The 72089-nt window shown below is 37.8% G+C and overlaps 4 protein-coding genes across 5 annotated transcripts in view; 1 reads left to right on the top strand and 3 right to left on the bottom strand.

Moving 5' to 3' along the window:
• CCP1 (P-loop containing nucleoside triphosphate hydrolases superfamily protein) overlaps positions 1–4799 on the bottom strand; it is a 6204-nt gene extending 1405 nt beyond the window's left edge. The window contains exons 1-7 of the mRNA XM_087320491.1: positions 4546–4799; positions 4289–4456; positions 3996–4048; positions 3415–3480; positions 3205–3312; positions 2904–2970; positions 1571–1655 (exon numbers count right to left, since the gene is read on the bottom strand). Of these exons, the coding sequence (XP_087176617.1) occupies positions 1571–1655; positions 2904–2970; positions 3205–3312; positions 3415–3480; positions 3996–4048; positions 4289–4456; positions 4546–4596 (598 nt within the window). The 5' untranslated portion in view covers positions 4597–4799. The remainder of the gene's footprint in view (positions 1–1570; positions 1656–2903; positions 2971–3204; positions 3313–3414; positions 3481–3995; positions 4049–4288; positions 4457–4545) is intronic.
• A 16274-nt stretch (positions 4800–21073) lies between these two features.
• LOC147864566 (uncharacterized) lies at positions 21074–27546 on the bottom strand. Of its 2 annotated transcripts, none has more exons than XM_087320490.1 (14): positions 27337–27546; positions 27151–27202; positions 26536–26684; positions 25974–26229; positions 25336–25695; positions 25142–25248; positions 24849–25046; positions 24481–24587; positions 24354–24401; positions 23658–23812; positions 22765–23126; positions 22445–22557; positions 22137–22290; positions 21074–22005 (listed from the first exon to the last, which is right to left on the bottom strand). In XM_087320490.1, the coding sequence occupies exons 1-14, from the start codon at positions 27500–27502 to the stop codon at positions 21737–21739; spliced, it is 2496 nt and encodes an 831-aa protein (XP_087176616.1). In that variant the 5' UTR covers positions 27503–27546; the 3' UTR covers positions 21074–21736. The 2 variants fall into 2 exon arrangements, with proteins under 2 accessions (XP_087176616.1, XP_087176615.1); XM_087320489.1 differs by having other exon boundaries at positions 25974–26244; positions 27337–27539.
• A 1421-nt stretch (positions 27547–28967) lies between these two features.
• Positions 28968–54240, bottom strand: LOC147864565 (Zn-dependent exopeptidases superfamily protein). The gene is made up of 21 exons (XM_087320488.1): positions 53979–54240; positions 50286–50371; positions 49927–50028; positions 49492–49598; positions 49294–49394; positions 41478–41565; positions 40705–40793; positions 40440–40579; positions 40191–40356; positions 39963–40098; positions 39300–39396; positions 39000–39126; positions 38383–38442; positions 37191–37306; positions 36217–36341; positions 33872–34096; positions 30742–30899; positions 30172–30332; positions 30021–30103; positions 29757–29845; positions 28968–29463 (listed from the first exon to the last, which is right to left on the bottom strand). The coding sequence occupies exons 1-21, from the start codon at positions 54222–54224 to the stop codon at positions 29320–29322; spliced, it is 2646 nt and encodes an 881-aa protein (XP_087176614.1). The 5' UTR covers positions 54225–54240; the 3' UTR covers positions 28968–29319.
• An 11959-nt stretch (positions 54241–66199) lies between these two features.
• Positions 66200–68411, top strand: LOC147864564 (co-chaperone protein p23-1-like). The gene is made up of 6 exons (XM_087319118.1): positions 66200–66321; positions 66900–67068; positions 67220–67388; positions 67504–67559; positions 67851–67905; positions 67993–68411. Exons 1-6 carry the CDS (start codon positions 66317–66319, stop codon positions 68043–68045), a joined length of 507 nt encoding a protein of 168 aa, XP_087175244.1. The 5' UTR covers positions 66200–66316; the 3' UTR covers positions 68046–68411.
• Positions 68412–72089: the final 3678 nt, after the last annotated feature.

Genomic DNA, 72089 nt, shown 5'->3' with positions numbered 1-72089 from the left:
CATCAGAAATATGGGCTGGACTTGTTGCAGTAGGACTGCGTGAGGCTATTTTGGTGCATGAAGCCAACAACCAAGAAAGAGCAACAAGATTCTCAAATCCCATTATCTACATTAGGTCAAATGAGCCACTTAGGATGATATGAGAAATATAGGCTGGTCTTGCTGCAGTAGGCAGTAAGACTGTGTAAGAATATTTTGGGGCATGAAGCCTGTACCAAGAAAAAGTGACAAAATTCTCAAATCCCAAAAAAGGAGGTGCAGTGTTTAATTGCCATAGCAAGCATCACATAAATGAATGAAAAAGGCCAAGGTGAAGGATTAAGATTCAGCTTCTACTGCCATTCAAATTTCAGATATCTTTGTATTTGTTTCTATGAACAGGATGATTTTGAAGAGTGGATACATTGCACTGTATGGGTAATTCACCTCACAACCTCAAGGTACGTATGGACTATGACTTTTGAGGATTCCACTTTCTTGTCAAGATTGATTGATGATGGAATCTATTTCATCAAGGAATATTGTGAAAGGAGCATGATGCCTAGCAAGCTCAAACAGTACTCTCACAAGCTTTTCTGGGTCACCTGTACAAGCAGCTCAGGTGTCATATATAACAATCGGCAATGGTTTGGTTTGAACCAAACCGTAAAACCGCGGCTTAACGGTTTAAACGGTTCGTTTTGGGGGTGAACAGTTCGGTTCGGTTCGGTTTTAATGGTTTGAAACTGCGGTCTAAACAGTTTGAGGTTTTTTTAATTTTTTAACTTTTATTTAAACAACCTTTTCATTTTTAAGCCTAATTCTCACATTTAGGAAAAATCTTAAAAATTTTGAAATAATGAAAATTTTAAAATTTTAAAATTTGAATTTTGACCTAAATTGAAAACTGAAACCGAACCACAAAACTGTGGTTTAATGGTTTAACAGTTTTGATTTTTACCTAACAGTTCAGTTTTAACGGTTTCGTGGTTCAGTTCAGGTTTCAAAATTTTTAAACGGTTCGGTTTGGACACTCTCAATCCGAACTATTGCCGATTGTTAGTCATATAGAGAAATTTCTCTCTATAATGCATGGAAGCTCAGTATTACGATTTGGCTTCTATTGCCATTCAAAATTTCAGACACCTTTGTAATTGTTTTTACGAATGGGTCCATTGCTTAGAGAACTATGTGCGTAATTAACCTCACTTACATCCTCAAGGTACAGACCATCATTTTTGAGGATTCCAATTTCCTGTCAAGGTCCAGTAACAGACAGATATAATTCCAATTTTCCAATATTCTGTAAACCCGATAATTATTTATTTCTAGCAGCTTTGTATGTTCCAGGTTTCTCTTCAATCTTTTGTGCAAAATATCACTTGATTCACTTGGAGGTTCTGTTTTGTTTTGGAGGTGAAAAGGTGACAATTTCCAATTCAGATGCAGCATCTGATCAAGTATCGACAGAATGGGCTTCAAAAGAGTCTCTTGAAATTGATAATAATTCTTCTTACATGATAACAAACTTTCAATAATGAAAGATTAGCTGAAATTGTGATGTGCAGAAAACAGATAACCAAGATCATACCTCTCCATTTACTGACAATTGATGATGCTGAAATGTTGAAAAATGTTGTCTTGCACTCAGTTGCAACTGCCTTTGCCAACATTGTCTATCATACAGCTCCAATATAAAAATAATAAGCAAAAAAGGTTGATCCTCTCTAAATATAGTATAGCTGAATCACAAAAACCAAACTTTACGCTTCAAGAGTAGCTTTCTTCTCAGCAATCCACAACGAAGTGATGGTAACAGGGATGGGTGATAGTGAAAGGGAAGAAAAGCACGAAGATATATCTATTGTGACAGTTCACGACATGTGAAAATGTCAGGATATCTTGAAATAATGAAAATTTTTAAATTTTGAATTTTGACCTAAATTGAAAACTGAAACCAAACCACAAAACTTTGGTTTAATGGTTTAACAGTTTGGATTTTTACCTAAAAGGTCGGTTTAACGGTTTTGTGGTTCGGTTCAGGTTTCACATTTTTTAAACGGTTCAGTTTGGACACTCTCAAACCGAAGATATATCTATTGTGACAGTTCATAGCATGTGAAAATGTCAGGATATCTTGGAGATAAAAAGGAATGAGCAAAACAAAGGTCTGGCATGTATCCAAAGATATCCTGGAGATAAAAAGGAATCATTATTGGGATAGCCGATATACCTTTCTTTGGATTACTACACAATATTTATCACATTATCAAGAGAAATCTTTTATACTACGATTCTTTGATACCATATAATGGAAGGCAAAAAATATTATTTTAACATATTAATGAAGTTAGAACAGTTATCAAGAAAACACAATAACTTCAAAATGAACTTGGATCACCACAAACATATATCTGTATCAAGTTACAGGAAAACAGAACGGTTCAAACCCCACAATAATACTGTGAAGAATGTCAAATGGCACCCAAACGCCATGGGAAATATGATATACATAGCACAACCAAATTTACCAAATTCAACATCTAAAAATATACCGCTGTAAGTATATAGCTAAATGTAGCTTTTAAATTTCCCAACCCCTTCCAAACATTTGGGTAAGCCTTTTCTGGTGAAACCTACACCCTGTGATGTTAAGAATTTTCATATCCCTTCAAATTATGTTGTCAGGCTTAACAATCCTTTCCAATGTACTTTCGTGGAGCACGCCATCAAGGGAGTTTGTTTTACAGAAGCAAAGTAGATATCACATCAACATAGACCTATAACTGATTCAATTAACAGATATGTTGACACATCATTCAAAATTTCTATAAATTAAGCATACATTATAGACATATGTAAATTATCAGGCACAAGTACATGTGGCAAAAACCAGGAATATTGCTTTCCAAGAGTAATATTACCTTGCCAGTTCCAGGAGGGCCAAAAAGTAATATTCCCTTCCATGGTGATAGTAATCCCGTAAAATATCTGCAGAAGTTCACACACTAAAATGATCACACATTGCAAAAGTGCATATTAAACCTAATACAGTGCTTAACAGCTTGGACAATGTTTCCACAAGACTACACTTTCTTGGATAGGTTTATGTGCTAGAATGGGTGTAAAGAGCTTAGATAAGTACCATTGCTATATTGTTTTCAGGAAGCAAGACCATTATTCCTCTGAACTATAAGACATTACTCAAATAGCAGTTATACATACTGAGGATATTTGATGGGCATAACTACAGCCTCCTTGAGTAACCTCTTAGCATGATCTAGGCCCTTGATTGATTCCCACCGAACATCAGGATTTCCGTCAAGAATATCTCTACAAAGGATCAGAAAAACATGGAACCTTCAGAAAATGTAGCATTAAGTATAAAGGTGTCAAAACCATTCTATGAATTTCATTCTTGTTCAAAAAATATACCTTGCAAGGCTCTCAGCCAATGTCCTCATTTCCACAGATTCGAAAGATGGCAATAAGCTTTTCACTCTGATCATTTATTACAGGCACAGAGAAAAATTGACTTATCAAGCATTCATACATCAAAATGGTCTTTTTTTTAGATCACAAACATGTTGGCATGAAATACATCAGCAAGGGAAAAGATCTAGAGGATCGAACACAAGGAGTTCTAATCTGAAACACATTGCTCACACCAAATACCAAGAACATCCTTCCATCTGCAAAATAGCATGAAATCTAATCTGCAGTATGTATATCATATATGCACATATTTATATCCATTCCTTGTTTGTATGCATGTATGCACGTGTCCATGTACATTGAATATATGTCCCACTTCAGCCACCATCTCAGAACCCTATTACCACTACATACGTCCACTCTAATCGACTATCATCTTGTGCTTTTCAGTCACTGAAACCCTAAACCATTTTTCAAAGTATTCATATCCAAATGCCATATATCTTATTTTTTGTTCTATGAAAAAAATCTCAACCTTTAGTATTAGTTTTAGAGAGTTTTAAGGCAATAGAATAACCTACACTGTGTCAGAAGAACCATTATTTCCCGCGCGGTGAGGCACGCCTCCATTGGACTAAAAAAAGACAGAAGGCATAGGCTTATGAGTTGTGAAGAGATGAAATAACTGCATGACTTGAGCTTAAAAAATATATATAGAAACATACACGAAGCATACATAGACATACAAATACATCTAAACATAAATGTGCATACCTGTACACAAAACAAGCGTGGAAATGCATATATACACGTATGCCCGTACATACATACAAAAACACTTACATGCATGTTCATACATTTCTAGGCGATTTACCTGAACCGTGTATCTCTCATAGGCTGCCATCACTTTTGTTGTATTCAGGTCACCGTTGCTCTGCGGCTTAGCCTCTCCGTTCGTACGGATATGTAATTGACTGCCTGGCTCTTCGAATTCGTCCTTAATTTTTCTCCCGAATTTCGTATCATACACTTGTTCAAATTCCTGTGATGATGATGATAATTGGTGAGCACAATAATGATGAAGATAACGATGAATGCTGATAAAAGGAGGTTCCTTTTATCCGATCTTACCTCAAAAGACCATCGAGTGAGAGCAGGAAGCTTGTTTTTCTTCTCTTGCATACTGTGTTTCAAAGAATAGTGTGAACCAACCTTTCGATCAGAGCAGAGATCTAGAGGTACAGCAAAGAAGAAGAAGAAGAAGCCAAAGGAATTTACTCTTCTATGGCATCACTTTAATGAGGTGAAGCCTAAATTCTGAGACACAGACACACGGAAGCTGTCAGGAACTGAAATCTGATGCAGAGGCTATGGTGGGGTCATGACACAACTAAACGCAAATCCGGTGGATGTGGAAGCCAAAGTTCTGAAAATACAGAGTCTGCGATGGGGGGAAGTCGATGGTGCGGATGCAGAGAGGCTATGGGATGGATCTCTGCAGCCTCCTCTTCGCCCTCCAATGGTGAGCACGAAGGAATTGGTGCTGCAGAAGGTCGCTCTGAAACCCTAATTCTGGGAAGGAGGCAGAGAGAGAGAGAGAGAGAGAGAGAGAGAGAGAGAGCTGTTTCTTCCTTCTTGCCAACTGTTAATAATAATAATAGGCATCAAATATCTGCATAATTAACTAATTACTTAATTCTTCCATTGCCTTTTTCTTAATTAGCTAATTAGTAATTAGTTAGCCAAGTTGGTTAATTAATTGACCGATCAACAGACCGATTAACGGCTAATTAATGGCTAATCACTCGTGTCCGCCCATAGAGCTCCCCTCCCCCCCCCCCACCAACTAATTGACATTTAGTCTCAACACTGGTTTCACCAATGGATTGATGATATTCCTTATGTATGTATGTATGTATGTATGTATGTATGTATGTATGTATGTATGTATGTATGTATGTATGTATGTATGTATGTATGTATGTATGTATGTATGTATGTATGTATGTACGTATGTGTGTACGTATATACATGTATGTTTGTATGTTATGTTATGTTATGTTATGTTATGTTATGTTATGTTTGTATGTATGTATGTATGTATGTTTGTATGTATGTATGTATGTATGTATGTATGTATGTATGTATGTATGTATGTATGTATGTATGTATGTATGTTATGTATGTTATGTAATGTATGTATATTGACATGTCATGGCATATTCATCCATCGTCTGACATTAACGCTTGCATTGTCAATGATCCGGTCCGCATGTGCTTCTACGTATTCTCTTCGCCTGCCTTCTCTCAGAAATTTTAGTCTTGTTCCCACTCCATTCATGGTCGCAAACATTAATTTAAGTTGCATTTGTTAAGATATTGTAGGGTCAATTTTCTTTTATTAGTCGTCGGAAATTTTAGTCTTGTTCCTACTCCATTCATGGTCGCAAACATTGGTTTAAGTTGCATTTGTTAAGATATTGTAGGGTCAATTTTCTTTTATTAGTCGTCGGAAATTTTAGTCTTGTTCCTACTCCATTCATGGCCGCAAACATTAGTTTAAGTTGCATTTGTTAAGATATTGTAGGGTCAATTTTCTTTTATTAGTCGTCGGAATTTTTAGTCTTGTTCCTACTCCATTCGTGGCCGCAAACATTAGTTTAAGTTGCATTTATTAAGATATTGTAGGGTCAATTTTCTTTTATTAGTCGTCCATGAGGACTCCCAATTCGACCCGTGAGACTAAAGTTGGTCCCAAGTTACCAATCTTTTAAGAGACGGAGATGTCTGCTAGATGCCGAAATCGGCTTTATGCAAAACTTTAGGTTTTTTCGAAGCTCCATGATTGTTATACTAATGCTTGTGGTTGACTCCACGTAGCATACTTCCTTCTTGATGTGGTTGAAAGGTGGGGCACTTACGAGAGAGAGAGAGAGAGAGAGAGAGAGAGAGAGACACACACACACACACACACACACACAACCATCAAACCAACAACTAGAGACATACAGATGGTTTGGAATTCGAATTTTGTTTTTGATCTTATTAAGCTTAGAAGACCTTATTTTTAGATGCAATTGATGACAAGTGACAAACAAAGAATCGGCTTCTCGGTTTTCTTTATCAATGGATAAGATTGCTCCCATTAATCGTAATTATAACAATCTTTCCAATAGTCTCTGCCTGTTTTCAAGAGATAATAGATAATAGAATAGGTTTTTTTATCAACCACATGGAGGCCAAATTTGACCCTTGAGACAGAATAAACAAATCATCGTGGACATGAACCACCTTTTCTCTATTTCTTTTTTCTTTTTCAAGAGAGAGAGAGAGAGAGAGAGAGCGAGATTTCTTTTTTTTTTTCCAAAAAGAGAGAGAGAGAGAGAGATTTCAAGTTCTAAAGCCTACTAGATGCCACAATTTTCCTGCAAAACAACTCATGATTACATGCACGGGATGAACATGTCTTCCATACATTAAACAAAGCTAAAAGCTCTAGGTTTCCGCAAGCTCCATTATCATTATATGAAATTTGAATGCATATGGTGGAGTCCACGTAGAGAATACCATACTTCTTCTTGATGCGGTTGAAAGTTGAGCATTTATATACAAAATGTTCCTCACATTGGATCAATCATTCACATCATTTGCAAAATCTTTCAGTTGTAGGTATGTGAAATGCTCATCATGCCTCGATCTCTAGTTGGGGGAAGGAAACTCTTAGTTGGCCTATTGTTTATTGCATGTTATGGGGCAAGTAGACACCCATGTACCTCAATCTTTGTATGGATTGATTCTCTAAAAAGTTCATTATCTTTATAGTAGTATAGATCTACAACATATATTGCGGCAATCCATTGCTCATTCTCTCATTTGAGAGAGAGATTTTAAAGATCCACAAAAGACTGATTTTGATCCGCGAGACATGACCTAGCCCACATCAACACTAGAGAGTTGGATTCAATTTTTTATCTTATCCATCTTAGAAAACCTTCTTTCACATGCAATTGGCGATAGTGGCAAAAAAAGAACCATCTTCCCAATTCTCTTTATTGATGGAAAAGATTGCTTCCATTAATCATGATTCATGATCATACCAATCTTTCTAAGGCACAATCCTATTTCCATCTCTAAAACAAATTCTCATCTAGTGCGATCACATCATGTAGAAATGCAATCAATGTAGCAAATATGGAAGCTTTGTAATGATGGGCCATGGTCTGAAAAAAGGTAGTTTGGGCCATCCAATTGCTTGTTGGAAGTAGCATTTAATCATCACAAGCTTCATTTGTCTTTCTCATTAAAGAGAAACTCGCAAAATCCCTACATGCAAATTGTTGGGGAAGGATGGAAAACAATGGTTCAAGAGTCGCTTCTTAGTGATTGCAAGTTGTACCAACATTGATGATATGAGAAGGTAAAATAAAAGATCGAAATGTAATGTTCACAGACTAGACAAGAAACAAAAATTACTTCAGAGTTTTTAGAGTGTTTACATTGAGGCAAGCTATTTTAAATCTTCACATTATACATATAAAACAAGTTTCAAATCTTTAATATTAAATAAAAAATTAATGTAGCTTTGCATCGTAGTCGTGGGATCCGTTTAGGAGTCATGACGTAGTAGTGCTTTTGGTATTGTACATTGCACATACTTTTGTTCTTCATCTCTAAATTAGCCCCGCATCATCTTTTAATAGGAACATGGCCCACTTTAAGACACTCATTTTACACATGTCGCACAATGGATTTATTATTAGGCCTCCTTGTATAGCTACACGTCTATCTCATTGCATTTCATAGTGTGATAGCGCATATCAAAACCTCTTCACACTCGTTAGAAATCGAGATAGGGAAGTATACATGCAAATCTAAGTAAGAATGAATTTATCAATTACGTCATCGAGGATGGAATCCGAAATACACTATGTTTACATTGTGGTGTTTTTCATAGAATAAGAGGAGGATATCATTGCTTCATCAAAGAAGGCTTCAACCAATTACGTAATATCATGGAGTACAAAGAACAACAATGCTTAGAACTCTTCTTGCTAGAAAACTCAAGAGATATAGAGAGAAGTTTTTGAAGGATGATCATACAATCAAAAAGACCAATTGCAAAAAAAATCTTGCGAGAAAACTCAAGAGATATAAAGATAAGTTTTTGAAGGACAATCATATAATCATAAAGACTCATCAATAAAGAAGTAATTGCAACTTTGTTGAGCTCTATCTCTCCTTCACATTGTGGCTAGGTGCTTGACATTATGAAATGTTTAAGAAGATGGAGGGTAAAAGATCTATTGCAGCCCAACATACAAAGTAATTCATGAGAAGTATGATGGCCTATTAGATGGGCATGATAATTAAGTCTCTATTCAAATCCCTACCAAGATTGGTGAGTGCATATGTAAGCCCATTATTTTGACGTAGAAAGTTTTACTACATAGTAGTAATCCCCTTTCGAGAAAGAGTCACATACAAGACAATAAGTTTATTTAGTATCATAGGTCAAAATTCGCCTCCTCGTAGATGGTAAAAAATATAATCTATTCTATTCTTGAGTTAATCAAGGAATACACAAAGCGAGGTCTCAACCAAGACACTAATGTGAACGAGACAATAGATGTGTCATACTCATAAGTCATGATGAATTGGATCATGACCATAGACTTTGTTATTGGGCAAAAGACCATGACATGTGGAAGTGAAGGTGTTTCCCTCACTTTAGAGATCTCTCCACCTTGGAGGGTCCATGTTAGAGATTTTTTTAGTGCAAGAGTTTCAAAAACTGTATGTTCAAAATTTGAAGTTCTTCGATATATAGTTTCTTTGTACCCTATGTATAGCTATATTTATTAATGGTTTGTCATCCTCAATGTTGATGGGTGGGGGGTGAAGCCAAGGATGGCTCCACCCCCCCTCCCAAGGGGTTAGGTGTGAGGGAGAGAGAGAGAGAGAGGGAAAGACAAATAAGAAATGACACCAAATGAGAGGGGGGGAAATCTATATTACATTATGCCCCATGGGTGGGGTTTATATATATAGTACATGAGGTAACAGTTACAAAAGAATGAGACAAGTTGGCAGTTACATTACTTACCCACTCTCTCACCTTTGTACACATGCACACAAATGTGCATGTGTTCATACACATACTCATCCTCACACGCCCATATGCATTACACATACATAACAACCACTTTATAGTGTTCCATCCTTATGTCTCCCCGTACACTCCTATGGGTAACACTCAATAAATGAGAAACATTTTAAGATGTAATCTCTTGTTTGGTTGTACATGACATGTAATAATCTCTTGTCATAGGAATCAAATGGAAAACTGTTTTACATGTCATGCGACATTTGTAAAAGCCTTGGACCAATGAATGACCATCAAATCCTAACATTTGTTCACAATTCCTTTCTCCTATCTTGTCTTGCCGTGTTTTACATCCATCTCTAATATGCCCTATCTCATATGGTCTTGTTAAATTATTCTTGATGAGTGATCAAATGGTTTTTAGAGCTCACACATTACCTTTGCTCATGAAGGTCAACTAACAGTAACAAACATGTCACCTTTAATCATACCATATTGTTTTGGAACACCATAGATGGGCAACAATGGTTGTCATGCATCTCCCCTTATTTGCTAGATTGAATCATCAAAAAGAAAATGAGAGAATGCTATAATGTTAAACAATATTAATTGAATTAAATATTGACTCGAGACACATTAGTGCTCTAACTGTGTTTTGACTCGTGATCGATCCAAAGAAACCAACACAATGGGGATAAGCACCTAAAACTAGTCCGTGTTCAAGCATAAATGATCAACTTCCCCCTCCTTTTTTTGAGTAAAACTAGAAGCTCGATCCTTCTTCCTATAGTTATTCTCTCGAGCCGCTTTTTTGCAATCTAAGAATTTCTAATATGAGGGATGATTATCAACCCTCTCTTGGCTTAGATTTCTCCTACTCATTGTTCAAATCCTAATTATTCATTGTTTGGTTGTGGCACATTCCAATTCTCGACACTCCTCGCCCCGCACAGTCAAAAGATTGTGGATTGGTGATAGATTCCCAATCATGTGAAATCGATCAATATCACTCTCAGGCTAGCTGCTACATAAAAATAGATTGTTTTGTTGAATGATTCTTTCAGAAGGGATGAAGATGCTAAGCTCCGCAAGGTGGTGTGATTATAATTACATTATGAAGAATAAAAGGAAACTTATTCAATGGTAACTATTAATAGTTTCTGGTCCTAGTTTTTTGGAGTCGGTTTTTCCAACAAATGTTGGTGACACTTTTTCAAGTTATTTGTGCAAGGATTGGATTATGGATGAGTGGTATTGGGGCAGTTAGTTTTGCTTTGAATTTACATGCGTATGATTTTGTATTGCGTATTGAAAATGTGTGCCAAGTGGTGATCGCATATCACATGCAACATTACATAAATGAGGTTATGGGTTGAAGCCTCACACGTGACAAATGCAATATTATTTGACTTTGTTTTTATATCATGATACAATTGTTTCACGAAACCCATCCCCAATGAACTTTGACTTTGTTTTTATATCATGATACAATTGCTTCACGATACCCATCCCCAATGAACTGGCAATTCACTCATCTTGATATTCACATCAATTCTCAAAACTAAACTCCTAGAACACATTTAATACATACTCATAATATTCAACCACACCTCTACTTCGTAAGTCTTTACTACTTTATTCTTATTGGTAATCACTATAGTAGCGCCACTAGTTGATGGTGCACACACTTCTCCTCTACTTCATCTCCTAATCTAGGGGTTTTTACTTCTCTAGCCCATCACAACCCCTTCTTGTAGAAGCTTGTTCTAGAAATCTAGAGAACATCTTTAGATTTTGCATTGGATAATCGCGAAGGTGCTCTTTATTTTGCTCGATTTACAAATCCTAGTTTTCTTTTTAAAATTATACATTGGATAGTTGCAAAGGTGCTCTTTATTTCGCACATAGTTCAGGCAAATAGTAAGGAATTAAAATGACCTTCTTTCGTCTTGGTTTCTAATCTGTGTGAACGTTGATTAATCGTCTATCACCGTTGTCTCCATTCTTGCTATAGTGATGCATGGCTGACTAGCAATCGGCAACGGTTTGGTTTGAACCGAACCGAACCGCGAAACCGCGGTTTAACGGCTTAACGATTTCACCGGTTCGGTTCAAGTTTAGGTTTTTTTTAACGGTTCGGTTCGGTTTCGGTTTGGTTTCAGCAGTAAAAAACCGAGCTTTAAACGGATTAACGGTTTTTATTTTTAAAATTTAAAAATTTAAAAAAAAAAATTAAAAAAAAGTAAAAAAAAATTCTAAAAAATTTTAAAAATTGTTTTTAAACAATCTTTTCATTTTTACTCTTATTCTCACATTTTAGGAACATCTTAAAAATTTTAAAAATTCTAAATAATGAAATATTATAAATTTAAAAAAAATAAAAAATAAAAAATTGACCTATGTGGAAAACCGAAACCAAACCATGAAACTGCGGTTTTTACGGTTTAAAGGTTTAATGGTTTGAAAAATGTTTAATGGTTCGGTTTAGACCCTCTCAAATTGAACCGAACCATTGCCAATTGTTATGGTTGACCTAGAATGAATTGGTAGAAAGACTCTTGGACAAAGAAATTCTTATTTCCAAAAACATCCCTTGTAGTTACTTTAATGTTGGGGCTTGCGTCATACGAATTTTCTATTGCTTCTATTGTTGTTCGGACTTTCCATTAATGGTTTTTCTCGATAGGCCACTTCCCACGATTGTCGAAGTTCCCACAATAATTTTACGTTCTACCTTACTAATAAGGAATCTAGTTTCTAAAATCTTTTTGATATTGATTATAGTCTATATGTCCGAAGCTAGCATTTACTACAATTGTCACAAGTAGATAATATGCACAAGAGACTATAAGATAATCAAATGGATGAGTTGATTAATTGCAAGACTTTGTAACTGGTGTTATTCACCCATATCTCTACAAGTGGAGTTGATTGTAATCTAGGTGAACACACATATTTATACAAGTTCTAAGATTGAATATCTCTAGAATATACCCAAGAAATATCTATAGAATATACCCGTCTAGAATATACTATATGCTAGACTATACAATATTAAACCATATACAACTTTATATGTAACTTAAGGGTTTCCATATGGTTTATTTAATACTATGTATTGGGTGTGTTATAGGTCAAAGGTTTGAGTCTAGAATGTGACATTATCCCCCCTCTTACACCACCTTCCCAAACCGGTCGCCAATTTGTGGGGATACTGGTGATGAAAATCTTGGACCACCTTTGGGGCATTTTGTAAATTCTATATTGGCTCCCACGTGGCATTAGACATGGGGCAACCCTTCCACAAGACGAGGTATTGCAAGTGTTGACGATGCAAATGCAAGTCAAGTATTTGGTCAACATCGTATTCCTCCCATATCGTCAACTACACAAGTGGTGGTGGTGAGGCTTGGCGTTATGGGAGTTGTGAAGCATAATGGGGTTCGAGGAGGAGACATGAAAACCATCATGAATCTAGAACTGGGATGGACTAAAGACTAGAATATTTCTATAATATACTAAAGGCTAGAATATTTTGAATGTACTATATGCTAGACTATACAATATTAAACCAATGTATACTAAGATTACATGTAACTTAAGCGTTTCCATATGATTTATTTAATACTATGTGTTGGGTGTGTTATATGTCAAAGGTTCGAGTCTAGAATGTGACAACAAGTGCTTCTTTCTTTGACTTTTCTTCTAAAACACTTTCTTCGTTTCTCTTCTTTATGTTTTTGGTCTTTGAGAAGGACCAACTTCATCTGTTCTTTTGCAACTCTTCTCTTCTACTTGAACTTCATGGTCGTTTACCTCAACAACTTTTGCGAATGCAGTTAGTTTGCGATTCCATCTAGTACTAGTTTGAATCTCTTCGCCACCCTTCTTTAAGTCCTCTAGTTGAACCGTTCGTTCACTTGTAGTGTTCATCCCCTTATTCTAGAAGCCTGTACCAATATGAGGATCACCTACCTTCAACCCATACATCCTCTTGGTTTTAGAGTCCTATTTTAACTTCTTCCTTTTACCTTTTCCGAAGTTAATTTAGAGAGGCTATTGAGTTTTTGACAAATGAATCTTCCCATCTTAATTGAAAATCTGATTTCCATCCAAAACTTCTCAATGACTTATAGATTCCCTCTTCTGATGTTCGGTGCTATCGCACCATATGCATTACAAGTGAAGTTTTCTTTTTGTTCTTCCTTACGCTTTTGTTGACTTGAGCTTTCAACTTTCTCTAACTTGGTGAACCTCAACTACATATCCTTCATATTTTTGATTAGTTCATTAAGTAGTGATTCTAGTTCTTTTCCCTTAAATTTCTCTTCTTGCTCAAGCAATTGATTTTTTTGTTGGACGATCCCTCACAATAATATTCTTCGAGCTTTCAACATTGTTATCCATTTCCAATGCCCTTCTTTGAAGTATATGACAAGCCGCTAAGACTCCAACTTGTTTGATAGCAGTCTACTTGTGCTGGTTCAATCTTTCAAAAGGATCAATCCTTTACTTGAACCTCGAGCACTCTATTGAATTGGTGGTTTCACTTAACAATCGAAAACGGAACCGTGAAACTGCAACTTAATGGATTCAACAGTTCGATTTAGGTTTAAGTTTTAAACAATGGTTCGGTTCGATTTCAATAGTTAGAAACGATGGTTTAAATGGGTTTTTATTTAAAATATTTTCAAATTTTGTTTTTAAACAATCTTTTTAGACCTAAGTTGAAAACCGAAACCGAACCACGAAACCGCTGTTTTAATAGTTTAACGGTTTCAAAAATGTTTAACGGATCAGTTTTAACAATTTCGTGGTTCGCTTTGGTTCAGGTTTCAAAATTTTTAAACAGTTTGGTTCCAAACCGGTGTCATGAAGATTTTCGGCTATGGTGAGAAAATCGGGTGGAATGGGCAAAGTTGGCAATGTGCACCGTGTGCACATGTACATTTAAAAATGTATATAAAATAAAAAGGTGAATATTTGTCCCACATTGTAACGTTCTTCCCTCCTTGGACTATAAAAGGAAGGAGGGGTCTCTTGTTATAGGGTCACCCATTTTGAGTTAGGAGGGTGTATTGTTAGATCTTGGGTTTGGTAGTTTTCTTATTCTTATTTTCTTAGGGTGTCTACTTTGGTCATCTTTACCCTATTTTGTTTTAGGGTTTCATTTTAGATCTTCTTCTTCTTCTTCCTTTTTGGGGTTCTTCTTTTTGAGTGGAGGTTAAGTGTTCGGTTTTGGTTCTTCGTCTTGTGAGAGTTTGTGGGAGATTAAGGGTTTTGGGTTTATTTTTCCTTGTCGTCTTGATGGGTAGATTTAGGGTTTCTTATTGTGGGTTTTGGGTTCTTCATTTTCGTGTGAGTTAGGGTTTATGCGGTTTTGGGTTGCGGGTGTTATTCTTTTCTTCTTCTTCTTCTTTGTGTGAGAGTTTGGTTTTGGTTTGGGGTTTTTACAACAACGATTCTTTGGCATTCCGGTGGCGGCACTTAGTGGTTTGACTTCCTCTCCTTGATGTAGAGCGTTTCGTGTGGCGATCGGTTCGAGAAGGGAGGGTGAAGTGGCACTGGAACACTCTACCGTCTTTGGGATGTGACCAACGGTGGAAGTAGCAGTCCCGATGGCCCACTTGACTCGCCTTCGTCGGTTCCCATTTCTTAACTCGTTGTATTTAGCTGATTGTTTTGTAATAGCCACCGGATTCGTGGCATGTAAGCCGATTCGTTGTAAAACATTTGTAACATATATATATGTGTGTGTGTGTGTGTGTGTGTGTGTGTGTGTGTGTGTATTCCTCTTTGTTTTCACCTATTTGAGCTGAGTCCTTGTTCACGGTTAATTGTCTTATTGAACCCAAAATCTTTGTCGGCTGGAAACCGACGTGAGTGGAAACCCAAAGGGCCGAGTCTCATTGAGAGGGAGACCTCCACCATCTGATTCCCTAGTTCAAGTCCCCTATAGTTCCGTCCCATCCGAATCCCTTGTCTGGATCGGTCTCGGCCGATTGATTTCGACCCGAGTCGGCCCCCATTCGGGTCGGGCTCAGTTGATCGGCTCCCGTTCGGATCTTCTTCCTTCTGAGTTGGATTATCGACCAATTCGACTTTCGGTCGGATTGGTTCCCGACTTTGCCGCTTTTTGCTTCTCCATCAAACTCCACCACTGATTTCCCTCACCCTCCTCTTCGGCCATCTCCTTCCCTATGTGTATGTTGGCCTCGAGCCACATCTCCTCACGACCACCTCCCATCTCTCCGGTCTCATCTTGACACTTGGGCACAACCGCCGAAGTCTCCAGAATTGTTGTCGAGGCATCTCGTCTTCGTTTGGTACCAATTATCTCATTATCCTTATCGTCATCTCAGTCCTCCGCTTTCCTGCCGCCACCTTCCGTCTCTCTGGTCTCATGTTGGCTCTCGAGCACAACCGCCGAAGTCTCTAGAACCGGTGTGGTGAAATCATTGGCACCATCAATCACCGATGACTTGTCCATAGCCACCTCCGTTCGGACTCTGTTGTCTGTGGCTATCTCTTCCTCTCCATAGGCTTTTCCGTCCTCGATTACGCAAGGTTCGATTATGCTTGCATCTCCTTCGCTCGATGTTTTAGGCAACCGCATCCTGAAACATCTGTCCACCCTCGAAGTGGCGTCCGTCACTCTTCCGCAAGTCAAGAGGGCAGCTCGCTCCACACCCTCTTCCATGGTAACATCGTACCATCCTTCATAGGCCCCCGTCCTTCGTCCCCAAGGAGGTGACTTCCTCCTCCTCATCTGGTCCTCTCAAGCCTGACTCCATAATAGACCCTTCTTCGACTTCGACCCGCATCTTCATGATCTCGTATGCCTCCCTTATCAATGCTTCTATGTTGTGCACCACTGGACCCTTACGTGATGAGCTCTCCTCCTTCGGTGGTAGTGCCTCATCACTCACCAACCTCTTTTGACCATCGCTTGTGGACCGTATTGTGGCCAACAATGTCCCCGTCCGCTTCTCATCATGTTGTCGGCATACCCACTCTACTTCGGTCCAATCCTCGGTGAGGCCGTTTGCTCCATCATCGTCTTCGAGTTCAAGTAAAATGGTCATCCTTTCTTTTCAATCGATCGTCTTCAAAAATAATAAGACCTTATCCACCCCCACCAATCTTCGATCCCACTCCTAGAGTTGAGTAAAATGATGCTCAAACTCTTGGAATGCTTTCATTGCGCTCCGATGGGTCTTCATCGACATTACCAATTGGTTGAACTCGCGTCGACCTTGTCCTGTCAGTTTCTCATACCCGCATGCCTCCAATAGAGCTCCCTCGAAGGACTCCCATGACTCATGAGCTTCTTGAAGCTCTTTGACCTCTTTGTGTATTGATACAACCACCACCAGACAAAAACACTTTAGCCTCGTTGTGTCGTCCACACCCCTCGTTGTCATCTTGGCATTGTAGGCACTTAAAAATTTTGGGACCTCGTCCCCGTTGAAACAACCAACTTTTTCGACCGCGCTCTCGACGGCTTGTTGAGCAGCATCTTGCCTTTCTCTTTCCTTCAAAAACTTCATGATCATACTCAACATTATCTCCTCAAAAATTTCTGTCTCCATCATCATCCTCCCTTACCGCCTTTCACATCGAGTTCACCAAACATGTCGGGTAATCCGCGCTTGCGTGTCAGATAAGACGTGACAATAGGGGTCTTGGACTAGGGAGTAGAGGGAAAATGGGAGCTTATCCCTTATGGCCTTCGAGCTCAAAAGGGTAGAAGAAAGAAGAAGAGATTAACATGGTAGAGAAATAGATGGAGACAAGGTTTATCAAGCTAATTCCATTATAAGGCACGATGCCACAAAATGATTATAACCGTGGCCAATTAGGCCGGACCCAAGCACAACTAGAAGAAACGATAATGACTAAAGAGAGAAGGAAACCCTAAACCTTCTTAACTACTACGGTAACCATGATGACCGAACAAAAACCCTAAAACGAAATAGAGATAAAATGAAGAAAAAATACCCTAACGGTCTACCTCTAACGACAAAATAACGACCCTCTCAATGGTGACCCTTCACCCCCCTTTATAGTAGTAAGGGGTGTGGCTCATTACAAAAGGAGAGGTCAAATATTCCACTATTTTCAAAGGGGAATATTTGCATTGATCTTAAGAGGGGAGATTAATGGGGCTTTAACTCCCTCTCCTCGCATTTTCACACGCACCACTACCATGCCCACTACTCATTACACCTTTATTTCTATGCACTCTCTTTTCCTACGTGTACATGTGCACCTAAATGCACATCACAATTATACTTTACGAACTTTTTGGTGTACTTTAGTACCTTACATTTCACCTTTCCCTTTTACATTTGCTTTCTTATTCTTATTTTAAACAAATTCCCTAAGTGTATGTGCAATGTTGCACATCCCCATTTTATTTGTCTTACTCGGTTTTCTCACCATAGTCGAAAATCCTTACGACACCTGTTCGGTTTTGACCCTCTCAAACCGAACCGAACCGTTGTCGATAGTTAGTTTCACTTGCACCTTTATTGGCCAATGGCCATTTCATACTCAAAGACCTCTAAAAATCTCGTGATGTCTTCATAATTGAATTGACCAAGGTTTTGAGTAATAGATTGTGTAAGGAGTATCAAATCGTTTTCCAATCGGTTAGCCGCACTTTGTTCTTGTATCGTTTGGTTTATCATGAAGTTGACCATGTGCCACAAACAAGAATCGAACCCCAATCTCCTATGAGATAACCAAGGTTCATAGCTAATGCATCTCTAACACAACATTTAGAGTAGGTTTGTCCTTCTAGAAACTTCCGAATTGGGAATATAAGATTTTATTTGCAAAAGTTACAATATTCCACCTTATCTCTACCAAACTTTGATTCAAATCCTTCACTTCAATCTTCTCTAATCTCTCCCAATAATCTAGCTTGATCAATTGATTATATGTATTTTCCATTGATACCTAGATGCTACAATTTCTTCTCCTTAAATAGTTCTTCGAATAAGAGTGCATGTGATGCACGCAATGTGTGATCACAACTTGGTGCACTCGTGTTAACATGTGATGCACAATAGCCATGTTACTCATCTATTAAATTAATTCAATAGCAAATATCTACAATAAATAGTGTAAAAGACTTATCTTAATGGTTCACACTTTGTGGTTGATATGTGAGGGCATGGGTTTGAGCCTCACACATGAGTCATGACACTTGCAATATCATTTGAATTTATTTTCATATCTATTAGATGCATAAATTCACTTTTGAAGATTGAAATGTAAAGCTTTTGGATAGGGCAATACTACACATATCTATTAACTATAAACAACATGATTACATGTCAATAAAATCTCATTCTTCTAAGCTAAATAAATCTTAACTTGGCAAAAACATACTACATGAATTTCAAGTTTATATGGCTATGTGTAACAACTAATATAGTGGTCCTTTATGCATATATATATATATAAGCTTGGCTATGTATAATAAACTGATAGAACAATGATGCACATAAGCATATAAAATTGGCCATACGTGTAGAGATGAAAGTGCAAATGTTTTTAGTTAGTGGGCTTCTAAGGTGTTGGTGTTGGCGCACACACTTCTTGTTGCATAATTGGAGTTCGATTTAAACGAGATGGATAGACAAGTGCCCTTGGAAATAAAAGTGAAGAACATGCATAACAAACTAACAAGATATTCCTTTATGTAACTTTCCTTGTGGAACCAAAGGATGATACGGATGCCAACGAGCTTGAGGTAAAGGGTTATGGCTAGTAGGCTAAAAACACCTTTTGTTCACATTTTAACGTAGTTGAATTGATGTACGAATCGCAAACAAGACAAAATGCATACAATAACTAGTAAATCTAATTTACAACTCAATTGTATAAATAAAATTGTACCAAGACGTTGAGATATCAAGCTCAACTAAGTTTAGTTATTTAGTCAACCATGTAACTTAGTAGTTACATAACTAGAATCTAGTTAGAAGCGTTGACCTTAAAGCCTTAAATAGGATTTTGTACTTGAGTGGGGATACATTCTAGATCATCCACTACCAAGTTCATTGAATATAGGACTTACATCCATGTACCTATATTCTCCTCGCACATGTGCACCCTTGCACATGAGATGTATATAGACCTCATTGTGGGTATCTTTGTTCTTTGATGCTTATTAATATAGAGGAAAGTCTTTAGCTACACTCTTGTTAATCATCCCCCATCTTGTCTTATTATTCATAAGTGTTATTTCTCTCTTCCTCTCATACTCTCACATACACACACACACATCACATAATCTTTTGCTAGTTAATCACATACATGATTAACTATTCACATAATTACCTAATTATTCACACGAGATATAAGAGCATGGTCTTGATTATAATATACCTTCAACTAATGATTAACTAGTCAACAAGAATGAAGTGTCTTGTAAAATCATATTTCTTCAAATAACCATTCTTAATCTTTAAATTAAAACCATAATACATCGTTTCATGATTAGACAAGCTAGAAAAGTTCAATATTGCACTATAAGGCTTGAACATGCAATTGTTACGATAAGCCCAAGCTTTCTACATTAGCTTTATTATTGTATTTTCATAATGTGAAAGTTGAAACAAACATAATACATATTACATTAGATAACAACATCTCCATAATTAGCTTTACAACAAAGTTTACCCATGATTATACCATGGAGCTTTAACATTATCAATTATTGAATCTACTTACATTGAGATGCCATTTGAATGTTTTATGGAGTAGCTCAACTATTTCAACCCACTAGCAAACAACACGTGTAACTTTCTATACATCATCATCCCATGCATAATAACTTGCAAATAGAGAATAAAATTGATACGTGCATTCAATTTTTATTGTATCTTAAAAAGGGAGGTAAAAAACTCGACACCTATGTGTTTGCATACATGGATTTTTGTTAGTTGATAAGTCACTTCAAAACAATAACCCCAAATACTTCATAAATGATTGATATTAGAGGCCTAAATAGATCTGCAACTGAACACCAACACACTTAGCACAAAATATTTTCTTGTAATATGCTACAACTGTAACATGCCGAAAAGAAAACTATATGATTGGAAGGTTCCACAATTGGAAGGCTGGCAACTAACCAACCATTTTATTCTTGGCAATTCAATATAGATGAGTATATTCAACTAAGGCTTTATAATTACATATGTGCCAACCTTACACAAACTGATTTTATGGATAGGAGACAAAAAAGAATAGGAACACATCTCGATGAATGAAAGATAAGGGAGATACTCTTCTTCCTGTGTATGGCTTCTAGTTAAATTTGTAAAGGATTTGAGGATATATTGAATGAAGATTTGGCTAACAATTTGTACAGCTCCAGATTTCTGTAGTACTTACATACTTTCGAGCACCAAAGTCTCATGTGCTCAAGGCATATTTTGATTTTGTCTCTTCTGAGATAACATTTAAGCATATTGTTCACATTATAGACTTTTGTTCAGAAAGATCATATTTCGACACTTAATTGGGTTCCAAATTACGAGTTTACACCTCAGAACTGTTTCAAAAAATTGTCCCCTCAAATGAATGTTTACAGAGTTACTTTCCATTTAAAGAAACTACTGAAAGTTTCTTCTGTTTATAAAAAATTAAAGACGAACCAATGTATATGTATATGATGTATATGTATGTACATTGATTGTTTCCTCATGCCTTTTGGAAACAAATCAATAAGTCTGGTATTAGCTACATTTTATGTCCTTCCATTCATATAGCATTCACTAATATCTCATGAATATCAAATATTCCACCGATGTAATCTCAATGCAATCCCAAGAAAAAAAAAAGCCACTAGTTCATAGCACACAAAAACCAAACTGGCTAGTTGAAAAAGCTTTGGCTTGTGATTGGATCTGTCTAGGGTTTGATCCAAGGACAACACACTTTTCCTTGTTTTTCCATCCAAATAGTTGTCCAACCTCAAAAGACCGAACAAGAATCTGTCATCCTCAATTTTGTGTAATCACTGAGAAACTGCCCCATTAGCATGGGCAAATCGCCATCCAGCTCAATATTTATAGCAATGGGCGAGAACTTGCCATATCAGTATGGATGTCCATTTAATATTTTGGGAACAATGAGAATTATTTTCTTGCAACCGATGAGAACCCCCCACATCAGCATCATGTGTTTCCGTGCTGACATTCAGCCCGGACAAGACCAAAGTTGGTTCGTTATTGATCCAAGTAGAGAACCCAAACAGCGGTCTGTGGACATTTGTAGTTCATGCTCTTCTTGCACCATTAATTCGTTGGAAGTGTTCGCCTCATTCAATAGATCACCACCCATGAGCATGGGAAGATCTGATGGTTCCTTCAATAACAACCTCGTATGTTCCAATTCTTCTCGGAACACTTTTATGAAAGCAACAAGAGCTTCCACAAGTTGCGGATATGCACCAGTAATATGATAATGTTCTAATGGCAATGTCAAGGTCCAATATTCCTCACCTAACAACAGTTTTTATTGAAAATATAGGGACTGATATTTGTCAAAGGGCTACTTTTCAACAGTGAGAGCAAATGACTACTGATAAAAAGGATATTGCTTTTCAACTGTGTCATGAAACATGTCTTGACAGCTGACAAATGTTTGATGTCCTCTGCCCTTAACGTGACCATAAGAGCTTGCCCAAGTTGAATGATTGTAGAATCTGACCATAAAGCTCCTTGAGTGGCTACAAGTTCATGTGCTGAATCCTGCATAAATAAAAGTGGAAAATATTAAAAAGGATAAAACAAAATTCAAAATACCAACAAAAACAAAAACTGAAAAGCAAAAGAATGTATTGGCCTACAAATATGTTTCTACTATAAAAATTTATTAATAAATGTTAAAAAAATTCAGATCTACCATTGGATTCCTGGAACGATCTTCCATTCTTAGAGCAGCCTTGATTGCATTAATAATATCTGTACGTTGATCATTAGGTCTCTTCTGAATCATCAATGTCTGCTGTACTGCAACTGAAGGTACAAAGGTGGTGTCGCATGAAGAACAATCTCTCATATTCTCAGCATAATATTGAATATTATTATATTTCCAACCCAAACACTTGTGCATGTCTCTGTTAATTCTAGAACAAGGATTGAATTCTATTCCTTGAGAAATATATATTCCATAAGACAATTCAAAATTTTGAAACACAGTTTATAAGAAAAGTCAGTTCACACCTTCTCTGAATTCGAGTGGAACAGATCTTGGATCAAGGCTTCTAGTGGCAAGTATGTCATACAGCTTAATCTGCCCAATCCATAGCTTGTGCATAGGATTTTTATCCCCGTGATTTTTTCCTTTTTCTTTCATATTCACTGAGCGCATTACCCCCAGATCATTGATTTTACATACTGTTAAGCCCACAAATATATGTAAAACGGAAGAAGTTGTGGCTGTTGGAAAGTCCATTAAAGAAATAGCTGCTATCAAGTGTTTCCCTTTATCCTTCATGCATAGTGACTTCAGCACTGAAGAGATTCCTGATATTGGACCTCGGGCAGTGGTGAATGACAAACTCAAGTCATGCAAAATTATATCTCTGCAAAAAACGTTACATATGTTTTGATAATAGAAAAGTTCCATTACTTAATAATCACAAAAGAAGAGATTTTCATCAATCTTGACAATAATTACATTGAACCATTTGTTTAGAATGCCTTTCATAAAAACAGTTACAGATTAGAAAGTGCCACAAAATGGTCATCGATGATAGATTGCCCCCAACAGATTCATAACACAAGAGGGGTATCAATAAATCACTTGGACGAAAATGGGCTTTGTTCATCGACATCAGTAAAAATAATTTGATCTGTCATCACCATACAAGTAATACCAATCCATATATATGAATATAGTTGAGTCAGGACTCACAGTTGAGTGTAGTGATTAATCATAGGCATAAATTTCCTTTAAAGACACATAATTTTCGTTCATACAAAATAAAGTCATAGGATGTGCTTCTTATATGGCTAGCAAGCTATGTTGTAAGTGTCACATTCTAATGGTATTCCACGTAATCCATTGTTATCATGGCAACCTAAAACCTACATGTTTAATCAATACACCTTACCCTGAGGAAATGTTCTCGATTTTTACAGAAAGGAACCATGTTCGTCCACATATTCCTTGTTTCACGACTGATGCACGGAGAACTTTTGACATAAAATCTGCAATCGAAACTAATCCCAATACACTTTCGGGACTTTCATGCTTAATAATCATGTTCTGCAAGCAAAAGCATCATAACATTGGGATTTGGTTTCCCATAAGTGGATACAAAAGTCTTTTGCAAAAATATGATAGCAGGAGCAATGGCAATACATGCATGAGCAAACAATGGTTATAATACCTTAAAGGCATATAATGAAAATTCTATGTGAACATTGTTTTCTAATGATATATAACCTTTGTGGCACTGATTTAATACAATGGTTATAATACCTTAAAGGCATATAATGAAAATTCTACGTGAACATTGTTTTCTAATGATATATAACCTTTGTGGCACTGATTTAATACAATGGTTATAATACCTTAAAGGCATATAATGAAAATTCTACGTGAACATTGTTTTCTAATGATATATAACCTTTGTGGCACTGATTTAATTGGGTAAGGATGCATATATAAAGCCTTTGTAAGAATAACTCCGGTGAAAGCATATTACCATGTGAATTTAATTAAACCTAACCTTTTCTAGGAACTTTCTTTCTGATATTTATATTAGCATACCAATCAGAACTCTCAGAAGCCCAGTTGGGTTTACCTGTAGCAATTTACATGAAGATTGCACAAGTTCCGCTTTTCGTGTTCTCTGAAATGTGTGACGTAAATATGAGAGAAGCTGCTTACTACAAAACATAGATCATAAAGTAACACCACGCAATCCTAACCTGCTCCTCCAAGCATTTCATTTGAGAAAACCCATCTTCCAGTCGTGATTGTAGGTACAATGTGATCGCATCAAGATTTTTGATCTTGTGTGTTTCAGTGGCCTCATCTGAGGGGAAGGGGGAGCAGTAATAGAAATAATTATCATAGGATAATGGTCTCAGAACTTGTTTGATAATTGACTAATGATGGATTAAAACATAATCTGAAAGTATCTGCCATGAGCCTATACAGCACTGTTGCACCAGATAATCTGGAAAGTACCACTTTAAAATCTACGCATAGCATATGTTAAGTGTGTGCCACATAATAGTTAAATTTCATCATGTTCTGCATTAACACAATAGAAGACATATTAAACATCATGTACCTGAAGCATTAAGTTGAGAATGCTGCTTCAGGTTTGACAAAAAATCATTCTTCATATCAGTGAGATGCATTGGCCTGAGATAGCTAACATCAGAGGTCGATGATTTTTCCACCTGTGATGATAATGCAAGAAGCAGCACCTGATCATGTCCAATTAATTGAAAATCTCCAATCACAGCTTGTTGTATTCCTGTCCATGCTGAAAATCTCCAATCACAGCTTGTTGTATTCATATTTGCAGATCAATAACACAGCATTTTGCAAACCAGCTAGAAAATGACCTTGCCCGTTTACCTTTAAGTGTGATAAGGGTTTCTGCACACAGGATAACAATGCCACCTAGCCCTCCATTCAGGGTACACAATAGTATACCCTGACTTCCTGCAACTATGGCAAACTGCCTGAAATGAGATATACAGATCAGGATTCATGGCTAAGCTTGGGGTAAAAAAACATGATACTAGAAATGTTTCATTGAAACATCTCACAATGATGTCAATGCGTCTTTTAGGTCTGTTTTTGCGACGACTGTCCCTATTCTGTATTTAACCACCTTTCTGTTCCAGAATCCCACCACAATATCATGAGACAAAAGTCCATGACAGTTCTCCACTGAATGTGCTAAACTTGCAACATATGAGACAGTTTCAACAGGATCTTTCGGGATGACATCCATGTATGAGATAATATCTGGACAGATCTCTGGAGGAAATAATTGATTACAAACTTCCAAATAATTTCCTATCTCTATTTCACGCCAACTTGATTTTGAGCTGCAATGGATTTCCACATTCACACTATCTAAGCAGGCAATGGAAAATTTTATAAAATTCCATCCCACCCTCAACCTGCCAAATAGGTGAAACATAAGATACATGATCAGGCATTCAATGAACTATGATACACCTATATATCAATGATAAATGTAGGTGTAAATATAAGGTTCAGATAAGCCAATACTGCTGATATTCAAACCCTACTGATTGTCTTTATACATAACATATCATTCTATGCCAGCTGGAGACATTTTAATTACGACATGAAAAATGGTATTGGGAAACATTTTCTACGAATACAGAGAATAGAATATGATATACACCAGTGATTCCGTACAAACAGTTTTGACCTGTTGTTACAAGGGATCAAGTCAAATTCTGTTTCATCTGGAAAATGGACGCATAGAAGTAAAGCAGGTTCTGAAAATAGCTCCAGTTCACCATAATAAATAACTCTCATACTATTGCTCTTGTCAATTTTATCGAAGTTTAGTAATTGGGCATCCCACAATTGATCATCATCTTCGAAAGTATTTGCATTTGCCCCAAATAAACTGCGGACCATTATAAACTTCTTGCCTATTTGAGCCAGTAAAACAGGTCCATCTACAAGCCAGCACCCTGAAAGTTTCATAAATTGATCATATGTCAAAACAAAATATGCATACGTAGAATGTATGCGAAAATGATGGACGGTGACAACAGTGACAAGTGAAAGTAGGATATTATATGTATTCAATACATTCCCATATGCAGGCTCACAGATGCTGAATGTTGCAACAGTTGTGAGTTGAAGAAGTGAAATTGTTAGATTTGCATATATCTTTAACACACAATAGTTTCAAATGCTGCCTTACCTCTATAATTATAAAGAGACTCATTTCAGAATCTGCATGGGGAGTGCAGCATTACCTTCAAAAGTCCATTTTGATGTAGATTTGTTTAGTTTCTCTTCAGCAGGTAGTTCTACTTCTACTAGTGTTGTAAAATCATGTGTGTCAGTATCAAGAATGCAAATCAGTAAAAGGGAACCTCTTCTGATAACCACATGTGGTTGAGACCTACAATAACATGAAAACCATCTATGCGTTAGCACATAAAATAAAAATCAATGTTATAACCAGTGTAAAAATTAAGGAACCTCATTGAGCCACTAAAAGTAAATGATGTGGCAAATTTATAACCTAAAAGAATAGGAAATTGAGCTAATCTCACATAATTTAGCTTACATTCGGCCAATTCATTAATTATAACTCATTATCTTCTTGTACAATTGGGTGAACATTTTTAAAACATTGATCCTATAAATACCCATCTGGTATACAAAATCCTTGAAAATAACAATCTCTCATAAATGGAACCTGATTATATCACTAAATAGGATCTACACCATTCAAAGTGGGCAGGATTTTGATAAAGACACGCGTGGTTAGGAATAACATAAGTTATATGATTTACATTGATTTGAAACTGATATACTGCTAACCTTCTGGTAAGCTGAGTATATTGAGTTCAGAGAGATGGTACCTTCCCAACGCATAATTGTGTACAACATGAAAAGCAAGCAGCTCCACATCCCCTGTTACAAAACATAAAGGAATCGTTGTAACTTGGAAAACACAAGAAAACATGCACATGAAGATGGAGATGGGATAGAGATGTTGAAGGCATGGAAATGCAGATGGACATGCAGAGAGGCGAGGAATGGTTTACCCGGGAGGGGCGAAGGGTGGCGAGAGGGAGGCGAGAAGGAACGCGAGTGAGGGTCCCAAGCAAAGGAAGAGATTAGCAGGTGGTGGTGGTGGTGGTGATCGCTGAGGGAAGAGCTGAGCTCATAGACAGTGGACCCCATGGCCACACACATGGAGGGCCTCACCATGGTTTAGGGTTTAGGGTTTAGGGGCAACTAGCTCTGTGTGTATGGTGAGGGAGGAGAACCAAAGAAGGATCTCAGCTCTTCACCATCACCATCACCATCACTCCTTCCTTGTTCACTCGCCTTGATTGCAGTCCAGTGGGCCGAAGCCCCGATTTAAATCGAACACATGCTCATGTGCCGCAAAATATCTATCATCGGTAGCATCGCTACTCGCAAATGGACATGGCCACTCCTCGATTCGACACTCCATCAAAACAGCTCGGTTTACAATCAAATAGCACAATATGTGGGACTCTTGTTATATAAATTCGTCTGATCCGATTCAAACTCCTACGTAATACGGCACAATCTCTGCAAAATCACAGGAGATGGACATTGTATGTGCCACTCAACCAAAATCCGTACCGATGTGTGTAAAGAAACTAACAAACAGCCCCCAAAACATATTGGCAGAAATCAGATTTCATGGACGCAAACACGGAGAAAAATTCCCAGCCAACAAATGCTCTTTCCTTGCTACGATCATGTGGGAGAAGACACAAAACATATAGCTAAGCTCCATGTGGGTATGGTTAGAAAAAGGTGGGATTAGGGTATGAGATCAAAATTTAATGAATTGAGTAAAGAGCAAAGCATGTTAAGCTTATTGAGTTAACTAGAGATTTGGACTCCTCTTGAAAGATTGCCCATAACATTGGCCATAAACCACAAGGATTGCCACATTTAAGTCCGTACAATAGTCTAGTATCATCATTCTGTGGTGCCTACAACTCAACCTCCATGGTGCTGATATTCACACGTCATTCAAAGCAATTACTCGTCAATTAATTTGTCAACCTGATGATCCACACAAAGTGCAATAAACATAAAGCTTTCAAATCAACTAGATGAATTCTGTCAAATGAATTACTAAACGTCCCAATGCTCCAAAACAAAAGTGCATGTGATGAACAAAAATTCGTGAGGAGGCATCATAATGACCAAAAAGAAAGGTCACTTCAATCTTGTATCATCAAGTGCACAATACACAACAAATGAAGAGAGTTATAATTAGTTTAGAGCTACACTGAAAGAAAAAGCGACATGACACGTCGGTGCACAAAGACTTGATCATTTCCATAACCTTTACATGGTCCTTACATGCCATACTTCCCATTTTACAAATGCTCATCATTGTCAAAGAAAACAGAATGTGCAGACTACAACATAACATCTTGGTGTCTATGCTAATTCGAAAATGTAAATGTGGATAGTCAACCTTAAACATCTTCGATCATTTCCAATATTTGGTGGTTTGTGATGTTTAATCATGTTATCATGATAATCAAATAACATATAGCTAATCAACAAGTACAAAAATTATGTGGCCAATCATTGGAAATCTGCTGCTTCTGTTGATTTTCTGAATATCAATTAAGGCATAAAAATTGCAACAAAAAAATCATGTACAATGAGCTTAGTCTAAGTAAATTTCATTGTTGATCAAAGTGAAAATGAATGTAAAATTGAGTCCCAACCATGCAGCGAAAATAATTCTCCAACCTATAATTGTGAGCCCAACAAGGTTTGAATCTTTAATAGGGTAGGAGTTAGCAAATCAGCTTCATTTTATGCATAAACTCTAGCATTTGTGCATAGTACAAATTGGTTCTTCATGTGAGACCATACCTAAAGAATGAATGGTAAACATGTATCTCATGTGAGCTGGTATAAGGTGCACAAAACTATCTCGAATCAATATTTCTCAATCATCAATTATTTGAGCTCACGATCCTTCCTCTGTGCTCCAGGAGCATTAAGATTTCTGGTTTACTAAACTAGATTATATAGGAGGAAGAGTAGCTCGATGCCGCAATAGCTGCCGTCCATGACGGGAATATGTTTAAGAATTCTTGTGTCTCTTGCTCCAATTTCTGGTCTAAAACTGCTAAATCAACCCTTAAAACATGCGGTTGCTTTGTCTGCAAAGAACCCAAAACCAATTACTTTCCATCTTAAATTTAACAATTTCGGCACCTTCTGACTTATATGCAAAAATTAAGGGTAAACTAGTACATGGAAACAGTCAGGTTCTTGGGTCAATTTCACTATTTTGGGGAATTTTGAAAAGCAAAGTGATGTGTAGATTTCTGTATCTAATTGATAAGCTCCTCCTGTTATATGCAAATGTATTGTTCGTCGAAATGACCATCATGTTCTCGTTGATATGTTTTCAATGCATTCTTCTATACATAATGGCAAAATTTATACTGACCTCCAACCAGAATTTCCAGTTTTCTTGTGTGTCACTTCCGGTTAATCTGCATATGTATGATGGTGGACCACCATTTACAGTCTCTGGAGCTGCATGATGCACGATTGTGAGTTATAAGATCACATTAGAATTCATTAAAGCAGTAGTTAGCCTTGTAATCACTTTTTGTGGGTTTACATCTCATATTGATGTTTCACACCAGTAATGTAATGTATTACCAAAGAACAAAGAAGAATATTAATGAGCATATCTATTTATGCTTACCAGGTAATTCCTGATTAGAAAATGACCAGTTCAGAAGAGGGCCTGTTATATTTAAAACAGCTGCCCAAACCTCATTCACAGATCTGCCAGAAAAGAATGGAAAGTAAGCAACTATATGCACTAACAGTGAAAGAAATATTAGTTTACTAACCCTAAGTCAAGTTCAACATATGTCCGTTGGAAGCCAATATGTTCATCCAGGTCAATATGTTGAACAATGATGTGGGGAAGATTTTGGTGGTTTTTAAGATTCCTGCTTTTTGTCGGAAATCTGAATGATTCAACAAACAAATATGATATTGGATACAAACCCTGTTCACAGACAAGAACATAATTTAGCTTTTCTCATCACGTAATGTACATTTTCACATAAAGCAATGCATAATTTAGCTTAATAAACAGAGGAATCTGTACATGTTATTGAAAAGTTCCCTAACTTCTAACATTACCAGGCCAAAATCTACAGAGATGAAAGCTGAAACCTATACCATAATTTGTCCATAAATGCATCATTCTATTTTCTCAGTGAAGAACCATAAATGTACGTCTCTGGGACGACATGCACCGCAGCTATTTCATTTTAGTAAAGAGAGATTTAATTTAACTACATCAAACACCATTGCACTAGGTGGAAAACTACTCGTCATACTGACAGTTCAAACAGCCAGGCAGATTTCGCAGCAGCCAATTATAAATAGATTTAAATTACACAAAATATTACCATCCAAGTGCCATCTGGAGACCTTCGTGCAGTCTTTGTATCAAATTTGGATATACCCATCACATGGCTGGAAATGACTGGTACATGCTTAAAAACAAATGGAAGGGAATTTGCATCGAAAACAGCAAGGTCGTAGTGAGACTGTAAAACTTCATTTCCTGTAAATGGTCATAATAATAGATAGCATTTACATTTAAGCATAGATATGAACCCAAAAACCTTGGATTTGAATAAAATAGAGAACCTGTCCTCTTAGTTAGGACATTTAAGCATTAACATAAATAAGAAATAGTATTACTCTTTCAGTAATGCCAACAGGTTAACCATACAGTGTACACCAGTGTTCCTTACATGCGCTTGCAAAAAATACATGGACAAACACACTATGCAAGAGCAGACAATACATCGCCACTTCATTTTACCACTGATTCATGGGTTTGCTTTCAATGAACCAACCTCACACGATCTAGATTATTGGATATGATGCCTCACTTGTATGTGACAATGTACCCTCATTTTGAAGTACAACAGCTGGCTATACCCTAAAGCCTAAAACTGTCAACTTAATGATTTTGGACCAACCCTATGAAAGGACACTTGAGGTACTTAAGGGCTCAACTGCAATCGGCAGTGCCTCCATCAGAGCTATTATATAATCTTATGAGGTACTTTGGCTAAATGAAATGGAGTGCACATCATTCATAAGTTTATCCTGATCTGTTTTATTGATCTAAGTTAGGCCCCCAAATCTGTACTCCATATAAAATAGCTGAGAAGCAATGTGTCAAAATGCTTCGTAAAAAATACAATTTGAGTACTAGGCGAATAGCACTTTATCTCTTTCTTTATCCATACAATTGGAATCCCTCTCAATGTGCAATTCAAAACCTCTGTGATGTCTGATCCTGCCCTACAACTGTTCCATAGAGTAACATGATATCCCACATAAGCTCATGCAGGTCATACAAATCCTATTACTTGCCCAAGAACCTGGTCATTAAGACTCTCAAAAGCTATAGAAAAGTCCATAAATTCCTCCTCAACAAAAGATCAACGTATAAAAAGTTCACGATTCATGAACTCATAGAGAGGAAGTATTAGAAAAGTATGGAACACTTTGCCAATAATTGTAAACAGAACTCTGATATAGAACATTGAGATTCATACACTAGGATATCTCAAATTAGGAAAAATGGTAATTTAGAAGCAAGCCTTTTGAGGAGCAAATTGTTAGTGTACATAATCGCAAACTAAAAGACTATCGGCAAGATAAGACATGAGAGTTGAACCCACAATATTATGGTTGCAAAGCACAAGCATTACCACTACATTCATGAGGTACAGTAGACTGTGTAAGCATAGGACGGTACACTTGAAACATGGCGAGGGAAATATGGGCAATTTGAGCCTAGCAATGGCTTAACGGTTTATAGCTTCAAAGATAAGTAAACAGCTTGGTTTGGTTTCAAATGTTACTAATCGGGTTCGGGTTCGGTTCGGTTCAGTTTTGAATTTATCAGTTTATCGGCTTATCGGTTTCTGTTTATGTGGTTCGGTTTAAAGGTTCAAAGATAAATAAACGGTTTGGTTTGGTTTCAAATGTTACTAATCGGTTTCGGTTTGGTTTTGAATTTATCGGCTTATCGGTTTCTGTTTATGTGGTTCGGTTTATACGTTTATACGTTTATAGGTTAAAAAATACTCAAAAATATTCTCTATAGGCTCTAACTTTTAACTTCTAATTTTAAACTCTTGTTTTAACTTATTAAATTTTATATGTATTATATGTAGAGTCTCCTTTTCATTTATGATGATCAATTATGATAAGTATGATGATCAAATTTATGATCAATATGATGACCAAATTTATGATAAGTATGATGACAAATTTTATGATAAGTATGATGAATCAATTTATGATGATTTTCTCACACAAATTTATAATAAGTATGATGATTAATATCAATAAAAAAATGGTTTGGTTTGGTTTGGTTTTGATTTATGATAAACCGGTTTAGTTTGGTTTTAAATTTTTCGTAAACGGTTTGGTTTAACGGTTCGGCTCTAAACGGTTCAGTTTAAATGGCTTCATAAATTTTAAAACAGTTTCGTTCAGTTTTTATTATTAATAAATGGTTTGGTTTGGTTTGGTTTCAAGGCCAAGAAACCGAACCGAACCGGGCCCATTGCTATTTGAGCCCATATAAGACAAGGTATAAATACCTCATTATTAAAGCAAAGCCTTACCTCAAATTATAAATAGACAATGAAGGAGTCTTTAAGAAACCAGAGGTGACGAATAGTCTCCAACTAAGTTATGAAGGTTCTCTTGTTCAGTGTAATAAGACACCAGAGAATGGGCTAAAATTGTATGTGTAGTGATCCATGCAGCCTCACTGTATCACATCATACAGCTCTCTATCAGAGCAAGCCTTTTTTGGCATTTATTTGTAGAATCATGGGCCTCTAGATTGCTTACAGCTTAATGCTCACAAATCAGCCAGATATTAACCAGCATCAGTATCACCTAGGAGAATCATGCATCAATCAAGAGTCTTAGTATTCTTATCCTTAAATCTATGGATGATACCATTGATGCTTTTGTATGGAGCTCAGCATTCTGCATTCTGAGCTTTAGGGTAATCACCAGAATAATACAGGTAATATTTTCCACAAAACATGTTGAAATTAATTCTCTTTGCTGTATGGTTGATAGTTGGCTCATCCCCCATCCACATCCCACGTCACTATGCCCCATGCAGATCTATCATTTGACCCCATGCAGATCTACTGTTTGACGATTGGAGGGTGGGGAATAGAAACTCTTGATTGGTATTGATCCATACGAATCAGGGGGAGGGGGACAACCAACCACGATCATCCATGGCCGGTGTCAATCGTGCGACGTAAGCCCCCCTACGATTCAGGAGGTCTTTGCCAATGTTTCTTTCTTTTGTTTGTTTAAGGGTTAGTCCTACATCTTATTACAGCAATCCAGACAAATAACTCTAGGTGATAACATTTCATTTTTTTTTGTTTTCTGACATAATTTTTTTAGCTTTGTTTATTCACGACGATTAGCTATATAAAATATTCATGCAATGCATCGAAGGAAAGTGATATACGATACCTTTTGTTTCTATTGTATGCTGTAGTAGCACCCTCTTTGGTGCAAGCGAACTGTAAGGGAACATTTGTGTTGATAAAACTGATGAAATGACACTTAAACATAGAAAGAATTGAATGATATGCCGTGAGGAAAGCCATTGCCCAATAAAAGGAACCAAAGGACCAACGGTTTGACTCACTGCACAACCAGTAATCGCTGCCATAATTATGTCTGGAACAAAAAAGCCTGCAGAGAGAACACATTCTCTCTCTAACTCTCTCTTAGAAGACATTAGTATAACTTTCTTTCTTTCTCTTAGAAGACATTAATATTTCTTTCTTTCTTTTTCTCTTTCTCTCATTACAAATAAGTCACCCAGTTCAGTCATCACTACTATCATAGATATTAGTCATGCACTTTTATGCTTGTAAAGCATCTCAAAAATCATTCCATCAAATACAATAAAATAATTATTGTGGAGCTTTAGGAAACCTGGAGCTTTTATTTTGTTTTAGTATGTATGACATGAATTCACCCATATTTGTGATCATGATTCGTCTCATAGGCTGATTTGTAGACAAAGACCAATGGTGCTTGGGACTGTTCGTACTAGAACTCAAGAGAATGCCAAGCAGCTATAACCATACAACCGTAGGGCAATTCAGTGGTTTGGGAGAATACCTAGCAGTCATAACCATACAAATATTATTATATGCTGATGATATTGTGCTGATCTCTGACACTCCAGAAGGACTAAAAAGACATCTAAATGACTTAAAAGCCTTATTTAAGGACAAAGGTATATTAATAAACATAGATAAAACTAAAGCATGGGTACCAAGATCAGAACCATAACTCTTCTTGGAAGAGGAAAATGTGGCAAACACATGATCCTACACTTGCCTAGGAGTAACATTCAAAGATACGGTAGTTTGGGAGAATGCCTGGCAGGTATAGCCATACAAATATTACTATATGCTGATGTTAAAAGTGTTTCATATGGACAAAATAATGTTAGTAAACATAGATAAAACTAACGTGATCGTGTTTAACAGTAGGCAAGCATGGGTGACAAGATCAAAAACATAATTCTTCTTTGAAGAGGAAAATTTGGCATATCCAACAGCTTTGGGAGCTCCAAGGTTAGCACTTATGCAAACAACTAGCTGAACATGGAAATATTCATTGTTGGTATGCTGAAATCCAAGAATGGCTCAAGTCACGTGGCATAAACAGTAACTGCACTACCCCCACTCTGATATAGCTCGAATTGTCCCCATCTAAACATGACCAAAGTGGAAACGAATTAGAGTGATCCAAACTGATATGATCAACTTGGAAATCAAAATAACATGGATCAGCCCCACAACATCTCTTGGTAGGAAGATGGCCCGCTGTAAGACACATTTTACACATCAGAGGATGGATTCATCATTAGGCCCTCTTATATGTACATACATCTCTACCTTATGCACTGTGCAAGTGATAGGGCAGTTGTGAATTCGTCACATTAATTATGTGATTGAGGTAGGCAGATATGCAAGAATACCTCTAGAAGGAAGAGTTTGCCAATTGTGTAAGCAGGGAGTGGAATCTGAAGAACACCAGGTTTGTCATTGTGCTGTTTTTTATGAAATAAGAGGGAGATACCATTGCTTCTTTAAAGAAGACTTCATCACACTATGAAAACATTTCCTGATTATTGTTAAAGACGTTATTAATTGCTTCATCTTACTTTTTACCAAGCATATATAGTTAATTTTGAAAAGATGCAAGCATAGTCTTCTTATTTGCGATAAAAATATAAGCATATTTTCTAAATTTTCCTTTATATTACATATATTATGTACATAATATTATCGCTATTTTTTAAAAACTAAACCAAAATGTGTGTTATAAAATTCTTGTTTAACATTATTTTCCCTAATTATATTTCAAAGAATGCGTATTAAAATGAGCACACTTTCAATCGGGGCAAAAGAAAACAAACATGGTGAGTAGCCAAAGAAAAAAGAGGAGATTTATAAACAAAATATACTTCAGCAAACTAGAGATATAATTCCAGCATATGTTAAGGTCCATCAGATCCCAACCACTTAACATATACATGGAGATTGGTGTTACAGAACTATGGCTCATATTATTGCATACTTAATTCATAAAAGAACATTCATATCAAACCTTGCTGCACACAAAAATAAATGCGTTGAGATTTATATCATACTAGAATGAAATACTAAAAATGTATATCAGTAATCAAATCCCAACACAAAGCCGTGGTTTCATTCTATTCATAGTTTTAGAGAAGATTGAACTTTTAAAATTAAGATCACGCATTCATAATGCTACAATGAGAGACATCTTACCATATGGCTGAGGCACAGAGCCGCTCATTCCCATTTTTTCTTGAAGTACTTGCCAGATAAGGGCATCAGAATACAGAGAGAACAGTATTGGGATAGCCAATGTAGAAACATACAGAGAAAATGTTCTGCATGAACAAAAGAAAGCAGAGTTACACAGTTTGCAAACGTTACTTAAATAAACGAATAGCAGTATCATGATAACATTCCATTTCACAACTTGTAAGAGAACACTCTATTTGGTGAAATATAGTTATATTTATTTGTTTTCTAAATCTTGTTTGCCATCATTTTTGCGTCTTGATCATTGGCATCAAATCTCAAGTCACTTTGATTTACCTCATCTTAAAACTGAACAAACAAACCCAGTGTTTGGTCATCCTCCTCAAGCTTCCGAATATTTTCATTCAGTGACCCATTTCTTTTCTAAACGTCTGACAACTATGAGGACCAGATTATATGTGTAAATCTATTGAAACAAAATTAGATGGTCCCATGTAACAGGGGACAGGATCAATGCCAACATATGGGATGCTACATATAAAACTAAAATGGACGAGGACACATGAGAAAAACGTAACTAGAGCATTCACAGTAGAGTAAGTAGTGCAAGGGGTATCTGTTCCTCACAGCATCCTTCTGTCCAGCTCAACCTACAGGCTCTGAGAATAAAAATCTGTAGCATTCCAATGTGAATATTAATCCAAAACTGGGATGGCCAATAGTGATTCTAAGAATTTGGATTGCATGTGTCCTCAGATTTTGACTGCCAATGTATATTTCTCCCAGATATGTTTGAAAGTATGCTTTTCAAACTTCTGAATTTATAAATGACCTCATAATAGATGTCACAGAATTTGTGAGGATTATAATTTGACATGTACAAAATCATTTCCAATTTGTTAAATAGAAGCAAAGGATCTTAAATAAATTCAATGAAAAATCTCCAGCAGTGAAGATAAGGATAAGGAACATACAGAATTGATTGTTTACCGAATGCATTTTGCAAAATTTGGAACAAATAATAAGCTGCAATGAGCGAAACAACCCAACAAAATGGGATACATCCATTGCCTACAATATGGGTACCAGCCTGTATAAAACATAATTTACTTAATACTGCTTAACAATAGGCCATTTCTGGTCAAACAAAACATCGCCACCTGATGTTTTTACACAGAAATGAACGACACTATGTTCCATTCCACGTATTAAGTTACCCTAGCTAAAAAAAGCAGGCAGAGTAATGAAGAGGGAAAATACTGTATATGAAACATGTGTTTCATAATCCATCTTAAATTTAACTACAAAATGATAAACGTGGTACATCAACTAGAAAGACAGCTAGCTCACCGCTTGCTCTGTGTTTGCGCTCACCCACAAAATATAAGCTTTCTGACCATGTAGAGAGCAAAAATATAGCAACCAATTCCATAGACATGATATTGCTATCTCAGGTTCTCACATGAATTTGGATGGAGTTGATCCCGACTCTTATCAACAGATTAGGATACATTATTCGACAACTCAGAAAAGACGAGAAGAATGTTCTCCTTGATTAGATACATAAAACTTGGCACATAGCGGAATTCTGGGGGAAGTTAGATCCCAAATACGTAGCAAATTCTGTATTCAATGGTTATGCAGACTACAAGAGGCTTCATATTACATCTTTTTAATGATTAGTACCCAATTTTGTATTTGAACTAGCACTAATGCACATCTCTAATCTGCCAAACGGTGATATTTCATGCAGACTGTTGGCTAGATTTGACAAGATTTGTCTTATGTTTGCATGTATGCTGTATTAAAGTAAATAATGTGACAATATATGCATTTTTAATTCTTGCATTTATCATTTATACTATGTCATGAATTGGTAACACTAAATGTTTCAATCTGCAAAGTACTGTTGAACATCTTTAATCTGACACTTATGATATTTCAAGCAGATTATTATTTTGGTGGTGTCAAACTATATAGCTGCCAAACAGATTTCTCTATTAATTTTTGGTTCGGCCTATGCACAGCTTATATTAGGACTTTCCATTCTTGGATAAGTCAGTTTTGGAGAAGAGACCAGAGAAAATACAATTTAATCAACTGAGCATAATTAGAACGTTGAATCATTTTCAGTGTGAATGCATGCACCAAGGATATGGTACTTACTGCTGCCAAAAATGAGTAGACACAAATTGCTCCCCACTGTGTTCCCCATTCCATAGCTTTCTGCATGCAAGAACAAATATTGGTTCAGAAAAAGAGCAATGTCCAACTTCAATTATTGTTTACACCAAGTCTTCCTATTGATGCACACTGAAATACTTGACTGCTCCATGGCATAAGGCATGTAGACATGAGATTAAATTTGCTGCAGAAATTATGTTTTACAGTCTGTAGTTAGACTTCTAGAAAAGATTTTTTTGCTAGTCTAAGGCAATAAACTAATATATCAATTGCATTGATTGAAAAAGATGGAATCAGAAATAAATATATTGAATGTTCTATATTTTTTCACATATAGCCAAGATAAATGTGAGTAACTAATAACCTACATGGGCTAGAAAGAGAATAAAAGGGTCTAGAAAAAAATCTAAAATAATGTTTCATACTTTGGATACAGAAATTCAGTGATGCAACTTGCCTTTTCAATCACAATGCACACTAAAAGGATACATCTTGTACTTAATCTATGTGCAGGGACATGTTCAAACCAATCAAGTGATACAGATGTTTTTAAAGAATTGAAGTGAGAATGGATAATTATCACTTAAACATCTGTATACCTTATTACTAGATCCATTGGATGTTTTCTTGTCCATGAATTGTTCACCTAGTGCGGCCCTTGGTAGCAGTAAACCAGCAAAAGATATTGGGGCATAAATAAGACAAGCCAACCATGGATGTGCAAACCTACATCCAATCAAGAAATTAAAAACAAGGAAAATGCTTCTTGAAATCTGCAATCATAAGTTTACTATAGTAAAAGAACTTTAAAAGAAAGCCAATAACTCTACTGTCATTGCATGGGAAACATGTGCAAGAGCATTAAATTTTATAATTACAGCCAAGATAAGATTACTTACCATGTCATTGCTGTTGATGATGGTAATAGTCGAATGATTGCTAAGACAACAGGAAAAATAACTCCTAAAACCAATTCGAATATATGAAATACTGCACCTGGTCATTTTTTCACAAAAGGGATTGTTTAAATTTGAAAATGAATACCCAGTCAGAAGTCAGATTCACAGATACATTAACACATTCACAGATGTCAGATTTTCTATGCACACCAAACAAAAGTAAGAACACAATGACCATGAGGAGAAGAAACATTAAGCCAAGATAAGCCAATTGAAAGAGAAGGTTAGGCCCAATCACCAGATGAAGTCATATTCAAATTGTAATAATATGTATGCAAAATAAGTTGATAACTCCTTTTTTGGATACTATTAAACACTAATAAGGAATGTGCAATGAGAATCCAATTAAGCTTCATTCCATATGCTGATTTTGCCTTCTAGTAAGCTTCTAGCATGTACATTTTTCAGATTTTCAAAACTGCCTAGCAGTTTCACCATGGACTGTTATTTATACTTCAGAGTTGGAAAGGGTTGTAAATGAGAAAGTTTTACAATATTTGAAAACTTCTGCAAATTTCAAACTCAAGTGCCCTCTAGAAAGGAAGATCTCTCGTCAATACAAACAAGTCTTGTGAGGACGCAAAGACACAATACAGAATGTACCTTTCAGAATAAAGGAAATACGTCCTGAAAATTGTTGAATTCCAGAGGTTTCATAATCAGTAAGACTTGCAACAATCAACACAAACCCTAATGGCAATGTGTGCAATGCTAGAGCAGTGTTGAATGAATAATACACCTGCATACAGCATAACAAATACAAAAACTAATTTAGAAAACTTTGTAAGTTTGAACCTGTGCACAAAACGAAAGCTTTGACAAATTTCTCACCATAAACCACCCAAGGAAATCAAAAAATACAGATCTGGTATCAGTGGTTCCAATCATTTGATTCTTAAGCTGCATTCTATCACTTGAATTATGCAAACGTTGCGAATGAGTGAAAGCTTTGAGCAAACTCATTAGATTTTCACCTCTTACTTGCATGCTTCCAGGACTGCCACATGGATTTAGAGTGAGGTTTCAAATTTTGGAATAAACTGTCAAGGAGTTATTGATAATCCAGCATTTGAGACGTACACTATTCTTTCTGGTACATCATATGGTGTATGATAAAAATAACCCTCCAACAAAAGAATGATATCCAGGCCCGGGATGTCACCATAGTCTTCAGAAAACATGCGATAGTCAGTATCTCCTGGAATATGAGGAAATATATCCTGCAAAGAAATAGAAAACTTATGCTTGTTCTTTTTTATTGGTTTAAAAGAGAATGACATCACTACTGCATTCTCATACATTTTCAATTACCCCTAAGATATTCGAAATAGAAGATAAGTATTACCTGTGCTGCTGTATTTGCCATTGGATAAATGGCTGCCTTCGCATATACTTCAGCAGGCCATGATCCAGGGCCAGACTGGCAGACCAAGTCTAGGGAGGGAACAATGGAAGAAAATCAAGACACTATCAACCTAAGCATTTAGCATAACGGATCTGAGAACACAACCCATAGAATACACATTATTACATTTGAATGAGGAGTAATGATATTAAACAATGGCATTGAAAAGTATGAGAAGTCAAACTGAGGAAACACCACAGCATGTTGCGAATAGTGTCTTTTTCTAGTGTGACTTGTAAATGATTGGATTCCAACATGATTCTGCATGACAGAATTTATGCTCAACAATTCCTACCGTCAATGTATTTTTCAAGCATGACTTAGCTTAAACCCTTCTACAATATTCGTTTAAGAACATACTGATCATGATTTAATACAAGAGGTAGAAAGTTATCAATTTATCTTTAGCCTCAGAGTAACTACATGCTACTTCAAGCAGTACAGAGTTTATTGATCCCCCAGTTCCACGCCTCTTTTGTTGTATATTTTCCGCATTTTCTATGGTTTAATTATGTTCCTTCTGTAGCTGTTGCTTCATTTTTTGAAAGCTGAAGAAATAGGATATACACAGTGTACCAAGCCACTATGCATGTATTCTCCATTCCATCACTCACTTCTAGCATTGATGATGGCAGACTCATTTGCAATTTTCCACAGTTATTCAAAAGCATTTGAAACCTAAGACATGTTAATAATGGATGTTTAACATTTACCAGGACCACCAGTGCCTGATGCTTCTATATTAATTACAGCTCCTATTGTTGATCTCCACTTGTGCGTTGTCATGAATCCATGGGCTGCCTATACAATGAGGTTTATGCATTAGTTATACTTCTAAGTTGTCAAAGGAAGAGCAGTGCCCAATACAGCATGATCAAATAATATATGCTTTGAGACGTAAACTGAGTGCTGGCCTCTTATGATTCTTAATACATATTTTAGACCTTAGTTTAGGATTACGTATTTTTAGCATTCACTCAATTTTAAGTTGAAGAGACCTTTTTTAAGGTCTTTTGAGACATTTTTAGTGTGTTACTATTAAAGAAACATAAGATGTCTATTCCTTTGTCTACTGTGCTAATTATTTGGGATCTGACACAAATATCCAAATGACATAGTGAGCACCACCAATGACATAGAAATTGGAGTATGGAGCTTAAAGCAATTTACATATCAAGTTCACAAAGAAGTATTCTTGGGATATGGCTTAAACCATAAGTATAAATTGGTGATGGCCATATTTGTAGTTTGGAGATTTAAATTTATTGAGAAGATAGCGCACACCCTATTGAGGAGTAAAGATAAACAAAAAAGAAAACCCAATGGCGAGTGGCGGGCATTTACTTGACTCTTGCTACGGTCTACCTAGAGGTTGAGAAGGCTTATGAAGAGTGAGCTGCAACACCCTACAGGGACTGAGGAAGAAAATGAGCCATCACATGACTTTTTCAGAGACCGGACAAAGCTGAAACATAGCACCAAAATAGTGGCGCCGGTTTCTGTTGCAAGCATCATACGACATGAAGTAGTGACTTTTTGAGATGATCCTTGCAATAACATATTCATCATCTTGAGAGTTAGAATTAAAATTAGAATTGTTATTGTCCATTAAGAGGCCAATTTTGACCCATGGGACCAGAGTATACATGTGCTCTTGATATGTGTCTCCTTCCTAAAAAGGGGTATTCATACATTGAAGTACAACGTATCTATGCGTGAATAAAGCATTACACATATGAGCTCAACCTTCTAGATGGTGTCTTAAGTATGGCACTTAAGTTATCACTCCCACTTAAGTATGGCCAATTGTGTCATCAAGGAGTGGAATCTGAAGAACATTATGTTTGTCATTGTCGTGTCTTTTATGAAATCAGAGGGAGATACCATTGCCTCTGTAAACAAGGCTTTGGCCCACTACACAAGGTAATGGAATATGAGGACCAACGATGCCTAGGACTTTTCTTGGTAGAGCTCAAGAGACATCGGGAAAAGTTGTTGAAGAATACAGCCACACAAGCTCATCCACAAAGAAGAATCACAACTTTCTTTAGCCCCATCACTCCTACTAATGTTACAAGTCAATCACAGGATACACAAATGGGCTCCAAACCAGCACATAACAAAGGGGTTACAATTGATTGGGCAATGGCAATTTGTCGTGCACGTAGACCCCGGTCCCATGGACCACGACCTAGACACCCTTGTGATCAACAAATAAAAGCCATTATTTCCCGCCATCGTAGGTGCTTCCCTCGCTTCAAAGACATTTCCATTCTGGATCGACCTATGCTAGAGATCTTTTGAGGACAAAAGCTACAATATACCTAACTTCAGAATCTCACATGTGCCAAAAACTAGATTCCCTCGTTTCTTTTCTTTTCATCTTATTTACTGTGTAATATTTATTTTATTTTGATTTGTTCTCAAAGATGAGACAACACTTAAGATGTAATCTCTTGTTTGGTCTTATAGGCCATTTTGGCCTCTTAAAAGACGTTAATATATCTTTCTTTCTTCTTTCTTTATTTCTTAGTATGTCAACATATCTTGAACGAATTGCACTATATGCCGAGCATGTGAAGAGCAAGTGGCATTCATCCTCTACCATGCCTTCATTGCATACTTTACATGCCTTCAAATTCGTTACATTTTGATACCATGATGCAAACTTCAATACCTAACTTGTGAGATCAAGTGTGAAATAGTGTAAGGGATCTACGAGCATTACTACTCATATTGGTAATGAGATAAGGTTGGATACAATCAATAGGCATTCTTGCTTTATATTGAGACCAACATTCACGGTTGACATTTGCAATGTAGTATTCTAGCTTTTTCCTCTTAGGATCTTCCCACTTCATCCTTAATGATTCCACCAGCCTTTCATCAATCATTACATATTGCATAGTATTGTGAGAAAAGCTGTTAATAGCAGCAGCGGAAGAGTTAGAACAAAATAGACACAGCCAAGCTGTGAGAAGGCTGTTAGACTGCAGTAGAAAAAATGGTTGCAAAGAGTAGAGACACAACCAAAGAGTTGTGCTTGTTTCTAAGTAGCAATAGAAAATAATCTTGTTACAAAAGAGGCTGGTATAAGCCTATTTATACAAAATTGGGAATGGTTGTTTGGTAGTTAAGAGACTCTTGTACTACCAAACAGGTACAATAAACTAGGAATAAAAAGGGAATATCTTGGAAAAAGTGGAAGAGACAAAAGACATTTAAAGCATTGCAGATTCTAGAAAGAGAAGGCATTTAAAGAGTTGTAGATTCTAGAGAGAGAAGAATTTGGGAAGAGAGAGTGTAGTACTGAGATAATAAAGTTGAAAGAGAGTGCAGGTCTGGAGCTGCCACCCTCCAACACCTCCTCTCAGCTCCAGAATGGCTATCAAACATTGAGTCGACCGAGGAGCTGATTAATGGCATGCCTTGGAAGCGGGAAAAAAAAACATAGAGATTGTTGTCAGCATAACAATTCTAAAACCCAAGAGAGAGAAAAAAGGTGTCAATTTTGTCATGTACAGCTTTGGGAACTTGCTTTAAGCCATACAAGGGACCATGTTTTTCTGCTCTGAAATCTCAAAACCTAGAGATTGTTCAACATCAACCTCCTCTTTCAAGTCACAATTAAGGCAGGCTGACTTGACATTCATTTGAAAGATGGTCCATTTGTTGTGAGCAGCAAGTGCAAGCGCACATCGGATAGAGGTGTACCTTGCTGTTGGAGCAAAAGTTTCCTCGTAATCCACTCCTTCGACTTGTGAGTAGCCTTTTGCCACTAAACATGCCTTGTGCTTATCCAAAGTACCATCAGCATGGTATTTTGTCTTGAAAATCCATTTCAATCCAATGACTTGTTGATGTAGAGGCCGTGGGACCAGCTCCCATGTATGATTCCGCTCAATGGAATCAAGTTCAACTTCCATTGTTGCTTTCCACTTTGGAAGAACAAGGGCCTCTTTTGCTATTGTGGGTTCTTTTGATTGCACAACAGTGCACAATAAGGCAAAGTTGCATGAGTGAGGAGGTCGTTGTGCCCTGAATGCTTTAGATTGTGTGTTGTAACCAAGAAATTTGCATTTCTTGGTTTTGGACTCAAATTTCGTCCTTTTATGATCTAAAATGTGAACATAAGATAAGCATCACAACCAAAGACTTTAAAATGAGATACTGAGGGCTTTACACCTGTAAATTCTTCTGCCGGCATCATTCCAGCAATTGCTTTTGTTGGGCAGTAGTTGATGATGTAGACTGTTGTGTTGACAGCTTCACCCCAAAACGAGAGAGGAAGATCAGATTGAGATAGCATCGTACGAGCCATCTCTTGGACTGTCCGGTTCTTCCTTTCCACAACTCCATTTTGTTGAGGAGTATTGGGTGTAGAAAATTGGCGAGCAACACCTCGTTGAGAGCAGAAATGGTGGAAAGCTTGGGAGATAAACTCTCCACCATTGTCTGACCTGATCTTTCGAACTTTCTTCGATGTCTCGTTCTCCACGAGAGCTACCCGTTCTTGAAATTTTGTGAAGGCTTGCGATTTTTCTACAAGAAAATAAACCCAAACCTTGCGGGAAAAACCAAGAGTAGTGGTTTGCATGGGACCACAAAGATCCATGTGCACTAACTCCAAGATAGATGTTGCACGATGAGTGGTTTCATGAGGGAAAGGCTCTCGATGTTGCTTGCCATGAAGACAAGCATCACATGGGCTATTGGGAGGTTTGAAAATAGGAAGACTCTCAACTAGTTGGGAAGAGGAGAGCTTTTGAAGAGAATCATAGTTAAGATGACCAAACCTAGCATGCCACAACGTGGGATCTTCTTGTGCCACCAACGCATGAGAGCCTTGAAAAAGATGAAGAAGATGAGATTTGGACTTTTCCAAGGGGCTATGGGAACTTTCCAAAACTGAGCTATCAAAGTAGACTCCATAACCTTGCTTAGTGATTTGGTAGACTAAAAGTAGGTTGGCAGAGATGCGAGGCACATGTAACACATCTTGAAGAATGACAGGTTCTTCATTTGAAGAATTGTTAAGAAACACATTACCCACACATGAAGCCTCAATGCTTGAGGCATCTCCAATGGAGATTTGGGAGGAGCTAGGTTTCACATCATGCAAAATGGATTTGTCATATGTCATGTGTGAAGTAGCACCACTATCTACTAACCACTCATCAATGGTTGAGGTAGTTGGTCCAGCCAAATGTGAAGTTTGTTCCTCAATGCCAAGGAAAACTGTTTCTTTGGCTGAGTGGGCTGAGTTGGATTTCGGTGTAGGTTGATTTTTGGTAGAAGAAGAGTTCTTAGCATTGTCCCTTTTCTTTTTCCGACAATCCGGCTGAATGTGACCTTTGTAGCCACAATAATGACAAGTGAGCTCCTTGTAAGCTGGGTTGTTTGGCAGTCTTGGATTGGGTTTGTTGTAGGAGTTACCATTTTGCTTCCACTTGCCTTTACTTGTCGCATGTAGAAGCGTCTCATTGGAAGTTTGAGCACTTTTCTTCCTTGTTGCCCTATCTTGTAGCATACCAAGAAATGTATTCATATCAGGTGTGTTGGGAAGAAGAGAAATTGTGTCACAAAATGCTGAGAATGACTCAGGCAACTTTATCATTAGACGATGCACAAACTCAACTTCAGTTGACTTGCTTCCCAAAGAAACTAGTTCCTTTTGGAGAGTAACAAATTGCGTTATGTGATCCACGATGTTGGGAGTGTCATGAATCTTGAAATTAGCTAGTTGGTTCTCAATAGCTATCATTTGAGCATGATTAGCTCGATGGTACCTCTTTTTTATGGATGTCCATAGTTCATTGGCTGTCTCTTCATCTGTATCTTAAAATTGACGAGCAATGCTCGGTTTAATATTAAACATGAGGAAAGCATGGGCACGAGAATCCTTATCTAGCCACGCTTCAATCTCAGCGTTAGATGAGCCAGCAACTGATTTGGTTGAAGAGGATGAAGTTACTGGTGGTTTCTTGTCACTACCATTGACTACATTCCATAAACGATGGTATTGTAGCAAGGTCTTTATTTGTAGCTCCCAATCCAAGTAATTGCTCCCATCCAAGATGGACTCTTTGGGGAGTTGGGGAATGGTTAATGAAACAATCGTGGCATGTGAGGCCATGGATATCCTCCTCTTGAGCTACAACTGGACAATTTACAGCAGTTGTAAGTAGATGCTCAGGGTCTTTCTACTTCTCCCTAGATGCTAGGTGAGGCTCAGATGAGGGGAAAAGAAAAAAAAAAGAACCTCCTCTGTAGGTTGGGAGGGAGGGATAAAAGAAGAGAGTTTTGTATTCTCTTTGGCAAAAATAATCAGGCTGAGGATATGGAGACCTCACTGCTCTGATACCATGTGAGAAAAGCTGTTAATAGCAGCAGCGGAAGAGTTAGAACAAAATAGACACAGCCAAGCTGTGAGAAGGCTGTTAGACTGCAGTAGAAAAAATGGTTGCAAAGAGTAGAGACACAGCCAAAGAGTTGTGCTTGTTTCTAAGTAGCAACAGAAAATAATCTTATTACAAAAGAGGCTGGTATAAGCCTATTTATACAAAATTGGGAATGGTTGTTTGGTAGTTAAGAGACTCTTGTACTACCAAACAGGTACAATAAACTAGGAATAAAAAGGGAATATCTTGGAAAAAGTGGAAGAGACAAAAGGCATTTAAAGCATTGCAGATTCTAGAGAGAGAAGGCATTTAAAGAGTTGTAGATTCTAGAGAGAGAAGAATCTGGGAAGAGAGAATGTAGTACAGAGATAACAAAGTTGAAAGAGAGTGCAGGTCTAGAGCTGCCACCCTCCAACAAGTATCACCCGAAAGCTCTAAAAGATCATCCACACCCCATCTTCTAAACCATTTTCTTATGTCAACCACCCAACCAAATGAGAGAAGATTCCCACATGGAGAAATTAAATGTTGGGTTTTCAAGAAATACCATTCACTTTGGTCACACCAATGCTTCTCTATGGGGTGGAAGTATGGGCCATAGCATCCCTAAGTGCCACCCACCCACCGCCTAGAGGCGGGAAAGAGAGCATATTATGCATTTGAGAATACATACATCCATGGAGAAATTAAGTCTTGGGTCCTCAAGAAATACCTTTCACTTTGATGACACCAATGTTTCTCTATGGGGTGAAAGTGTGGGGTCGTAGCATCCCTAAGTTCACTTGGTAAGTTTAAAAATGTCCAAACGCATTTTCTTACAAAGTTTCTCCAAGTCAAGAAACAAATGCCATACACCCTCCTACACCTTGAGATGGGATGACTTCCCATTAAGATCATTGGCATCGAAAGGGTTGTTGAATGCACGTTTAAGGTTCAAAAGAGCCCCTAACATCAGCTTTCAATACTCATGTGGCAAGCAAGCAAAAAGATCCAAAAGACACATGAAAGTAAATTTTTGTGTTCTTGTTGGATGCAAGATATAGAAAATTGGTTTGGATGATGGGATGCAACACACTTGCGTCCTAATGCATAAATAGATTCCTTTGTGAATGAGGCCTTTTTGCAATGCGAACATATCATGACATGGGGAAAATGTGGAGGCTCATGCTTCACACATTATACTACATGTATTGTACCCAACTACAAAACCATGTTCTTCGCCGAAAGGGAAATTGCACAAATCAATACATGTTAGAGCCCGTCCTATTGTCTACCATCCACACCATTGCTTCCATGTGACTTAGCTCAAACTCACTACGATGTGAAACTTGGCGTTAGGCACAAGTGATGAGAGTAATTGACTATGCACACCTTGCCATAAACAAGTTCGAGATTCTAAATATCACAGTTTGATACAATGATCTACCTTTGATCACATCTGGCTATGTTTTCCACACATCTTTGACCAAACCCAATCCTTGCATGAATTTCTCTAGCAATCACAGTGTGCAATCTTATGTGCAAGGGTTCAAAAAAAATCTAAAGAACCATCAACGTTAAAGGAATTAAACCACCAATGATACTGGGGGCCTGATTGTGAGGACTATTACCAAGAATACAATCCAAAGGCAACGAATTCAAAATACACTCTCTAAAATATGGGAGTTTCATCTGAAGCTTTTCATTTTCTGCAGAAATGAGTTTTACCTATTCAGTTGTAGGTTTTAGGGAAAATCATTCACAAGAAACTCTCTAGGCCAAGCAAATTTCCTTTTAGGCTATTTATGACACCTAATGGTTACCGAAAATAGTGTGCAATCAAATACATGAGTTCCTTTGCTACAATCAATATAATATCCCTACTGCCATAAGCAATTTTTCATGAAACCACAAAGAAGTTGATCCTAAAAGACTCAAGAGCAAAGAATAACCGTTAATGGATTAGACTTCTTATATGAATTTACTACCATAGTAGACATATTCCTCTAGAGGATTCAACAAGAAGTGATAGTTCACACCTCTTGGGCATATTTTGTAATTCTTATACTGGCCATTGTAACAATGATTAATATAATTGCCCTATTTCTGTAAAACCAATAAGTTGAGGTCATACAAGACCCAGCCTTACCACCATAAATAGTTCTTCAGCTCCATTGAAGAGAAAAATGATTGGCTTCGGTGGCACCCAATCAGTATCAATAATCAGACGTACTGCTTCAAGCATAGAAGCTAGATAAGAAAGAAGCCATAGAACTTGGAATTAGAAATTAAACAGAAGAACATCCATTGCGATAAATTATAACTAAGTACCAGTTGTATCACTTACCAACACAAGATGCACAATCACCAGCACCAGGAGACCCGATTGGACTGTCAAAATGTCCATTGACAAGAACAGCCGCTGCATCATTGTCTGCATTAGCTGCTGAAATTCTGCTCTCATATAATGAGTTAATATGTTTTCAAAGCAAGCAGGACAGGAAAGGAAAAAATGTTATAACTTCAAACAAGCTGAGCAAAGAAATTTTGAATGCTAGTTTAACAGTAAGACTAAACAGTTTGATTCATCTCATGAGAAACATATATATGATAAAGCCAAAAAATCTTCAAAAATAGGTTACATAAAAATGTTCAACTTGATGTGAAAATATATTTGAAAGCTCAATAAATTTTTGTAGGTTTGAACAAAAACCTACAGCATTAAATAGACAATTTTTTCTTGAATTTAGCATTTACAGAAATTTTTATGTTATACTCCTACCTAATGGCAATGTTGGTATGATTTCTGTAGGCTAATGCAATGCTGTGCTGTAAGAAAATCATATGAAATGAACCATTGACGGAAGTCGTATCTATCTCCACCCTGGGAAAGAAAGAAATTATCAGCCTACGGCAGTTCAGTGAAAATAAGCATTTTTAAAATATGAATTAGTTTCTGTTTATACAAATATAGTCATTCTAGATCAATACAAAGCAAGGCTAGTTTGTAAAAACACCAGAACCGTAGTGAAAGAAAACCACACTTTGGCCCATACTTAAATACATAGTTAGTTATTAACCATAAACATGCATGCAGCATATCTATGGTGTACATAATCATAAAAGTTGAGTAACTCAAACCTCATATTTGTGCTTGATCGTTTCTTGTATGCCTCTAATTCTGATTGTAGGTAATTTGAAGCTTCAACCAAGCCAACACTTCCTTCCTAACAAAACAAAGTGTCTTGAATTCACATAAACCAAATAACATTAACCTTGTTAATTTGTGTCTTTCAAAACTTTTGGTCCCCAAAATAGAGTAATATATTTATTCAATTTAACTTACATACTCAAAAGCAAAATAGAGTGTATATGTCAACACGGCTTCAAGGAAAAGTGAATGACATAGGATTCAGAAATATCATGGCTGGGAAATACTTGAAACATCCTCAACATCAACTTCCCATGGAACATGCGCTCGAGCTGATGATGCAAGCACATTGACCTCCACATAACAGACTTCTAATAGAATATTTTAGAAGGGAGTTGAGTACCAAGATATGCATGAGCATAACTGGATAAAACATAAAGCGAAATTATCTCATTCCATCCCATACTTCTCTCTAGAATGAAATCAATATTGCCATGGTAAGGAGCCTACTCAAGAATGGTACTTGAAACACGATGATGCCATGAATCAGGTATGCAATAATTTTCAATAACGTAAGAGTCACACATTTGAGGGCATCAACCATAAAAAGCAACTAAATCATTCTTTCAACCAGGTTCCATCAAGAAATATCTTTCTGAGATATCACCAGCTTACAAAGGTTTCTCTGATGACGCCATAGTTGGGCAGGACCAACACTTACGTTACTTCTCTATCTAGGTTACTTCTCATCTTGTCTATTGGTGATTTTACATGTCCCACTACCCATGTAGAGATGGCATACTCACACATGTAGTATCTTTTTAGTGTTTTTCACAAACATTTATTAGTATAAATGTGTTTTTTCTCCAAGAAAGTGAAGATAAATAGATAGATAGATAGGTTATATTATCGTCTTCGAAGGTCAAATATGACCTATGAGACCAAAAAAATTACATTTCACGTGATATGTGTGAAAGTGAGTAGCGACTCTCAATGTTCAAGAACTTTACCAGTGAATGTTGCAATCGAGAGTGCACATTGTAGCTGTGAGAAATTCGTGCAAGGATTGGGCTTGGTCGAAGATATGTGGAAAGCATGGTTGAATATTATCAAAGGCAGAGCATTGTATCAAAGTGTGATATTCAAACTCTCGAACTTGTTTAGGGCAAAATGTGCATAGTCGGGGGAGATAGATAGATTATATTATCGTCTTCAGAGGTCAAATATGACCTATGTGACCAGAAATATTACATTTCACGTGATACGTGTGAAAGTGAGTAGTGACTCTCGATGTTCAAGAACTTTACCAATGAATGTTGCAATCAAGAGTGCACATTGTGGTTGTGAGAGGAATTCATGCAAGGATTGGGCTCGGTTGAATAGATGTGGAAAGCATGGTCGAATATGATCAAAGGCAAAGCATTGTATCAAAGTGTGATTCTCAGACTCGCGAACTTGTTTAGGGCAAAGTGTGCATAGCCGACCACTCTCATCACTTGTGCCCCAACGTCATGTCTCACGTCGCAATGCATGTGAGCTAAGTCGCATGGAAGCAATGGTTCGAATGGCAGATAACGGTATGGGCTCTATCATGTATCGACGTGTACGATTTCCCCGTTCCGCAAAGAATATGGTTTTGTAGTTAGGTGCAACATGTGTAATATAATGTGTGAAGCGTGAGCCTCCACATTTGTCCCATGTCATGATACATTGGCGTTGCAAAAAGGCCTCATTTACAGAGGAATCTAATGATGCATCATGAAGCAAGTGTCTCACATCCCATTTACCAAACCATTTTTCTATATCTTGCATCTAACCAGAACACAAAATTTTGCTTTTATGCGTCTTTTGGATCTTTTTGCTTGCTTCCCACGCAATTCTAAGAAGTCGATGTAAGACATTTTTGAACCTTAAGCATGTATTCAACAACCCTTTCCATAGTCATGATCTCAATGGGAAGCGATCCCGTCTCAAGGAAGAGGAGGGTGTAGGGCGTTTGTTTCTTAACTTGTAGAAACTTTGTAAGAAAATGTTTTTGGACATTTTCAAACTCTTTCCACATAGATTTAGAGAGAGAGAGAGAGCAACCCACTAGATTGATATCTCATATAAGAAAGAAAAAAGGGGTATATAATAGAAATTTGGGGATGTAGGGATAGAAGTTTTCTAGTTTTATTGCTTTTTACAATAATTTACTTTCATGGACTCATAAATCTTTATGCTATCATGTATGTACGCAGCAAGGATACAATGATTGGAAGAAGTTCAAACTCGCACGCATGCACACATTGCCACAAGAAACTTGAACCAGAATAATCCATGGTCCAATCTAAAGGTCCAAAATATCCTCAAGTCTCATAGTTAGGTTATTGCATGTGAATACAATGTTCGACCATTTGAGGCTCTGCCTAACATATCTGACACATCCCATCAGGTCTCAATCTCTGGCTGATATGAGGAACTATATATCTGATGAATCATGTGTTTGAGACCATGGGATTGATGTGAATATGTAGGTACAGGGTCAATCATCAAAATGACCACATCTTATCAGTCATTTTAAAAAGCATCCATATTCCTATTGAATTAGCTCAATAATTTGTGAGTTATTGTCAGACAGCAAGATATCAATCAAATGATCTACTCTTATACAGGCTTTTCCAAGTCAAAAAGCATCCTAGAACTTCTACCTTATTTTCGTCACCAATGTTAAAACCAAGTTTGCAGTAATCTTTCGATTGCATTGTTTGAAAGTGGACTTCAAATTTGGATGGGAAAATATCTCTAAATTATTGGATGTTTTAGAATAGAAACCTTCAAAATGCTGAGATAACTACCGATAAATACCTCTTAATTCAGATGAGGGTTTATTTTGTGCCATAATTTAAATAACTTAACTTCAAACAATTCAGATGATTGTTCATTTCGAACAGTAAAATCAACTAATCGGCTCATCATCACTGGCATTTATCTCTAAATTATCGGATGTTTTAGAATAGAAACCTTCGAAATGCTGAGATAACTATCGATAAATACCTCAAAATTCAGATGAAGGTTTATTTTGTGCCATAATTTAAATAACTTAACTTCAAACAATTCAGATGATTGTTCATTTCGAACAGTAAAATCAACTAATCGGCTCATCATCACTGGCATTTATCTCTAAATTATCGGATGTTTTAGAATAGAAACCTTCGAAATGCTGAGATAACTATCGATAAATACCTCAAAATTCAGATGAAGGTTTATTTTGTGCCATAATTTAAATAACTTAACTTCAAACAATTCAGATGATTGTTCATTTCGAGCAGTACAATCAACTAATTGGCTCGTCATCACTGGCATCCTTAAAAAGAACAAGCAAGAAAATGGACATAAACATGACAATGAAAAGAAGAACCAGAGAATGGAAGGGATTTTTTTCCCAGGATGGAAACTAATAAAAATGAATTCTTAAGCTACAGTGGCGAATTTCCGGAGTTCAGAAAAAGAACAAGAACAGTGACAAGGAAAAGCGGAACAAGAAAAGAAACGATCCCTTCCTCTTATGGAGGATTTCTGGCCACAGATGAATTTATAAGTTACAGAGAACGAAAATGAAAAAAAGCATGACGGAATGAAAAGGGAAATACATAAGGGGAGAAGACGTGGGAAATTGAAGTTTGACGAGAAAGAGAAAATACCTGTCGAATGCCAATTTCATGAGCCAAATGCCAGATGTGCTTCATGGTTCGACCTTCAGAGAACTTGTCCAGCGGTGCATTGTACGGCAAAGGATCCACATGCATGGAGTACAACGAGCGGCGGACGACGAGGAACAAGAGGCCATAGAAACCAAAGAGAAGGAGGAGAGCGGAGGAGGAGGAGGCAAGTCCATTGGTCTTCTGCGCCTTCTTCGCAGGAGGGGCTTCTGCAGACGAAGAAGCCATGAGAAGACGGGAGAGGAAGAAGAAGATTTTTGCACTCTTCTCTTTGATGATGATGAAGAACACTGTTTTTTTTCCCAAAAAAAAAAGAAGATACATATTCCCATGCCTCCTTTGGCGTCTTGGCTTCGCGAATGTAGCCGAGCATGTGATCGTGAACACATGTCGTCAAGCAATACATCACGTGGCTTGCAACTTGCGGCTTGCGGCTTGCGGCTTGCAGCTTGCGGCTTGCTCCCATGTCGCGTATCCGGGAGCCGTTTTGACAGGTCGGTCTTCGTGCGCTCCTTTGATGTCGCTCCAATAGCCTTGTCCGACAAGGTATTGGTGTATCTTGTACTCCCAAGATGCGAAGTTGTTTCGATCCAACTTCTCGGTAGGGAGAGCGCTCCCCATTTGAGTATTCATTATGTCGATTCTTCTTCTTCTTCTTCCTCTCTCTTTGAATGCGAGCTATGTAGCGAAGCTACGATAGCGATGAGCCAGTTCTTGGTTGTCGGCGTAGGACACAGCGCACGTGAATGGGCTAGATCGAGCTAACAAGTCGCTCTGATACCATGTAAAGAATCAAGAGATGGATTATATGCAGGAGAATAGATATGAGTCGTGTGTGTGTATGAGAGAGAGAGTGAGTGAGAGAGACAAGGAGTAAGACACAAAGAATACGCAAGGTAAAGTATATTAACAAAGGAGAAAGACTCAACGTTTTACAAGGTGGGAGGAGGGTGCTTTATATAGTCACCCTCTCTCTTCATTAACTACAATACTCATGGAGCATGGGGAATGTGAAAGCTCGTAAGTTATGTGTCATAGAATCATATTCTATAACTCATACTAAATGCTAGAATACAAAGTGGTGACATAATGGTGACTCTTGACCGTTGGAGTGTCAATTCGCTCTCAAGGTGAGTTCACACACTAGACCAAGTTGAGCTTGATTCTCAACACCCCTCTACTCCCTATTCCAAGACCCCCGCGGTCTCGCCTAAGATCTTACACGTTCTCACTGAATACCGCGACAACATCCCATCTATCTCATAGTGCATGTCTTCCCAACTATACATAATATTGGAAATAATTAAAGTTGTTACTAGTAAATGGATCTGTCCATTCATAAACAATTGGGTCCCAATCCACACTAAACAAAGATCATTTATCCATCACCCACAACTTCTAGTGTGACCTGATATCCTCTATCGGTGGATTGATATACCATTTGCGATCAACATATCCAATTACCCTTATCTTGTGTTCAATAGCATACGAATAATTGATTACTATTTCTTGCGATTAAGACAATTTATTTGCTTTATCCACATCAAAAAAATTGAAGGTCTTATCCTCTTAATACCCCTTTACAATCAAGAGTACTTCCAATCTTGGAAAAACACCAACCCATCTATGGTAAGAGCTATGGGGTGGTATGGTGACTCTACTCATAACTTATTGAGATACATTAATTGTCCTCCATGCATCCTACCTTCTCCCATGAGCTCAATAAAAAACATGTTAGCTCCTAATTGAGTTAGGAGGACCTTTTGTCATTTCCCCCCATGCCAATCACTGTCTAGAACCTATCACTAAATCATTTTATGTTGTAAACCGTGAGTTCCAAACCACCGTTTGTTTGAGATACTCATCATAATGCATTGGGTTGGGTTTATTGTGGATCAAACCAAGTCATACGTGTTTCAATGCATAAAAAACAATATGAATAAAATTGTCCTCCCATCCATGGGAGGAAGGTACTCTGAAATTTTCCCTAAATATCCAATTTACATGGGAGGAAGTCTACCAAAGGCTCTCTCGACCCGAATGTATGTAGGTACGTTGATTTATGCTCGACATTTGAGCCCAAAGAGAGGAGCATCTGATCCATCCATGGGAGGAAGTCTGTCGAAGGATCTCTCGACCCAAATGTATGTAGGTACGTTGATTTATGCTCGACGTCCGAGCCCAAAAAGAGGAGCATATGATCCATCCATCCATCCACTAATGTATGTATGTTATGTATGTATGCATATTATATATGTATGTATAGCTTTGTCGCTATATATGTAGAATTGTAAAATGGTATGCATGCTAGTTTAATTATGTGTGAACATCTTCACTATGTGTTCCATTATGACAATGAGTCTCTCGACCATGCTTTCAACACTTGGTTTGGAAGATTTTGTGTACTTCTCTTTCTAATGGCATAGTTTTTATGAAGAAAGAAGGAGAGGCAACCATTGTAGGGAATTCTTGAGTAGCACCACTATATGCAATATTTCAAAGGCTCATTGTGCTATGTTTTGATCAATTAAGGACTCTCCAATTAAAGTGGTGCATAACACTTGGTTGGACATGATTCATACTTTTAAAAGGACAATGAGATGGTTTTATTGCAGATTCACGTGCTAAAAATTGCTTAGTGTGTTTAGTTTATTACTCATTGCAAAGATACTCCACTTTTGTTCTAAAAAGATGGTAGCTCATTTTCAACCACCAAGGTGGTTGTTCTCTATGTTGATTACTGGAGAATTACCCTGATGAGGATCTGCCCACCATAGGAGAATTACCCCATTTTAGCAAGAACTTTGATCGAGATCATTCAACTGCATCAGATTCCCCCTTGATTGAGTCGTATCGTCCCCGCAACCAAGATACCAACTCAAACCAGATATTTAATAATACCTCACCGCTAGGGATCTTTTGTTGTTGAAAAACAAATTTACAACGGTTGGTCCAAATGTGCCAGACCGATAAACAAGACACCATCATCCATATCTCCTCAAAAAATTCTGAGTTAGTGCCATGTCGAACTCCAGCCCGTTGAAACACCTTGCCATCCTGCACTATAAAACCATGTCCGTGGGGATTTAACTATTCAGCCCAGCCTTCCCCTGTTAACTTCAGCCCTTGTACGGACCCCCATACAACTCTCCCATTCACTCCGCATGTTGCCACTATCCTGAGACTTCAACCCCAAATGTTAATAGCCTCGCTGCAGTTCCAAAAACAATGAGGAATTGATTCCAAAGGGTGTCCACAACTTTTGCATCCAGCCTCACCACCACGACACCTAAGCCACTCCCCCACCGGCACCGCTTTGTGACTAAGAAGCCACAACCAAAGCTTTATTTTTTCTGGCATATCAAACGCCCATAGCCTCCTCCAAAACGACTTCAACCAGTCATCAGAAATGCCTTTATCCTTCCAACTATTGCGAGTTAGGCCAGCACCCATCAATTTAGAGCCAATGATTTGCCTTCCTAGCTTGGTAGTGTACTCGAAAAACCGTTCAAGTTTGTCTGTACCCGGTTTCTGCCACCACACCTCTAGTGGATCCCAATCCAGATCACATATGGGCTTGTTGTCAACTATCCAGAGTTTACGATAAGATTCCAGCTTCCCTGGGTCCGGGTTTACTTGCCACTTCTTACCTTCCAACATTGCCACTCGCACTGCCAACCATTGGCCATTGTCTGCCAAAGCACTTCGGTTGCCCCACAAACGATACTCATTAGATGGGCACCTGCCTCAGATAATTTGCGCATCGCCCTCACCTACAAACCACCCAAACCAGACCCCCTCTTCTTCATTCAGCCTAGCTAGACCATCAACAGCCTTATCTATCAAGTGGGTAACCTTTTCCAGCATGCCGGTAAATCTAGGACTTCCAACCAAACCCTCCCTTCTTCTCCTTTTGAACTCCTCCCAGTCTCTTACTGAACTAACATTGTACCCTACCATTTTTCCCCATGGCAAGTATTTTTTCTGACCAAGCATCATACCATCATCACTTCGAATCCTGGGGTTCCAAAACAGAGGTTGACGGCGTTGTTCCTCCATTGTTTTTGGCTGCATTAAGACCAACCCCTCTCTTAAACTTGACCAGGCCCTCATTATGGTGTGGGCCACCCTATCCTCCATGCTAGTAGGTTCTTTTAACGTTAGGCCTGGACTGAACAACCACCACATCTTTGCCTTCCAAGGGCCGCCATTCCTCGGACTCTAGAGTTCAGCTCTGTCTCTAAGAAGCAATTTCCACAATTCTGGTCCAGGTTGGAGACTTCGCACCAAGAGCTTACCAAGTAAAGCCTTACTTTGGTGACCTGGATCCACCATCCCAAGTCCACCTTGACTTTTTGCCTTGATCAAACAACTCCAGGCCACTTTAGCTGAAGCAGTCTCATGGTCTCTACCCGACCAAAGGAACCCTCTCACCATTGCCTTAATATTTTTTATGCACTCTTTATCTAACATCCAGCATGCCAATGAGTGCCACATGGTGGCCAACAAAATATGGTTTACCACAACTACTCTACCTGCAAGGGAAAGCTTTACTGATGCCCATAACCGAAGCTTTTTTCTGATTTTGTCTTTCACTTGCTCAAGTTGCTGATTTTTCTGAATCTCTATTCCCACCAAAAAGCCCAAATACTTAGCAGCCCTTCCATTAGGAACCCATTGAAAATCAACATTAGGTTGCCAATTCGGCCAAGAGTTTGGACTTACCCAAAACCCTCTACTTTTGTTCCAATTAATTTTCCCACCTGATGCTTTACAGAACAACTCAATTCGATTTTCAGCCTGCTGTAAATTAGCATCATTGCCTTGCAGATAGAGCATGGTGTCATCTGCATATATGGAGTCCAACAAGTCCTTACAAGCATGTGGGACAACCAAACCTCAAATTCATGCATCCGGTCTATTTAAAAAGAAAGAGAATGCCTCTGAGATAAATAAATAAAGGTAGGGGGCCAATGGGCACCCCTGTCTGACAGACTTGCATAATGGAATTGATGGGCCCCGTTGCCCTAGTACCAACACCCTACTCAAGCTTCCTTTGTAAAGCGCCAACGCAGCTGCTCTCCATTTTGAGGGTAGTCCCAACCGCTCCATGACTTTGTCTAAAAAAGGCCATTGTACTCTATCATATGCCTTCTCAAAGTCAAGCATGAGGCATGCAATATGTTGATTGGTTTTCTTCTCCAGGGCAATCGCTTCCCAAAAGGTCAACACATTATCGATTATACATCTATTTTCCATGAATCCTGTTTGTCCAACATTAATTAGCGCATGTAAGTGGGGTTTGACCCTCTTGGCCAGCATATTAGCAAAAATCTTATAGATTGTGTTGAGCAACGTAATCGGTCTCCATTGCCTCACATCTGATATTATACCCTTTACCTTAGGAATTAGAAATATTAGTCCCTCTTTAAAATGTTCAGGGAGGTACCCATCATCCCATGCCTCATTTAGTCCAGCAACCAGGTCAACCTTAATTATTTCCCAAAATTTTTCATAAAAATCTTTTGATAATCCATCGTCTCCTGGACAAGACGTTCTACATATACTTGCCAGAGCATCTGACACCTCCTCTTCCAAGAGTGGCCCAGACAACTTAACTTGTGCAACCTCTGAAATTCTTGGTTGCATTCCCTCCGATACAAATTCTGCCAGTGAGGGCTGGTCTGGGAGACTATAATTATTTGATAGTAGCCCATTATAGTGAGATGTGACTGCCTCCATGATCTCTGATACATCTTCTGACAGTGAACCATCCTCCTTGATCAATTTAGGAATGAAGTTACCAATTGTGCACGGTTTTTTAAACTTAAAAAATTGTTGGTTCACCTTGTCCCCATTCCTACTCCACCAAGCTGCTGAACTCCTGAATACCATCTTATTTCTTGACACAATCAACCGCTGTAGTGTTTCTTTGGCAGCCTCCAAACCTGATCTTGACCAAAGACACTTGGGATTTTTCTGGAGCATTCTTTGGGCAGCCGCTATCGATCTTCTTAGTCTCACCTTTCTTTCCTTAGATCTCTCCAATCTATTTTTAGTCTCTTCATGCAAATACTTTGAAGTTTCAATCATCTTTCCTTGAAGATTATCCAAAGCACCACAACCAGCTAGATTATTTTCCCATATACTCCTTATCTTACTTCTCACCTCCACATCCTCAAAAAGCTTATTACTAATCCTTAAGTTGCAGTCCCTTTTGTTCAGCCTCTGAGTGACCAACGTAATCGAAACCGGCATGTGATCAGAGTAAGCTGAACCTGCGATGATTTCAACATTGCTGCCATATTTTTCCAGTTCCGAGCTTATGTATATTCTGTCTATGCGAGACATACAATAGCCATTTATATTACAGCCTGCTCTTGAGAAGCGTAATGAGCTCCGAGGCTTTTTTAGTACATACCAAGCATCTTTCACTCCCATTCTGCCCATCAACAAATCCCATGCAACTAGCTCTGACCCCTGCACCGCCGTATGCATGCCCCCCACCTTGTCTTCTGCGTGCATAGTCATGTTAAAATCCCCTGCGAGGATCCATGCATCTGCCATCGGCAATCCATCAGCCAATTGCCTCCAAAAAAGGGCCCCATCACTCTCGAATTGGGCGCGTACACATTTATTATTCCAATGATACGTTGTTGCCATTTGATTGTCACATTTGATGGCACGTCCCTCCACGATGGTGCCTTGGCCCACAACAATTATATCTGGATTATTCTTAATAGATGTACAAACACCCCCTTTTCTACCATGCTCACCTTGCGCTGGGGACCAAATAGTATGCCAATCCCCCGCTAGAGGATTGCCAATACTCGAGATTCTGTTCGCACTCAAATGGTGCTCTTGCAAGAGCAAAATGTCTGGGATCCCCCTAAAGCTAGGGGATTTGAACTCTTGGCGGAGGTTCTTCCTCTCCAACATACATTTGCTACCGCCTAGACCTTGTATGTTCCACGTGATTAATTTCATGAGAACAATTGTGAGGTCTCCCAAGCCGGACATAGTCCCTCCCCACGAGCCCATGCCCAACCTCCCGACTTGATCCTCTCCCATCCTAAAACAACATCTTGCCTTGTAGCTTCAGCCATTTCCTCCTCATGGAAGTGCAACACCTCATCAAGAGGGTCTATCATCTCCTCTAGGCATAGTAAAATCTGTTTTTTAATGCAAGAATTATGAAAACTCCCACATATCATTCCAGCATTCAGCCACATCAACCTCCAATTATCTCCATTCCAATTGATAGGTAGGCTGCGAAAGTATTTATGTGCCTTGACTTCTATAAAGTTGGAGATCCGTGGCATGTTACTAGTTGTAACCTCTAGGTCTGTTAGATCAAAAGAGAAGCCTATAGCCGGCAGCTTGTTTCGTTCAGCAACAATTACATAAACCCTTAGCCCTAGAGCTTCCCCTTGTGACAAATCCGTCAGTCTTGTGAGAGCTTGCTGACTAAACCTATATCCCTTGTCCAGCATGTCCCCTTCCAATATTTTTGACCTAACAAATTTGATTGGAACTCTAACATTAGCCTCCTTACTTCTTTCTCCCACTGCTTGCAACTTAATTTCAGGAGCGTTGGGTGAGCTTTCTTGACATCTCCCATTACGCAGCCAGTCTTTCATTGCTCTCAGTCCCATACTTCCACTTTTACCAATAGAGGAAGGGGAGCCCATGGTAGATTCTTGTCTAAGTGTTCCACTTTTTAACATGACCTCGGGTGTACATACTACCACCTCTTCAACAATAGTTTTCTTTGAATCTTGTGCTAGGTCCTCCTCTTCTTGCAACACTTCAAAACGATTTCTCAAATCTGCATGAGGTGTATTCGTGTTTACTTCTCGTTGCAAGCCATTTTTCCGTCCCGAAACACGAGTCCAGCCATTTGCACTATTGTTCGCCTTCTCAGCCCCAATGAGGTTGCTCAATCTTGACTCCCTTATCGGTTCTTGCTTATCTAACAGCCCAGTATCCTTCTCCCCCCTTACATTTCTATTAATCTTCCTTGGACATTCCTTGGCAATGTGGCCCTTTCTTTTACAATAGAAACATTGGCCAGGTAAACCCTCATATTCCACCTCCACATCTATCAATCTTCCCTCCACATCATGCACTCTAATTAGGGAGGGAAGTGTGGACAAACTTTGCACAAGCACCCTAATCTTAGGGGAGTCTCGGATTTTGTCTACCATGGATGCCTTGGAAGGACAAATTGTGCCAATCTTCTCCCCAATATTTTGCATCAACGGATATAAGTGTCGAGGCAGATTAGGGAATACCATAGATATCACCATGGGATTACCAATTTTCTTAGCCTCATCCATAACATTGAAATTAGCATGCCACTCCAACAACAAAGCTCTTCCGTATTTGAGTTCTACACATTTCATATTGATAATTTGCGATACATCACTCCCTTCGTTCACTTCGATGTGAAAGAAATTTCGACCCATATTATCCACACTCTTTATATGTGGGACCTTATCCATTAAAGCTACTTGTAGCATATCACGGACCATACCTCTGTTGGGCCTACCACCAAATAGCTTACAAATGAACGAACATTTTTTTAATCTTTTGATCTCGGCATTTAAGATTGTACTTTCTTCTTCGGACAGAAAAACATCCAATACATCGGAAGTCTCCACCATTTTCAAATCCTTATCATCATCTCCTCTCGTGCATGTATTATGTGCATTATGTGCCTGACCACATTCATTCAAAAGATTTTCCACTTGTAACGTGTACTCTTTGGCCTCACTCTCCACCATAGGCAACCCTTGAGACGATCCTCCTTGCAATCCCCGCTGCCCCTCTTCTACTCCCTCTTCATCCATTTGCCATGATGCAAGGTTGGCATGATCTCCTCCAACTTCTTGCTTCCGTGCATCTACTTTCCAAACCTCCGCTTCTCCCCACACTCGTGAATCCTCAATGCCATCATCTGCAAAGAGGGTTGTAGCCATACTGCTGGAAGGAGCCCTAATCATCTCTTTCATCCATCCCCTCTTATCTGTCTGATTCACCGAATCCTTACCTATCCTACCAGCACCTCCATTAATATGATTCCCTACGACTTTCCAAGCGTCACTTGTTTCCTTGTGTTCCAAATTCCCAACTTGCTGCTTCTCGCGGCCATTAACCATCCTTTGTAGTGCATACCTCGACTCCACCCACCGCACGGGCAACACCCTTGCCGTTGATATTTTAATCGATGACATTGAGTCTACTTTACCACCCTCAGATGGCTCCCTTGCCACCATGTTTTCTTGTATCCCGCAGCCCTTAGGCTCCCTTATCCTCTAGTGCTCTACACTCAGTCTTATTCCCTAATCAGAACGTAACTGACACTGTAGGGGTAGGTAAACTCACAAGCAATGTGGTTCATTCGAGGCACTCTGTGCAGCCGAACAGCCTCTGACGAGTGGCCGAGTTCTTGGACAGCGGCACACAGCTAACCAGCGCTCGCGTTCCTCACCGTGCTGCTCCTGCTCGCCATTTCCTCTTCTCGCCATGCTCTGCTCCTGCTCCTCGCCATCGCTACTTTTCATAATTTTTAGTTGCGAACGTATGTATTTAAGTGTATGCTTACGTGAATGTAAGTGCCCAAAATATATGTATGTGCAAAGGTTCGTGAATGCTCATATGATTTTATTTTGGGGGTATGTGCACCCTTGTGGCTAACAATTGGCAACGGTTCGGTTTGAACCGAACCGAACTACGAAACCACGGTTTAACGGCTTAACGGTTTCAACAATCTGATTCAGTTCAGTCAGGTTTAGGTTTTTTTAAACGGTTTGGTTCGGTTTCAACGGTCAAAAACCGCGGTTTAAACAGTTTAACGGTTTTTAATTTTTAAGTTAAAAAAATTTAAATTTAAATTTTAAAATAAATTCTAAAAAATTGTTTTTAAACAATCTTTTCATTTTTACACCTTATTCTCACATTTTAGGAACATCTTAAAAAATTTTAAAATTCTAAATAATGAAATATTATAAATTTAAAATTTTTAATAATTAAAATTTTAAATGTTGACCTATGTTGAAAACCGAAACCGTGTTTTTTACGGTTTAATGGTTTAACGGTTTGAAAAATGTTTTAACGGTTTGGTTTGGTTTGGTTCAGGTTTCAAAAAAATTAAATGGTTCGGTTCCAAATAGGTTTGGTTTGGACCCTCTCAAACCGAACCGTTGCCAATTGTTACTTGTGGCATTGAGTGTGTCTTAGTATAATATGTGCCCAGGTGTGTGGTATGTAGAACTTTAGAGAGTGCTTAGAATTCGAGTCCAATAAGTGTGTCTATATATATGCATAAGTGGAATGAGTGCTTAGAATTTGAGTGTGGACTTGTTTCCTTTATTGCTAAATTTTTGCTTCATGGTCACTTTGGTTTTACAGGTGCATACCTAACTTCCGAGGAAAAACTTTGCTTGTCATAGAATAAAATATAGATTTTGTCATGACCTTCTAGAAGGACTCTTCTCGTCGCGACCTTATCATCCAATCATGTAGCATATGATTCTTAACTTCAGGAAAGGATGAGTGTATCCTTTGGCTGAGATCGATCAAATTATATCGGGTTTCTATATCTCCCTCTATCTATATATGTATAAATATGTGTAATAATCACCGTTGTGTTGCTGGGTTCTTATGTTTAGTTAGGTTGTGATACTCATGCAAGTAAGAAAAACACATGTTGCATTATGGCAAACACATTGAAAAGAGTATGAATCGAACACATATATTTTTTGCCTTTATTTTAAAAGCCTACCCTTCATGCTTAGAAAGTATAAATGTTTTTGCACCCACTTTAGTCTCAATTTGAAGATAACAAGGTAAATCCATTGAAGGTTTTCTATGTAGGTTTCAAATCACGCCTCTTTTACCCAATAGGTTAGGTTTTGAATACTTACACGCTCACTATCTCAACGGAGAGGGAAATACATACATATACATACGTATAGATATGTATGTTTGTGTGTGTATGTATATATATTATGTCTAGTAAATACTTATAAAACAATAGAAAAGAAATGGCATTTGCATATTGTTGGCCACTCGATAGCAAAATGATTCCAAATCCTCAAATTAGAGCTCATATGCCTTGGCGAAGCTCATAACCAAAACTCAAAACACAATTAAGTGGAGAGTTTGAAATTGAATTGGATCGCAAAAGTAGCTTTCATCCACATGGCTCCGTAAACTCATCATATTATATATCTATTATGTAAGGGCCATGAAGCCCTCAACGAGTGTCGTGCCTCTCACATCTGGGCCGAAAAAACTCATTGATGCGGGGTTGAGAGAGTCCAATCAGATACCAATAGAAGTGTTGTCTATTGGCCACGAAGCCCTCAACGAGTGTCACGCCTCTCACAACTGGGCAGAAAAAACACATCGACGCGAGGTTGAGAGAGTCCAATGAAATACCAATAGAAGAAATGTCTATTGGCCACGAAGCCCTCAACGAGTGTCATGCCTCTCACATCTGGGCCGAAAAAACTCATCGATGAGAGGTCCAAAGAGTCCAATAAGATACCAATAGAAGCAATGTCTATTGGTCACGAAGCCCTCAACGAGTGTCATGCCTCTCACATCGGGGCCGATAAAAGTCATCGATTCGAGGTGGAGAGAGTCCAATCATATACCAATAGAAGCAATGTATGTTATTGCTGACATGTTTAAACGGCGTATGTTCTCATCATTAGTGGATTAGAAGTGTTTGCAACCCAATGTTTTCGAGGTTTACGGGCGTTGTTGTCTACAAGGATTAATAACAATGGTGCACGACACTATGATTAGTAGAGTTGACAGAGTAGGAGTGTTTTGCAAACCCCTTTCCATTTGTTCACCGTGTGAGAGGCACACGAGCTAGAAGGTTCACAAGAACAAGCAAATGGAGTAAGAAGAGGAGACCCCAAGCACCAGCAACAGGAGTACCGACACCGACACTGGCATTAGAGAGGGTCTCATGTTTTTTGTGTTTTCGTTGGGCGGACAAAAGACCTGGCCTTACCGACACCGACACCGACACCGACATCGGAGAGGGTCTCGTGTTTTCTGTGTTTTCTTTGGGCCGACAGAAGACCGGACAAAGGCCGAAGGAATTGGGCTTCAGGTGTGAAACCAATTCCTTCTCTTCTTGCCTTCCCCTGTTTTTCTGTTTTTCTTCTTGAACTCAAATCCCCTGCTCCTCCATCTCCATCCATCTCCATCTCTCTTTTCTCTTCTTCTTCTTCTTCTTCTTCTTCTTCTTCGACACAGAGAGATACAGGAAAAGACAGGGAGCACGGAAATCAGACGACATGAGGTATGCTATTCTCTTCTGATATTTGCTCTCAATCCTCTTGTGTCTTCTTCCCAGCCTTCAGTTGTATGTGTGATACCCTTCTTCTCTATCATATCTTCCACCATGTTTTTTTACTTCTGCGTGAACCAGTATTCTTCTATCCTTCTGCACAGCTCTTCCGTGTCCGAAAAATCTTTTTGTCTCTCTGTCTCTCTGCCCCCCCCTTGCATAGTCCTCAATATTATTTTCTTTCTCTCATCGACTATAGACATTAAAAGAAGTTTCTTTATGTCTTTTTTTTTTCTTTCTATAGCTCTATTTATCCAATTAGCTCTACGCTCAATGTCTTTCATTTATTTTTCTTATTATCAGTTGTTAACTCTCATCTAACTTGGTTTTCAGCATATATTTTCTTAGTTCATTCATTAGAAACATCAAAAAATCTATTTGGTATAGAGTGGAGTGGATTTATGAAAATCCCTGACCATCTTTCTCTGCATTTTTTTTCTCAATCCATGGGAAATGATGATTGAAGCTCATGTTTATTAAGATTCACTCGGTATAAGACAATAAATTTGAGGAAATTTCCATGAATACAGCCGCCAACCAGAAGTGAAATGGGCTCAAAGATCTGACAAGGTATATCTGACTGTTGAGCTACCTGATGCGAAGAACCCTAAGGTTAAGATCGAGCCAGAAGGCATGTTCTCCTTCTCAGCTGACGGCTATCAACTCGACTTGGATCTATTTGAAAAGATTAATGTTGAGGTATTGTAGCAGTTATTTCCTCTTTCAAATGAGTGGATATTGTCCATTTTTCTGGCATTTGAAAGCACCACTTTCACATAATGTGTGGAAAGGTTCCATTATCCTTTAGCATCATCTATTTTTAACTGGTTTTTGCTTCGGAATCTCTCAGGAGAGCAAGATTAGTACAAGCTCAAGAAATGCATTTGTCATTCTTGTAAAGAGCGAGAATGGATGGTGGAAGAGGCTTTTAAAAGGGGAAGGAAAGACTCCCCGGTATGTGAAAGTTGATTGGGACAAATGGGTCGACGAGGATGAAGAGCATGAGGCAAAAAACAATAGTAAGTTTCTCAATGTTCACCTCGAATTCCTTATAAAACTATGGATGATTTTGTTCAGCTTGCCAATGATCCTGGCAATGCATTGTCATACTGATTATGTTTTCTTTGGTTCCAGTGGACAACTTTGATCTTGGATCCATGGGGGGCCTTGGATCTATGGGGGATCTTTCGGTAAGTCAATATTGCTTGTTTTTCTGTATTTTATGTTCCTCTTACCATTGTTCATTTCCAGAGGTGAGAATCCTCCGCATGTTTTGAGTTGATACCGTAAAGAAACAGTTTGAAACACAGATGTCTACTTAAAAAGAAGAGTCGGTCAAATCTGTTTTTATGGACGGATGGGATACTGTATTCGTTAACGTTAACACATGCATTCTTGTCTTTTGATGCATGCATATGTGCTATATTTTTATTAAATATCTTGTTGGTATGTAATATTTTATGCGTGGATTGGTTTTTCAGGGTTTTAATCCTGGTGATGACATGGGTGATGATGAACCAGACAGTGATGATGAAGGTTAGTTATAATGATAGCTTTTCAGGGATCAGGTTCTTATGCAATCTCTTGTGGTGATAGTTAGTAATGCAAATTATGTCTTAACAGATATTGCTGAACCTATTTTGGAAAGTCAGGCTGGGGATGAAAAAGCTAAGTGAAAGTCATTCCAAGAATCGGAAAGCTTGTTTGCAAGTGAGAAGCCTATATTAGTTGGCATTTCCGTTGCAATTGAAGCTGCTTACAACAAGGTTCTTAGATTTTGGTGTCCTCGCGAGAAATTGAGTTGTTTGTAATGGTGTTGTCCTGAAGGAAAGCCTCCAGTGGACATACAATCCTCCTATTTGTAGCTATCATTGAGCATATGATAAGAGGATGGAACTGACTAAAATTTCCTGTTACGGAACCTCATTTTGACATACATTTCTGTTATGGACTATGGCATGCCATTTTGGGGTCTTAATTCGTGAAACAAAGTGTGGGTGACAGCAATGTACGGAAATGGAATGTGTGGATGTTTGATTTTCCCTATTAGCACCAATCCTGTGATGATTTATCTTCATTTCTCTAACAAGCATGAAGATTGATGACTAATTTAGGGTGTTAGCAAACAACTTGGCTTTAGGTGTACTATATAAAAAAGATTGCATTTGGTATCCAATCAATCTTAGAGATAATCAGAAATGGTCACCAATAGGATAACCTAAATGGTGGCAAACATTTATGTGATCCAATATTTGGCCACGTAATCTTAGATCAACCAAATCTATTTGTATGCATCACATAAGCACAATCATACACATTAATGTGTAGCCCTAATGCCAAGGCAAATATGTTCTACACTTACATGTGGAACAAGAACAAATCCTCACCAATCTTTGAGCTATTAATTGTTTCCTCGAAGGGAGAGCAAGTCCAATCATGTACCTTATTTTGCCAAGCAGGCATCATGAGAAGAATGATTAGCATCAACAATGAACAATAATAGGCTTGACAAGCATCTGTCATATTGATTGCACCAAAGATACCTCCCTAGTATAACATGTGAAAATGCGCCTAACCCCCAAAATGAGGTGGCATCCTTGCACCAAAACCCATATTATGTATGGGCTTCATGACTCCCTTTGCAAAAATGAACTTGTTGAATAGAGTGTGTAGCCCTAATGCCAAGGCAAATATGTTCAACACTTACATGTCTTAGCTATATTATTGGATACAATTTAAGGAACAAGAACAAATCCTCGCCAATCTTTGAGCTATTAATTGTTTCCTCGAAGGGAGAGCAAGTCCAATCATGTACCTTACTTTGCCAAGCTATCATCATAAGAAGAATGACGAGTATCAACAATGAACAATATTAGGCTTAACAAGCATTTGTCATATTGATTGCACCAAAGATACCTCCCTAGTATATAACATGTGAAAATGCGCCTAACCCCCAAAATGAGAGAACCCATATTATGTATGGGCTCCATAACTCCCCGTGCAAACATGAACTTGTTGAATATAGTGTCCACTAATCATGATGTCTCTTATGTATGATACACAACAAGGCTTCAACTTGTACAAGGTCATCTAAGCTGAATTTGTTGCCCCACTCCCATTGTTCTATAAGTATTCCTCCACTATATTGAACTCATTAAATGTTTCAAAACCATGCCATATCAATGAATTATAAGTAAGAAGTTTGTAAAAATAAAGCAAATGGTGACAATAGAACATGAAGAAGGATGATGGTACTCACTTGTGATGAAGTGGTTCCATGACAATGGACTTGATATTGATAACTTGCCACCTTTTTGATACTGTAGATGAATGGAGCAAGGTATTATAGCGAAACATATACCAACTCTATACGCAAAAGACTTAAATCACATAAAGGGAGCCTCTTTCCCCCAACATGGCCTGTTCATAAACTTCTCTTTGGATGGATTCATATAGAGACCAAGGTAAATGAACTTGTACATGACAAAAAGTAGTTGTTAAGTAGTAGGACATTTTAGGGTATCATGACACTAGGTAGAGATTGAACTTGGGTGAGCCATTGGCAGTGTAGATATGAGAGATTTCTATTGATGACAAGGCAAATGTTGTCAATTTCTTGGACCACCAAGGTAATGCATTAAAAATTTGTCATCATTGGCACTACTTTGAAACATTTCTTTGTTGAAAATTTCACAAATTTGTCTTTGCATGCTCGAACCCAATGCTTCTAGGATTTATGGGACAATCGGATGTGCCATTTACTGAGTGAGTTAATCAGAAACATTTGGTGATTTTGCCTCGCCATTTAAGCCTTCATGTTTTGCTTAACATAGGAGGAAGTTCATACAATGTAAATTGTCTTGTACAAGTGCTTGGGTGATGTTTCTATGGTCAAACATTTTCTTCCGCGGAGCTATGGAACATTTGTTGTAACTAATGTGTGCCAATATTAATGTTGGCATAGCTAGACCACTAATGTTTTATACTAATGCTAGATCACTAAGGCTTTATAATAATTATACACCACTAAGGTTTTGTAATACTGCTAGACCACTATGGTTTTGTAATAATGCTAGACCATTAAAGTTTTGTAAGAGGACATCCATACACAAAGCCATTCATTGGCCACAAAAGATAAGGGGCACAACATTGTTTGACTAAGGTTCTATGAGTCGCTATATTTGGTAACAAATGATAAGGTAGACAACTTGTTGTTCGACATGTTAAGTCTTAATGCACCTAAAATATCAAGTGCACAAGTAGGAATTGCAATGAGCACTAGTGATAGCGATCAAGATAGAAGTAGAGGCATCAACAAAGGTAACATTAGTGTTTTCCTTGACATACTTAGAATATATGTACATGCTATTTAGCCACATTGAAGGACTGACCACCACATTCATCTTAGAGTAGCCATAGTAGTCCTCTTGGACCTACACAGGTTTGGACACTTTGCGCAATTCTTCTAGCCACATGCATTTTAAGATCCAAAGGTAGGTAAAATGAGAGCACCTCTGGCTAGCTAAATTGCATGTTAACTTGAAGGCATGCTATAAAATTGCAAATCTAAACCATAGCTCATATATTTAAGTTTTCTCTTAATTGTGTTTTACTGTGTTTGCATGCGGCGAGCAGGACAATATGTCGGGATAATTCGAAAGAAGTAGAATTTATTTTCTATCACAAAAGCTATTTTCAAAATTAGCACGGATTGGTGCACAAAGTTAAAGTTTTAAAGACCTTGAGGATGTCAAATGTTACATATATAATCATGCAATTGATGTGTCTAATTCATTTTCCATATATGAGTGAAGAATAGGTGAAACCATTGATTACACTTTTCTGTCGGAGGACCAAATCTTAGAACTCATTATAATAAAAAGAATGTAATTTGACTTTATGACCAATGGTTTATGAAAATTTAAATAGAAGAATCATTTTATTATTATGATATGATAGTTCGTGATCGGTGCGGTATAACCGTTGCGTTTACGAATAAGGAGAGATACACAGAACAAGAAAGAAAATGAAAAAGATAGATCAAGAGGATTGGAATGAGAAAGAGAGATCAAATAGTTAAGTAGAACGCGAGAAATGGATAGGAAGTATTTGAAAATAAATGGATTACTTACATTATTAATAGATATGTCAGTACAATATAGGGTAATGAAATCCTAACCCTAAATATTCAAAACCTTAAATACAACTTACAATAATATGAGTCTATACATCATTCTCAAAAGACTTTGGAAATAATTCATATGTTGCCACATATATAGCCACATTGGATGCATGGAATGTATCATACACATCCAATTTTGTTTCCATCGGTTTTTTAATAGACTTTACATTACAAATGTTCAATATTGATGTATCATACATATTCAACCTCGAATGCTTTTACCACACATTGGAGATTCAAACTTTACTCTAATAGAACCATACCATCTTCAAGTCAAAATTTGTTCTTTTCATTAGAATTTCTATTTGTGAAGTAAATACTTCACGACAACAGGACCCTCATCATTTGATGTCTTCAAATATGTACAATTTTAATTTGATGCATTGAACCTTGATGGTATGAGTAGGGAAAATAGGATATGGAAAAAATAAAATCTTGATTTGTAGTTACATGTATCAACCACACATACATATGCTTATAAGCATAAATTGATACAGAAACTACCATAAATTATTGTTCTTTGCTTTTATGTTACTAT

Source organism: Azolla caroliniana, unplaced genomic scaffold, assembly GCF_043228905.1.
Source record: "Azolla caroliniana isolate FFs.n. ecotype wild unplaced genomic scaffold, voAzoCaro1.0.p SCAF_5, whole genome shotgun sequence".
NCBI lineage: Eukaryota > Viridiplantae > Streptophyta > Polypodiopsida > Salviniales > Salviniaceae > Azolla > Azolla caroliniana.
This window is presented reverse-complemented; position numbering and strand designations above follow the sequence as displayed.

Coding starts and splice junctions, on each gene's coding strand:
- LOC147864565 (XM_087320488.1), bottom strand. CDS start 54,224: ATGGCTTCTTCGTCTGCAGAAGCCCCTCCTGCGAAGAAGGCGCAGAAG. Junction 50,372..53,978: donor ATGAAATTGGCATTCGACAG/GTATTTTCTCTT, acceptor TTGTTTTGTTAG/GAAGGAAGTGTTGGCTTGGT. Junction 29,846..30,020: donor TTCTAATCAGGAATTACCTG/GTAAGCATAAAT, acceptor TGCATCATGCAG/CTCCAGAGACTGTAAATGGT.
- LOC147864566 (XM_087320489.1), bottom strand. CDS start 27,502: ATGGTGAGGCCCTCCATGTGTGTGGCCATGGGGTCCACTGTCTATGAG. Junction 25,696..25,973: donor TTGATCCCTTGTAACAACAG/GTCAAAACTGTT, acceptor CCTATTTGGCAG/GTTGAGGGTGGGATGGAATT. Junction 23,127..23,657: donor ATCGAGAACATTTCCTCAGG/GTAAGGTGTATT, acceptor CGTTTTTTGCAG/AGATATAATTTTGCATGACT.
- LOC147864564 (XM_087319118.1), top strand. Junction 67,069..67,219: donor TTGAAAAGATTAATGTTGAG/GTATTGTAGCAG, acceptor GGAATCTCTCAG/GAGAGCAAGATTAGTACAAG. Junction 67,560..67,850: donor GATCTATGGGGGATCTTTCG/GTAAGTCAATAT, acceptor TTGGTTTTTCAG/GGTTTTAATCCTGGTGATGA.